This window comes from Melopsittacus undulatus, chromosome 5, assembly GCF_012275295.1.
Source record: "Melopsittacus undulatus isolate bMelUnd1 chromosome 5, bMelUnd1.mat.Z, whole genome shotgun sequence".
Classification (NCBI taxonomy): Eukaryota; Metazoa; Chordata; class Aves; order Psittaciformes; family Psittaculidae; genus Melopsittacus; species Melopsittacus undulatus.
In genome coordinates this window covers 53660537-53732625 of record NC_047531.1, presented here as the reverse complement: position 1 = coordinate 53732625, position 72089 = coordinate 53660537, and the positions used below count along the sequence as shown (strand labels likewise).

Sequence of the window (72089 nt, the reverse complement as noted above, 5' to 3'; positions counted from 1 at the left end):
CAACCCACGGCACAGATGTACCGCTTATTAATTGGGTGTCTTTAGGGGGCACTTATAGGAAGGACATTGAAGAGTTGTGTCTTTGTTGCTTCCTAACTGGTTTCTAGATAGCTTCTACCTGCAGACAGAAAGTAGCCACCCCCTGCCCTACTTTCTTGTAGGGGAGGACATATTGGCTCATTGGTACAGGATTTTTCTAAGTAGACAGAACTGGGAAGAAGATGAAGGTGGTGCTTGGGCTAACCACATAATGAAGGCATGTTTAGTGCAGGCTCTGACATTACTGTGCTTCCTCACATCCTTTCAAATGAATAACTGGATAGCTGACCACTGACAGCACCTGTCTTAGGTTAGAGGTAGTAATGAAATAGTTCCTATCCTGTTTTCAGGATTGGGTAAAACAAGAGACTGCCTGTCTGTTAAGTACAAGAAAAGGGTTCCATGGTACAGAAAAAAGGCTGAAATCTAAGAGAAACTAGCTGATATTCATCACTTTTCTACATCATGTAGCCTCTAAATAAGCATTTAAGATACAGATTTTAGAGGCATATTAAAAAAGAAAAAATATTAAGTAGGTAATCTAATTGGAAGCACTTGGAAAAGATCATGAACTATCTCTTATAACAATTCCAGGAAGTGAAATCTTAATTAAAAAACAGGTCACTGTATTGAATATCTATCTATATGTTAGATATTTTAGGTCAGGAAAAAACAGTAGAATATTTCTAAAGATTAGTTTTGCAGTAGAATAAACATAAGTTTGGTTTACAAGTTGAGAATTAACTGCACAGAATAAAACATAATGAATTTAAAGTTGGGGCTGTTCCGCCTGGAGAAGAGAAGGCTGCGTGGAGACCTCAATAGCAGCCTTCCAGTATCTGAAGGGGGGCTACAGGGATGCTGGGGAGGGACTATTCATTAGGGACTGTAGTGATAGGAGAAGGGGTAACGGGTTGAAACTTAAACAGCAGAGGTTTAGACTGGATATAAGGAAGAAATTCTTTACTGTGAGGGTGGTGAGGTACTGGAATGGGTTGCCCAGGGAGGTTGTGAATGCTCCATTCCTGGCAGTGTTCAAGGCCAGGTTGGATGAAGCCTTGGGTGATATGGTCTAGGGTAACGCATCCCTACCTATGGCAGGGGGTTTGGAACTAGATGGTCTTAAGGTCCTTTCCAACCCTAACTATTCTATGATTCTATGATTCTAAAATAAAGAAAATTAAATGTACTCTTAAAACAGGAAATCACTTTCAGCTTAAATAGTAATAATGCCAGATCTGATTGCATTTATAGTTACATTCTTTGTCCAGGATTGGCAGTTTTTCCACTTTTATGGCAAGATGAATGATAGTGAAGCCTTTCATTTATTCTCCAGTTATGGGAATGGGGTAAACAGGGAAACAGACAACTTTTCCTCAAAATAATAGTATATTTCTTATATTAGTAATTGGGAAGCAATGATTGAAAACATGATCAAAGTGCATGTCAAGACACGGAAAATAAAGCAAATGAAGAAGCCTCAACATGTTGTTATAGAGTAAATTAAAGAAAAAGTAAAGATATAGTGGGCCTGCCCCATGCCTGGTATGGGTGAGACAGAGCAAACAACAACCGACTGTGGATCTGCAAACTGGCTTCTGTTTAAGAACCAGCTGATTACCAGCTGATTACTTCACATGCCCATACTCTCCTACCGACACTATCTTCCCTAGGTCTCGACTTCCTTCCCCAGGCAGGAGATCTCTCCTGGCTTGGGAAAGCTGGGCTGCAAGTCAGGATGGTTCCTGCTATGAAGCTGCTTGCAGTTGTCAGTCTGTAGTCTTACCAGCCAAGGCTCCTAGCCACCCCTACTATTTGCTTGTATAGTTCTCCCCAGTTTCCAAGATCTTCCTTCCTTCAGCTGGGAAGTTCAAACACACAATTAGCTGCCACCTATAACACCTCCTCTTCCTTCACAGTTCTGTTTGGCTTCTTTTTCCTATCACAGTGACTATTTATTTAATGTTTTTGATTGGACATACTGCTAAGCTACAAAAGAACCTGAGATTTTCAGAAACATTTAATGGCGCTAAAAACATCCATGAATTTCCTGTAATGGAGACTTTCTTAATTAAAATACCAGAAAGTATTGCCTCAACTTAATAAATCAATACTGGATGGCTTGGAAGAAACTGAGAAACTGAACAGTGAAAAACTACCCAGATCAAATGATATTTATTCAAGAGTTTGAAGCAGGTCAGCTATGGAACTGCCATGATGTGTAATCTATAGCTTCGCACTGACAAAGTGCTCAGAAGAATGAAAGGTGGTAGTATGGCCCCAATCTTTAACAAGAACTCCCTGCCTCTGGTGGAAATCACAGACAAAATTCCCCACCAAAGAGAATGAATATTAAATATATGTATCACATTACTTTTGTTCTGGAAGTCACCCACCATATGGAGAGAATTGATGCTCAAGTGGTCAGTTTGTCTTCTGAAAAATGTGGCAACTGTGCTTCTTATCCAAAGCACTCAGTCCTCTCAGTTCAGAAGGAAAGATTCCCTTAAGGACTGATAACTGCTTAAAAAGTAGGAAAGAGAGCACTGAACTATGTACAGTCAGTTTTCACAATGGAAAAGCAGCTGTCATGATCCTCCTAGGTTCAGTGCAGGATATGTATTCATCAACATATAAATAACTAGCATGAAAAAAGGCTAAAAGAGTTACATGCCAACAATTTCTGGATACCGAGAACTAGTGCAGCATACAGCTCTGGCTACAGAGAGCTGCTGCAGAAACACTGCATGGTGTTGAATGACCAAGCAATAAAATGGCCAATGAAATTCAAGGAAAACAAACAAACAAACCAAACCAAACAAAAAAAAAAACCCACAGACAAATTACGAGGACAAAAAAAAAAAAGAAACACCACAACCTTGCATAGACTTGTTGATAAATTCTAAATTAGTTATTTCCAGCTCTTCCACCTACTGTAAATGTTTCTTTGGGGAAAAAAAAAAAAAAACAGATTATTTTTTTAGTAAGTGTAAAATAGGGAAAAATAGATGGCTTAGCCAAACAAATGTCTCACTGCTGACACAACTGGGAGGCCTCACTCCTTCCTCCCTTTCCTTCATTCCTCCTCCTATCCAGCCTTTCCTGCTCTTTCCTCCCATATCCAGTATTCCCAAGTGTACAACCCCTCCATCTGGCTCTGTGACCTGACTGATCGTAAGGCAAACTAGCTCAACTCACCAAAGACAAAAGCACTCATCTTTCTTATTATCTTAGTGACTTTTCTGCAATTTCAGAGAATTGGCTTACCCTGTGTCTGGACAAGTGCCAGAAATGCACAGGCAAGCTGAGGTTTATGAATCCAGGAGCTCGGGGCACGGAAGCTGAAAGAAAGACCAGCCTTTCCCCCTTGGCAGCGAGCTGTTATCTCGGCTCAAGCAGTATTATGAAACCATAAGCTGGTGCTCATTTCTAAGCATCTGCTACTGGCCCTGGATAGCAAATTACCTAAATTAATCTTTATTCTGATGCTGCACTGACATTCTTATATTCAGTGAATCAGACTTTGAAAGCAATATGGATAGTTACCTTCAAGCAGCATAGGTAATTCTGTGAACAATGTCCCAGAACTTGAGTAGTCTTCTCCCATTAAGTCATCATTAAGGTAATAGATCTTCCAGCTCTTCTCCCTGTTTAACAAATTATGAGGAAATTTAACTACAGAAGTCTATAATGAACTTTATCTATATGCATATATATTTTCAGATCTCAGAGTTCTCCTTGCTTTAAAGTGGCATACATCCATCTTTATTGATTTTTTTTCCTAAGCACAGTAATAAACACGTTGCTATAGCCCCGGCAGAAATGTTACAGCTGAACTCATTCTGACAATTTTGAAATAAAATTATTTCATCATTATTGTGAAGTCCCATTTGTTGCAAAACTTGTCAAAGAACAAAATGCTTTAGGGATTAATTTCATGCTCCAAGTCATACATTTATAAAGCTATCACAAAATGGCATCCAAGGAGTACTCAGAGATTAACCCATTTTAACTTCTGAAATCTTACAGCCAGAAAACAGATTACTCCATCTGGAGACAGTCCTGATCTGGGCTTGATTTGGGCTAATTTGATTGGTCAAATCCAAATGTGGAAATATGGTGACCAGTCAGTCAAAAAGCTCCTCAGCTCAGGACGAAGAGCAAAAGAATGCATCATTCCCAGATGTCACCTTCTTTTTCTTCAGGATACAAAATCACAGCAAAAATATAAATTCACAAACTTGAATGTTTAAACTGAAGAAAGCCCAAGAAATAATGAGTCTCTGCTCAAACAATAGTGTTTCTAGGCTTAAACCATCCTGCATTACTGTTATTATGATAGACAGTAAAACTGATGGGTTCCAACACAGAGAGCAGCTAACAAAGCCCAAGAAATGTGAACATATCCAACACTGAGATTTTTGATTGCTTATTCTCTAAAGAAAAATGAAATATTTAGCGGATGTGCTATCTCATCTGTTGCTAATCAAGACATCTTAAAATCAATCAAATTTGGCCCACAATACAAATATTTGCTTTGGTAACTTTGTGCTAATATGTGATTTTTGTACTATTCTTTTGCTCTGGAATTGCTATAACCATACTGATCAAAACATCAAGAAGCTGCATGTATACGCTTCCTGATGTAGCATAGCACAGCACTGGCCAAAAACATTTTAAGTTAAGTTGCGTCACACTTCCAGCAGCATAGCTGTATTTAGGTTAAGTGCAAATATAGCAAGGCCTATATGCACTGATGGTGTCAACAGGATGTCAGTAAAACTGGTATTTAAATGAGCATCACAACTCACTGAGTAACCCTTAGAGAGAAATAACAGCCATAGCCAGCTAACAGTCTTCATCATCCTCATCTACATGGAACTATGAAAGTGTGTTAGTATAAACATTTGCATTTAATGTATTACATCACCCTTGAAATATTGTTATGAATAAATACAAACCCAAGCACAAAATCTATTCTTGTAATTTATAGTGAGAAAAACACATGATCGTGTAGTTTCCTTTTCAAATATACTCACCTCACAGAAGCACAGGCAATCACCTGCAGAGCCGTGGTAAATTGCTGTTAGAAAATACAAGGGAGGGAGGCAGCTCTTGACCACCACATGACTGGAGCTGAGACAGTGCAGCTCTACCCTGGGTCCCACCTTCTCTTTGGCCTTAGGCAAACTATTGCCTTCCTCCAGCCTCTGCTTTCTTCCCTATCTTCTGTTTCCCTTCAATATGTAAGGTATCCAACCAAAGGTGCAGAAGTTAAGCACAAAGATTCCTCTGAAAGTCCGTTTGGGCATTTAGTTCCATGTAACTGAAAAGCGAATTTTAGGTCAAGGATTCACGGATTCACACACAGGCACTACCTGGGGTAAACAAAGCCTTAAACAGACTTGTCAAAGCCCTAGAAAATAGTTCACACAGCAGCATAGCATTGCTTATGAGAGATAAGTGATTTAATTTTCAATTTGCAGTTAATTCTCAATTTAATGAGACTTTGCAAATTAAAACTTTAAAAAAGCCATCTGTATATCTGGCAGTTCAGCATATGGATGCCAAGGGAACGAAAGCTATTTTGTATGTCTATAAAAGCTGATACCAGAAGTTGACAGTTATGAAATATGCATCTGAATTGCTGGTCTAAATAGAACAGAAGCTGTTGCCCTGATAGTAAGTTGTGAGGGGGATCCAGGACTGGGAGGATTCAGTGACCAGCTTCAGCACTGAGATATTGCAACTGATGTGAAACAGGAGTGGTCAAAGGACAACACCAAACAAGAGCTGGAGAGAAAGTGTGGCCCACTGTTATACAAAACATTGTTTCTTCCCTACCAGCATCTTAAGGGACATATAATCTTTTTTTTTTTCTGGCCTATGGAAGCCTAGAGGGAAAGAATGATTCTCTCTGTATTTTTTAATAGCAACAGTGGTGTAGCTTTGATGGCTGGAAAAAGTGAGGCTTGGAAGAGAGCTAACATCATTCATCAGAACAGATATAAAACATTGTCAAGCACAGAGTCATCTGCAGGGTCTCACAACCTGACAGCAAATCAGATTTTTCCAAATATCCGCAAGCCTAGTAAAAGAGGTTGCCTCTCCTTATGCTCTTGCTTTCATGTAAATACTGTTCTGTAGTTACGTACCATAAGGAGATGCAACACAAATTATCAAAAGCCTGCGGCCTTGAGAAGTTCCTGTACAACTAGGGAATAGCACAAGAGAAAAAGAGTAATTCCTGATGGGCACACTAACTTTTCCTTTCTTAGCAGTGTTTAAGGAAGGCATCTTTTATAAATTCGCTCCCTCATTTACCATTGGATTCAGTGGATGCGACCCAAGCTTGACAGAAAGCATAATTTCACTTAGTATAAATCAGATGTGAATTTCAGAAGAGAAACATATTCGTAAATGAAATGAGACCCCAGGCAGTCTTAAGCTAGTAGCCCCTCTCTTTGGGTGTCCGTTATGGCAGTTTGTCATGTGAATATGATTCTATTCCTTTCTCCAGACATTGCCTTATATAACTAATTCAAAAAATACAGTGATTAACACTAACAGAAGTCATTATAATTCTTCTGTGAAAGCAGCCACACAACATTTACCACAGTGGCTGCAATAAGTGACCTCCCACGGAAGCAGGGAGACTAATGACTGAGTTCAGAAGGTAAACTTAGGACACTAGCAAACCAACAAAGGAACAAAAAAATTAGAAGAAAAGTTAAAAGGTGAATAATTAGTATAAACAAAATCAAAGACAACTTGCCTGGTTTATTGCCTGATGATCCCATTTCTTTCCAACCAACGCAAGAGGCCACATGCTACCTCAGTGTAGATATACTGCACTCAGGAGCATGTTTATTCTTTTGATCACAGTCTTTTCTCATTGTAATGCATGCTATGAAGTTGGCTCTGACAAACCTCTAAAAAAGCCTCACTAAACAAGCACGATGTGATAAGAAACCAAATTCAGTTCTCCTTTATGACTGATTTTCCTTCAACCTCTATCGTCTTTGAAGGAGATATCAGAGTGGCTAAAGTTACTTGCTAATCTCAAGCACTTTCTGAGAGCAGACTCTAAAACTTATCTTTCCAAAACAGTCCTAATCTCTAAAAATTGCTATCAAAAACTGCAGTAAAACAGCCATCCATCTATCCTCAGCTCTTGACACAGTAACTCAGAAAGATATATAGCCATGCTGACATGTTGAAAGCAAGCCAGATTTCAAAGAAGGCCATCTGCATGCAAAACTTGCTCTGTTTTCGTTGTCTGAAATAATGCCTACTTCTATTTTCTTAGTTGTTTTGTGTGTGTGCCTAAGTGCAGCTTGTAATAGCACTTGCTTGAAATGGACATAGAAGGTATCTCAAGTATAAAGCTGGAATAATGCAGTAGAGCATATCCACCCCTTGTGCCCCAAAAGACAAACTTCTTAAGAATGTGGTCACTGCCAGGAAACTGCCATAATTTGGGACTTTGTATTTTTTTGTATATTAAAATAAAGAGCTTTATAAACATTAGTATCCAGATTTCATCCATTTTCTGTTCTCTCTCTCCTGCTTCTATCTAGTCTGCTGTTCTTATTCCTCCAATTCCTCCTCCTTCTTGTTCCATACAAGATTAGTGTTTCCTGACTCTTTTCTCTGGATCTCTTGAGCTGAATCTGCTTCTAAAATATTCTGAAAATAATTTATTCAGAAAATAATTTATCTAAAATATTTAATTCTACCCTTGAATCTAGTTGTAGATGCTGGCACAGAAGATCTCCAAAATCCCTTTTTTAAAGAAACGAAGTTAGGTGGAAGGGTTATCAAAAATAATGGCAAAGCAATGCTGTTGTTCTCTGTCAGGAAGGGGCTGCTGCAGAGAAGTAGGAATTGCCATTTTAAGGGACAACTGACATGGTATTTTTGGTAAGAAAAGGAACCACAACTGTTATAGCATGACAGCACTAACTTCAAAGCAAGCCAAAAGCCAAATTATTGTAATTTAGTCCCACAAAAAATGCACTTGAGAATCACCCTCACTGTGTACAACCCAGATGTCCTATGTCCCTTCCCTGAAAAAATACAAGTGCTCTATTATTAGTAAAGGGCAGAAGCAGCAGCTGCCTCTAACAGAGCTGGGAGAGGAGCCCTGGCAAGTCTAGAAAGGTAGTATCTGTAGTTGAACACATTTGCTAGCTCATCAGCAAGCCTGGCCAGGACTTGTACAGCTTTCTGGGACTAGCAGCCTGAAGGGACAAGCTCCATAAAGTTGCAACAACAAAGCTGTTCTGTGCTTATTTAAGCAAAACTCCCTCTGAGGCAGAGTCCGAGAGCTCCTCATGGAACACATATTTACATATTTGCGTGATGCATCACTCAGTTATGTGAGCTTTCTCAGGACTGTAAATCTGGTAGCTAGGCTAAATCTGTGATCACACCCTGGTTTTTAGCTTCTTCCCTGTTACAGGCCAAGGAAAATTTAAATAGATAAACCCTGCTAAAAGTGACTATTTTTCTTACCACTGAAGAAGAAACAGGAGCAAGTTAAGCTGTAATTTTTCACCCAGGTGGCAAAGACTGTGATTGCTTTTAGATTTTGGACCTCGATCATGGGCTTTGAAGACTTGTGGTCCCACACATTTTGAAAAATAAAGGAAAAAAAATACTATTATTCTGTTTTCTAGTCAACAATAATTGTTTTGGTCATCAAAGCATCACAAGTCTATGAGACAGCTCAAGTCCAGCCTATTAGAGACTTAGGGAATCAGTGGAAAGGCTTAATGTCAAGTGGTACAGAATGGAAAGCCAATGTATGTATTAAAACATAGGACTCAGATCTTATAGGAAAGGTCTCTGGATGTCTGTGCTATACACACCTTATGCTGCATTGGAGTGGGGCACTCTGATACATCTATATGGGATTTATGGGAGAGGAATTGCATGGGGTAAGAGAACAGTCATGCATTTAATCAGCAGCAGACAGCATTCTCCAGAAATGCACTGCTAGCAATAGGATAGGAACAGGCTCCTCCCCTCACACTCTTTGCAGAAATAAAGCTTTAACATAATTCTTTTTCTGGTGTAACTAAAATAGAAACCCAGACAGCTATGATTCAAATGTAGACACAGAAATGTGGTTCACTAACATGAGTGCTGTGGTCCTCAGTCAACAGCAAAGAGCGTCTGGCCACAGCAAGAGCGAGCACTAATACTGAACAACTCTACAAGATGACAACGGGTGCCTGCTTGTGCATGAAATTGGTTTTAGTCTGGAGTCCTTTTGGTAGAAACCCTCAGTAGCTCAGAAATACTGAAGGAGTTACACAGACCCTTTGTGAGGCTGTACAAACACCTCTACAGACCTTGCAGAAAATGCCTTCTTGCAGAAGCAGATTTCGTCTTGTACTTCAGAACAAACATAGAGGACAACAAGCCCTACATGAAGCCATTAGCATTCAGTGCTGGGCCCTACTGCTGCTCTGGAGTTCAGAGGGGAAGATCACGCACCTTTCTTATTGCTGATGACTTGTTTCCAGCAGGGACACTGCTGTTGATAAATTCCTCAATACCACTGCCCAAATCCCCATGCTGTATTTCTCTATGCAGGGCTCCTTCTCTCCGATAAACATGCATCCTCTGGGACCCAGGGCAGGAGAGCTGACAAAACCATCAGATTGCCATGAGACTGGGGATAGCAGGTGGAATTGTAAACAGCAGCAGACACAGAGAGGAGACACAATGACACAAGCAAGTAGCTTTTGTTTCCAGCTACCAGCGGTGCTGAGTTATTCCGGCAAGAACAAAATTGCAGCTGAGGCAGACTGTATCACTGGGAATCCATTATTGCTGGAGAGACAAGGAATTGGCACCAGCATCCTGCAAGCACTCCTGTGAGGAAGGCCAGGGTCAGCTGGTGACAGGTTTCACCTGGTGACAGAGAATACCAAACACAGTGGGAAAGCAGCAGAGCAAAACCAGGAAGCTGTGAGGTGTGCTCTTGCCAAAGCTCCCTTCATGTGCTCAGCTGTAGCTCTCTGGGGACTGCCTTCCCTCTGTTCTGGCCTTGCTGCATTTCTGTTCTTCATTTGTTCACAAAAAAAAAAGCAGCAGCAGTATAGTGAGGAGAATCAGTTAACCCTGGAGAACTTAATCAAATACAGAGATAAAAAGAAGAGGCCTGAAAAAAAGGAGAAGCAAGAATGAACAGAGGAGGTAAAGAGACTGGAGTGGGGGAAGAAATAAAACCACTTCAAAATCGAAAGTATCTGTTAAAGTGTATGTCATCGTCTATCTGTACATACCCAGCTCTCTCCCAGGAGGTACAAGGATATAACTCCCACTTCTGTCCTTGACAAATCACTTTATTTTGGTGTGTCTCCGTTTCCTATCTGGAGATGGCCACTGACTTCTTTCATCATGTGATTTGAGTTGACTAGTCAGGCTGTAAAATTTTAGGTGCAGGGATATGGGCATGTTTAGACAGGACAAGAAGGAATAGCTTTAAACTGAAAGGGGGGGGCTGAGATGAGGTATGAGAATGGTGAGGCACTGGCACATGTTGCCCAGAGAAGCTGTGGCTGTCCCATCACCAGTAGTGTTTAAGGCCAGTTTGGATGGGGCTTGATCAACCTGACCTAGTGGAAAGTGTCCCTGCCATGCAAGGCATTGGAACTAGATGATCTTTAAGGTCTCTTCCAACTCAAACCAGTCCGTGATTCTGCCCATGAACCACATCTAGCAACAGTCAGGGCCTGTTTGCTTGCCTCCATGAGAACCCCCAGGAACTACTGTAACTAAGCCAGTGCATATGTTGTCCCCTTAGCAGCAGCAGCAAATCCATCAGCTGTGGCACTGTCATGTTGCTGAGGATTCTCTGGAGCTAGTAATACCAGAATAGAGGATAAAAATATTTAGGGATAAATAGACTTTCGTCTTCACAAGTTCTTTGCATAGAGGGAAGGAAGAAGAATGAACAAGCAGATCAACAACAACTGAAGCAGATGGGGTACTGAGATCCTCCAAGGACATGCAGATCTAGGCCCAGAAAAACATCTGGAGTAGCAAAATGTAACTTTGTGCTGTTCCCAGAGCAGACTTACTTCTGAACTAGGCACCCGAATTTCTTGTACAATCTTTGGGAGCTCAGTAGCTCTCTGTAATTCTTTTATTTAAGGCACTATAAAGAGGAAATTATTGCCAATTTACAGATGAAGAAACTGAGGCACAAGGAGGAGAGATAACCAGGTCACATATGCAACTTGATCCAGCTACAAACTTGTTCAAGCTACTTCTATTCTCGTGTGCAAAGAAAGGAGAGAACAGTGCTGTTCAGGGCTAGACACACACAACCCAAACTCTTTCTAGTTGGTCTGTCAACAACAAAACCTATAATGTCATCAGTACCACTAATCTTTTCTGAAAGATATTTTGAAGGAATGGGGAAAATGTTTCCTAAAATCAACAGAGTGCATTAAGAAAGGAGATAAAATAAAACTGGGACATAGAAATTTCCAACCAGGTCAGAGACAGGCAACTGATGTTTCTGCATCAGCTGAGAATGGGCAGAGGACAACCATCTTGAGAAGAGATAGTCTTGCTATGGTATTTAACAATTCCAAAGTGAAGTGGAACATAAGGAGTTTTCATTTTGTCCACATCAGCAATGCTATGAACTTAGGAAATCCCAGGCTTGTCATATCTCCCCAGAGAGTTGTGGCTTAAATATTAGAGTTTAGAGACAGGGGACTGCTTGGTGTAAACTGTTCTTTCACCAGATTCTGAGTGTTGCTGGTTTCTATAGTACTGGTTAGTTGGTTTCACCTGCCTCTCATCAGAAGAGTGTTATCTACTCTGGCAGTATATGCAGATGTATGAACAGCATTAGACCTTTCAAAAACAGGGTTGGCTTTTTTTTTCCCCTGTATGCAAGCTGAAAAATACAGACAGATTTCTGACTTCTAGTGCAGGTCAGCCGAATCAAAACTGGAGACTGGCTTTTGTTAGAACATTAACCTTCCAAAACACCATCATATCCATGTCTTACCATTACCCTAGGATATTTTACAGAATTGTATTTGGTTTTGAAGTTAAATGAGTGTGTGTATATATATATACGTATATATATACACAAGCACGCACACTTTTTTTTCTTAGAAGGGGTTCATTATCTATACACTGTATACATGCCAGGAAAAGTGCTAATTAGTGAAGATGCAAATGCTGAAAAAATTAGTGGAAAATGGGGATGTCATTGCTAGTGCTCCACTGCTTAAAGACAAGCTGGAATATCAGTATCCAGTTAATGCTAATGGTGCAGAAGACCATGGTGAAAGAACTCCGGGGAGCAGCAACAGTGAGTAGGGTGAGGGAGAAGCAGCGAGGTTGCCTCTTCTGAAACCCCTCAACCTAAATCACAATTGTTTTAATGCCTGTAACATATTGTTCAGTCAGGATAGTAATGAATAACTTACTCACTCTTTGCATCCCCTCAATGTACTAGTGCAAACAGCTCATTTTAATGTCGTTTTGCCTATAAATGCATAACCTTAGACCAGGATGTTACATACACAACATTACTCCCACAGAGAGGTGTTGTGATATTGACATGCTAATTCTGGTGTCCTGCCAGGGAGATGCTGAATCCATTTTTTTGGAAAACAAAGGGAGAGGTAATTGCACAATAGGCAAAGGCATTTGTAATTTTCTTTAAAGGCTGAAGAATCTCCAGGGTTTTATTTAAGCAGGGAGACAAAGGGCAAAGCCATTTGAAATGCCCAGAAGTATTGGTGCAGAATGGGAAATGAACTAGCAGGAGCTGTAGGTCAGTGAAGGTTGCAACAGAAGGAAAGAAAAAGAAAAGACAGATAATTATCCTTTCTTTCCTAATTAACTCTTGATTTCAGTGTCTGCCCACCTTTCCAGCCCTGAGGAAGAGCATGTTTGCAAGATAGATGCCAGATGACCCAGTTCAAGATGTCCCATCGCTCCTGAAGCACAAGCAAATTGCTTGAACTTGAGAATAAGCTGGCAACTACAACAAAATCTGCTGTCACCTTGTTATTTTTAGATAGTGGAACAAGATATGTGACCACAAAGGAAACCCCACCTGCACGCTTCAGTTCTAAGGCTGAGGACACTTTTTTTCTCTTTAAAAGGAGCCGCTCCCTTATGTCAGATAATTTTGACAGGCTTTCAGAAAGTCAAGCTGCCCTCTGCAAGCCTGTGCAAACTCTCTGAGTAATACTGAAACGTAAGTTTAGGAGCTAGTTCTTGCCAGTCTTCATAAAAGACAACCTATGGTACTGTGCTTTTCTAAGCTTTTTGACTTGCCTCTAATTTGATCTTTCCTTTAAATGGTCCTATCCAACTGAATCACTGAGGTTTTTACTTACGTGGAAGAGAAACTCTCGTCTGGCATTCTCCAAAAAACATCAAAGCTTTCTCCAGAAAGAGTAACGGGCAAATGTGACTCACAATTTACCAAATCTATGTTAGGGAGGAACCAGCTATCCTGCAGGAAAATGAGCAGTCATATGTTGATCTAATCCCCACTAATTCCAGTCAGTGCATAAAATCTTCCAGCACCACCAGAGTTAGGTTCTGAATCAGGAGAAAAAATGGCTTTCATGTTGCACCCAGCCCCTGACTTCATAACAATGAAATAATTCTTACATGTCACAGAACATCAGAAAGAACAGTTTGAACAGGACATGAAGCAATTACTACTATGTGCTCTTTACAGCTGTCTCCTTCTCAATCATTCCTCCCAAAAGCTCCCTGGAAAAATGTAAATTTCTTTGCCATAGCTCAGACACATATTTTACAGAGCAGAAAGAAGGATGGGAAAATTAAATCCACACATTAGACTAAAGTGTTTCCCTGCTCAAGAAAGATGTGTTACATCCACAGCAGAAGAAGAACAAGCAATTGATTACTGTGCGTCATAGGACAGGATGGAGCTGCTGAATTAGTATTGAGCTGGAGTGTTCCTTCTGCTGGGAAGCAAAGCTGCATTTCATGGATGTCTTTTATAATGAAAGAAAAGATTTGTATTCATCTGCAGGTTAGGTCTTTAATATGATTCACTTTCCTGGTGTGTAAGTCACAATGAAATGACTAGAGCCCTCCAGCAGCCAGAATATTAGGTCCCCAGCCACATACCTTCTAAACATCAAATGCAAAGTGTACAACAAAGAACCCTCTTGCTTTCCTTTATCATCACTGATGCATTTACGATATGGCACATACTGTCACCCTCAGAGGCATGAAAAGTGTGGAAATTGTGACCCAAAAGAGCTGCTGCAGAGCTGGGAGGATGCCAGAGGGTCTGTGTCTTTAAAAAGTTCTCCATTTGCTCAAAATCTTCACTACAGAAATAAATGGTGTTAAAATGCTATCCAAGGGAAAGCCTTCCCTGAGTTCCATTTTGCAAGTAAGAGTGTGCTGCAAAAAAACAAAAAGAAAGAGATAAAAAACATAAAAAGAAAAAAAAAAAAGAAACCCAACCCTGAACTAGATTATGTTGCTGTGGTTCTATTACTATGTGGTGGCATAGTAATTGTTTGATCTGGGGTGACCTAGTACAGGACTTTGTGTTGGAGACCTGTTTTCCTAGTGCGCCAGACTCATTATTTTAAGCAAAACTACAAAGTCATGCAATAGGGAGATGATGTCGTGTTTAGGGGCTCTGAATGCACATCTAAATGTCACAACTGTTTGCTGAATCCAAGTATTGTGTCTAATCCATTCTTAGCCTGCAACCACTCTAAACAATAGCACTTAAATAATTAATTGCCCACCTGCGTGGAGGTTTCACATGATCCATTTTGGAGGTGTCACCCAGAGCCACACAGTCCAACCTATTCCCTTGCAACAGCCCTGGTTTCTGGGCCATCAAGGGCCAACAGCATTACCTGGCATTCTCCCCAAAATGGCAAGAGTTTTCACAGGCTGTGATGCTCAGCAGCTACATAGTCCTCACCTCAATCTGTCACACAAGCGCCAGTGTCTGACCAGAGAAAAGAGCAGAACTGGACAACATGAGCCAGAAAAAGGAGCAGAAATAGTGGAGCCTTAAACAAGACTATTTCAAGGTTTTACCTTAGAAAGTTTTGCCTCTTTCCATTTCAGTCTTTCGTGGTGTATCCTGACACTTCTAGGCGTGACCAGCCTAATATTGTATTGTAACTGATGACAATGGCTGCACTCATTTATTCACTATTACTTTTACCCACTATCCCAAAAAGCAGAGCAAGGGGACAGCAAAATGAAGCTGGTGAATTTTTAAATAACTTTTTCCATAGCTCTTTGCTCCTGTGCTTTTTATTTCTAGCGTTGGCTGAAATAAGTGCTGAAATACATATGAAATAAGCTATGCTATTTCTAGCCAAGCCAAAAATACCTGGAAACCAAAGCTTACCAAGCAACACTATTCTCAGTAGGTTCAGATGAAGATTAAAATCAGATTCAGCTTTCTGGATCCTTACTCAAAATCTCCAAACCTGATAAACTTTACTCATTGTCAGGTATTCTACTCAAAACCATGGCAGTGGTGAAAATTAATGAAAAGACAACCCACCTGACAAAATATATGAATAATACCTGACACTGCAAATATAGAGATTCCTCTCCAGATCAAAATCCCAGTTATTTTAAATGTAAGTTATTAATAGAGCCCATATGGTTTTTCACATAGATAACAGAGTTGTAGAAATAAAGTAAAATCTTACAGTCAGTTTTTGTTTTCCTTATTTGGTAACCATAGGTATGAAAGCTCACAGACACTGAGAAGTAATCGAGACTTCTTTTACCTACAGGTATAGGAGCACCTGGAGAAATATTATAATTATTATTAATAATAATAATGCCTTCAGTACTGTGTCTTTTTGAAAGCAAGAAATCCTAAAGCTTTGAGGTATTCTTAGGTTTCCTCCTGCCTTCTCCATCTCCCCTCTTTTAATATTACTTTTATCAAAAATGTCCATTTCAGCAGGTAGGACAGTTTATCTTCCCCTAAAGCCCTTCAACCAAGGGAGCTTTCTGCCCTTTGAGGTATAAAAGGTCTTTTCTTCAGTTTCAGCCTTATTTGACATCTTTTAATACCCCCACAGAGGCCCTCTGCAAAAGCAAATGTGTTTAAGCCAACAGGAAGCAAAAAACCCTGTGATAAATAAGGTACAAATGGTACCTTTGAGATTTTCTTGTGTTTTTTAAGAGGGCTCTCTAAAAATGAAAAGGGCATATGTCATAGTAGCTGAATCAGAACTTCCATTTGGAACCATTTTAGACATTTAATATCACAGCATTAACTATGGAACAGTTCAAAAATAATTAAATAACTTCTCAAAGATATCAAACCAAGAAAAAACATTCTCTCCCTTACACAGGTTCACCACTGATTTACAAGTCTGCTGCTGATGCCCAAAATGCTCTCACCTCACTAAAGACTGTATGTGTATATCTAGGGTCTCATAACACTTTTCTCCCAGGATATGGGAAATGGATTTCACTTTTTTCTCCCCTTCCCCCCTCCATCTTTCCATTGATCCTCATGCCCTTTGTCAACCTCAGATGGAAGAAATCTGTAATAAAAAGGACACTGAGAACTAGATGATTCAGATTATTTGTTGACAACTCGGATCATATCATGTGTGGCATGGAACATGTACACTAAAAAGCTGTGTTTTATCACATCAAGAGATATGGTTGTCACAGGCAAGTACAGTACAGAAGATTATTATTCTGGGAAGGAAAATGTTATAGCAGTTACAAAGTTAAGTGTTGAAATAAGTGTTTTATGTGTTATCAGTTGACAAGCAAGTTGTGAAGATGTTTAAAATTAAGTACAGCTAAAAGCCTTGCAGAGTCAAAGCTGTATCATGTTTCCAGGCCTTCTTTAGAGCTATAAATATCTATATTTCTCTTTTGTAACTTAAGAAGTATGGAAGAAAAAGCACAGATTTGCACACAGCACAATAAATTTAAGAATTAACTGGTATTTTGTTGCATGTACAGGATAAATAACCTTTCCTATTATTCACGGCTCATCTTTTTCTCCCTACTAATGTAGGAGTAGCTCAAGGAAGCCACCTTCATGATTGATATGCATATTCATATTGAAGCCCCTTAAAGGTATGATATTTATTTGTAATCTCTGCAAACAATTTGCAGCCCCAGTCTCTGCAGTGTGTGCACTGTATGATCTTCTCCAGGGAGTATCTGGACAACCAACACTGAAAGAGAATGGCTACATGCACCTTCCCATGCACCAATGCAATGGTCTTGCAGTTACAGAAGCAGAGCTGTTGCACGTTATTGCATGCCTGTTCCAACTGAACTGTGTTTTCCTGAAGAAGTTTAAATAGATGATTCTGCAAGCCTCTTCTGCCTCTGCCTTTTCACCTCCTTTTGCATTTTTATGTGGGTCTTGGAATATAATACTTGCTAAGAAATTGTATAACCCCTTAGATAAATCTCTGCTCACTCTACTGAATTAGGCAAATGGCTGTAGCCAGTCAAAGCACTATGGTTTGCAAAGCCCTGTTCAAGAGCTGAGCTATAGAAACAGACTGCCATCAGGGTCCTGGCCACTTCTACTTGCCAAGTGCTGTTTAAAGTCATTGTAAAATAGACAACCTAGATTAAAACTAGAAGCACATGTTTGACTGACTCATTGAGCTTGATTTGCACCACTGTAGCCCATTCACAAAGGGCTGCTTTCTGAGCAGTAACAATAGGATTTTTCACTAATCATCTGATTTCACTTGAAGACCCGAGAGGAAAGCATACCATCCTACAATGCAGGAAGAAAAACTAGCACAATCAGGAAGAACCTTAGGAATTATTTATTTTCTGTGCGCATGAATTCAAACTACAAGCAGAAGAAATTGTAGCATGCCCTCAAAATGCAACACATAAACTGAACTACCCTATGGGTAAAAGGGAGCTCAGGTGGTATAGTCCAATCTTCACGAGAAACTTCAAACTACAAGCTGATGCAGATGCAGCTTTACAACCAGGAGGGGTGTGATGGTTGTACTGATACAAATGGTAGCTTTCTTATTGTGGCTGTATTCATGCCTGCAGCATTTTTCTGGTATAGCACACTAGTAGTCCTGGTAATGTAGACATATCCTGCAGATGAAATTATCACCTGATGTCATATCTGAAAAATGTACAGTTTACATGCAGATTATGTTTTTTTTCTTTTATTTCCTTATCATTTGTTATAAATAAAAAGACGGGAATATTGGATTTAGACCTTAAGCACAAACAAACAATAGAAGATAAATTATTCTGAAATTACATTTTGTGGAAGTGAAGGAACAGTAGCCTCATAGCAGAGAGGGAAAATCTATTACAACCCAAATGTGTTTGAGGGTAGTGCAGTCAATACCCCAAGCTATGTTATTTCAAATTAATGGGGCCTGTAAACACACTTTTCTTGACACATCTTATTTGTATCTGCTGAAGTTATGTACAGCTGCAAAGCATCACCAGAAGTGGCACTTTGCAGAGAAATCTGATTAAGAAGATGAAGAATTTTCATAATTTCAATTAACTAAAATGAATGGGGGAAATTTCTAAATCCAGTTGACAAGTAGGTTGTCTTGTATAAAATCCCATTTGCCTGGGATCAAGGATCCAATAATCAGCCATGCTACATCATGAAGAAAAATCTAAACTAAATTCAATAGTAATAATAAAAAAAGAGTAGCCCTATCTAGACCTGTACAATTACAGAAGCATATCCTTAGTAATGAAGATGCAGTTAAATGAAACTAGTGCAAAAGGGCTAGTGAGAGCAGACATCATTTCTAAGTGGGAATAGAAAGAAGCTGTACTACTATAAGCTATTTTCACAATAGAGTACTAATACAGCTAGTGTGAACACAAGTACAAAAGAAGTATTACACCTCTAACTGAATTAATTACACCAGCCTGTAGCCTGTACCTATGTAGGGCATCACAATGGACTTTGATCAATTGAACAGCTTAGTGATTTTGACACTGGCCAACATGGCTCCCAGAGCCATTCTTTTTCCATTTTTCAGGCTGTTTGCAATCTCTTTTTTATATACTGAGCTGTCACAGCATCTCAGTAAGATTCTGCAAGGTAGTCAGGATTAATACAAAAAATTGCAAGTGATATGTCCTTGAAGAAAAATAAAACAGGAAAAAAAATCCAAGATTTTTATAATTATCTTTTTAGAATTTCAAGCCTTTTTTATTCTCTTACCAAAGTCCATTATTTTTCAAAAGTTTTACAGATAAGATGTCTTCAATGAGCACAATATCTGATGAAAACACCTCTGATGTACGCTGAATGACCAGAGGACACCGAATCCATATTCGTCCTTTAAAGCACTTGGAAAGACAGCCTAATCATTCTCAATATGATTAAACATTTTTAAATTCATGTAAATTACATAAGTATGTATTCTGTGTCTGCATTGTTTGTTAGACATGCACTTTAATGTTTTGGGGTGGGGTTTTTTTTAGGTATACCTATCTGTATTAAACGTATATACCCCTCAGGCAGATGAAACTCAACAAAATTGCAGTCCTAGGAGGAGTTTGTAAAAAGTGATCTAGCCCTCACTTTGTCCCAGAGGTTTTCATGGGTAATTTCTAACAAAACAATTTTTCTTTATACCTGTTTTTAAAAGCATTTTGTGATGGCGACTCCATATACTCTCTCCAAAATCTGTTTCAGAACCTCACTGTATCTTGATCTCAGACTCCTCTTCACAGTTTACACCCATTTTATCTTGTTCACCACAGTCATAGAAGAAGACAGCTTCCCTTCTTCTCTGCATGAATGTTTTACGTATTGGAAGGTTTCTTACTGTGCCTGTTTTTTCAGCCTTTGATCATCCTTGCTGCTCTCATCTGTGTGAAGAATGTTCAGTTTATCTTACTGAAATTCAGGACTTTTGATCTCTCAGAGCTATCTGAAGTAGCAGTAGATGTAAAACATCAGCTTGCTATAGCATTTTTACCTGTTTGCATTGTATCAGAGATGATGCCAGTCTTTAACCAAGGTTTCTGGCTCTGCCATAATGCATTAAATAGGTTTGGTATCAGCAAGCTCCAGGACAGCTTCAGACTAAGAATTTGGAGACATGAATTTTTCTTCTATTTCTGACCTTGACCACCATGCTTTTGCCTCAAAGTGTCTGATTCCTCTGTAAATCACTCCCACTCACAAAATGGTGCATAAACCCCAGGCATTACTAATTATATTTTTCAGCTGTTTGCCCACAATATGGTTGTATTGGAAACTCTGGAATAGACTGTACATTATTCAAAGTATTTGCTCAAATTCACAGAATGATGATAGGTAATTGACATACAAGACAGGCTGATGGCTTGTCATAGGCTGTTTGAACTGTCATGCTGCTGGATTTTCAGTTGCAAAAGATTTCTGAACAATATTGCAGAGACGCAAGTTCACTCCATTCCTGAGCCTGCATTATTAATGATCTGCCCAAACTTAGTTTAGATGGAGGTGCTTTGAAGTTGCTTTAACGGTAGCTGGTAATTTGTTGTTTGTAACAACAGGCAAGGGCAGAGAATTGATTAATTCATTCAGAAAAGGAATTGATTACTCCCCTAAGCATATGTTTACCCTTGTAAAGAAGAGTTTATAGAGTAGGGTGCTTCACAAGGACTTTGGGGAAAAGTAGAACTTCTGGCTGGATTTTAATTTTTAATTGCTTACAGCCCCTGTTTCCTTTGAAGTTAAGAGCCCAGAGCCCCAAAGGACTAAAATTACAAAGTAATTACTGATTGTTAAGGGACTATACTTAAAAAAAAAAAATGCCCAGATTGTATCTTCTCTATTCCCCCCAACACACACCCCCCCAACAGGTAGCAAATGTCTAAACTTCCCAGAGACTTTTTAAGCCTCCTTCATGAGAAGCTATTGAAGAAAGCTAGCAAACAGCACAGGGAAAAGTCATGGCACAGTTTAAAACCTGAGTGAGAAAGAATGAGACATAAGTAGCTATTTCTCACTGTTGACAGAGGTTAATACTAGAGTGACCTAGGGAGCAGCCTTAGCACTGGACATTCAAAGCACGTATTAATGAACTGGCAGGGAAGGTGAACAGCAAGGTGACTGTATCTCCTTGATTATTTTAGACTCTTGTAGCCAGTAGGTATTACAAGAAACTTTGGAAGGATTTAGCAAGCCAGGGATATGCATCAGTTGTAGTGAATCCACAGATTGCTATGTACAATTTTTCTCACTGCTGTAAATTAAGAAAGGAAAATTTGCTTTTCCCTAAGAACAGCTAATATATTGTCTCAGGGTTATAATTTTTGCTACTGCTCTTAGGCTACGCTTTCTGCTGCTTCAGCTCTATTCAGAAAGAGGTGAGCATTAGTGATAATACAGGAAAAGAGGCCAGGGGTCAGCCTGGGTGTGGTATGGGAGGGAGAATCTGCCTTTTCAGCATCCTTTGATATCTTAACTGTTCCATCAAACTGCAGCATAAATTATTTGTCCAAAGACCAAAAAATACCTGTCACATTAGGAAATCAGCTCTCCTGAATCTGGAGAGAGACACTAAATCACTTGGGATGTCCTTCTCAGCACAGGAAAGCAATGAACACCAATAATTTACTGGCTGTCTTTCTGTACTGTGTATTTCTCCCACTACTGCTTCAATAACAGCAACACACTTGTAAAAGCCATGACAGCTTACACCACTGGTTCTCATACTAGTTGCATAAGGATCCTTTACACCAGACCCCAACACATTCCCTCTGAACAGAGATTTTCTTCCTCCTCCACTGTAGTTCATAGAAGCTCATCAACTCAGGCCTCCAAGATTATATACTAAAAGGATGTTTAACAGTGCTTAAAGCAAACCTAGAAGTGACAGCTGTGAGAAATGAAGTAATTTGCAGCCAACCTACACAGGCATTCCTGCCACTGCTAGCTAGAAGATGGGGAGATGCCTCAAGGACAGGACCCTTGCAGGAGAACCCAAAGCTTTGTCACACCAGACTAACTAACCTTCAGACAAATAGATTTGTACTTCACATCTGTTGTGATTCCTTATTGCAAAGTGGAAAGAGTTTAGTAATTGTTTATTTTGTTGAAATGTACATTTATCTTTGTTACTTCTGTATTAAGGATTACTGGATTGGGTGACTGGTTTTCAAATGTTTCTGTATAAGGACTTTAGATCAAAACAGAAGAAAGTTTCACAAGCTTCAACCAGTTATAAATAAATGAATGGAACTTGGTCATTCCAATAAGACGAGAAATAGAACCTTGAAGTGTAGAAAGCCTGTGGAAAGTAGTGCTTAGTAACTGTTGTTCCTTTATAAACTGCTAATTTTAAACACCCTTTTGCATTTTAGAAGGGCTGCTGTGTATGTCTATTTCAGGAATAAACATTACAACTGCTTTCCTGTGCTTTTTGCAACACTGTATTTCACAATGCTATTTCAACCCTGCAGAATATAATGGTTTTACAGTTCAAGATTAAATAACAGCACTATTTAGAAAGCAAATATTAAGCCAAAGAGGTTCAAAGCTGCAACATTTAGGCTTTCATGTATTTAAAATCACAACTAAAATAAAACAAAACCCACTAAATGAAATAGAATAATTCATTCATTTGAAAAGAGGCTCTAATTAATATCCTCAAGGCCAGACTTACAAGTTTTGCTCTCTCCCAAATTACAGAACAAAAAAAAGCCCTCAAACCTTTTCCAACTCTCATCTTACTACATTGAACTAACACTTTCTGGAGCAGAAACTACTGGGCTGTGCAAGCCTGAGTTTATTAGCAAACGCACTGCAACAGACACTCATTGCTTTCCCTTCCTATAGACTAAAACTCTTACTGTTGCCCACTCCAAGAATGCTCTGCTGTAGGAATCATGGATATGAATACTGGCCATATTTTGCCACTCTATTTTTTTTTCCCCACCCAAATGCTATTGCAGTACGTGCTTTGCATTATTTTTGCTCTTAAAGTTGCCTGATAATTTCCTACATTTCCCGATAACAAAAAAAAAAAAATCCTGCTTTGCCCCTCGTGTAGTAAGTACCTTTAGAGATCTTCTCTGCAGCTGTCACTTTCTAATGTTACTTCCTCAAAAAAAAATCATCAATTTATAATCAAAGAGAAATAAATGGTTTGGACCCTTTCCCCCAAGACAGGATGACTATGATTATTTTTGTGTTCCCAGTTCTCAGTGGTATGAGTGACTCAGTTTCATTCAATCCTACATTTTCCTTCCTTGATTAGCACGTGCAATGAATACAGCTGAATGACTGCAGTCCCACTACAACCCTTAGTCCTGGAAGGACACTTACTCCCAGTGATAAAAGAGTCACAAGTCATGAAAAAGTGATATTCAATCTAACCACCACCTACAAAGTTAATCTGTTTTGATGATACAGTCACACACACTGCACGTGATCCTGAATGCTTCTTCAGCTTCTTGGCTTGTGTTTGCTGAAAATTCCTCTCTGCCACTGGCTCCACTGTTTAACATTTCCTGGCATGCAAGCAGGAGAAATTCAGGATTCTCCAGTTTGGTAGCAATATCCTGGGCAGCTGTGCTACACAGGTTAACACTTCTTAAATGCATGAGTATTTCCTACTTCTGATCTTCTCTTTCCAGAGCGAAATCATAATGTTTCCAATTAGTAATTTACTAAATAACCACAAAACTGAAGGAAGCACAAATTTTCTGGTGAATTATATGCTGGAGAATAAAAAAAAAATTCTTATTCTTTTATATACTTAGTTATGTTGTATCAACCCTTCACTGCAAAAATAGCTTCTTGTAGGAACAACACTCAAAGCTCTTCTCACTTTTACAAAAGTGGAACACCTCAGATGAAAACAGTGGAACTGTTCAACATCCACCCTAATATTATCCCCTAATATTGCTGAAGAAAGGGAAGCACTACATCTCACAGAAACAGAAGAGATCAATGTCTTTGAGCAGACCTGGCCTCCTGTAGACACACGGCCTGGCTATCAGTTGAAACAAATGTCATATGGAAACATTTGCCTGAAGACACTGCAAAATAGAGAGCAGACTACTAACACAAACATCTTCAAGGCCTAATATTTCATGTTTCTCTGGTGTAGTCACGTAACTTTGGGGAAACTGGTTTTCTTTGGGGAAACTGCTACCAGTACTGGCACAGGTCTGGAGACCAGACCTTCTGTATGCTACTGTATCAAAACACAGGTAACAGGTTGACTAAACTGCAATTCTCAGCTTGGTGGACAAGACATTAATCTCCCAAATGTCTTAGGCAGGAACACAGAGCTCATTTTTGCTGCTGGTTTTTGTTTTGTTTTGCTTTACTTGGAGATGGATGTTCTCTGTAGTTTTGTTTGTGGATTTTTGTTTTACTTTTGCAAAGGAAGTGGAAGATTCCTATGGCTATTTCCATACCTCCTCATCACCTGCCACTCAAAGCCAAAGCACATTCATTTAACTCCTCATTACAAAGAAAGTGCTTGGATCAAATTGCACTTTTTCAAGAGGAAATTCTTATATATTAGTATCAAAGTCCAGAAATCAGAGAAAGTCTTACCACTTGTCACCTGGCGATCACAGATCCACAAGTAAATTAAGTTATCCTCTTTATCTCTGAAATAAAGCAAAGTAACAACAACAACAAAAAAAACCCTAAAAATAAAATTCAGCTTTATGCTAGCCATTACTGTGCCTAATTACACACACATAAATTTCCCCCAGGCTACAAGGAATTATTCTATTTTAATCTAAGAAGATACAAAGCATACATCCCAACTTTAAAACAGAAGAGGGAGAAGAATCAATTGATCTGTAATTATAGGCATATATGGATTTCTGAACACAAGGAAAAAGTTGACTGAATTTCTCATTATGACTAAAGAAATCCTGAAAAAAAGCCAACTGCCAATAACTTTATAAAAAGACAATGTTTTATAAAATTGTAGAATGTTTTGGGTTGAAAGGAACTTTAAAATTTAATCATCCGGTTCCAACCCCCTGCCATGGGCAGGGTCACCCTCCACTTAGACCAGATTACTCAGACCTCCCCAGTCTAGCCTTGAACACTGCCAGGGATGGGGCAGCCACAGCTTCTCTGGACAACCTGTGCCAGTGTCTCAGCACCCTTATAGGGAAGAATTTCTTCCCAATACCTAATCTAAATCTCCCCTCTTTTGACTTAAACCGATTCCCACTTCTCCTATCACTACATGCCCTTGTAAAAAGTCCCTCTCCATACTTCTTGTAGCCCCCCTTTATGTACTGGAGGGCTGCTCTAAGGTCTCCCCAGAGTGTTCTCTTCTTCAGACTGAAGAAATCAAACTCTGTCAGCTTGTCTTCATAGGAACGTCCAGCCCACTGAGCACCAATGTGGCCTCCTCTGGCCTTGGTCCAGTATCTCCATATCCCCCTTGTGCTGGGGGCCCAAGAGTGGAACACAGGACTGGAGGTGGGGTCTCACAAGACCAGAGCAGAGGGGGAGAATCACCTCCGGTCACCTGGTGGTCACACATCTTTTGATGCAGCCCAGTATATGGTTGGCTTTCTGGGCTGCAAAAGCACACTGCTGGGTAGTGTTGACCTTTTCAAACAATACCCCCAAATCCTTCAACTCAGGGCTATTCTCAATCCAGTTTCCACCCAGCCTCTATTTGTTTATTACTCTTAATCTGTCAAAAAAAAAGTTTTGTGTAATTTCAAAACCTCTGTAAGACAAGCTTTATGCTTTTATTTAGTCAAATACTTTAATAGGCCAACTCCCTAATAAAGCTAATAGCCTTTATCACCGCTGCTTACACTAAATAAAACTTAAAAAGAAACTTGCTATCCTCTCAGTATGCATCCAGTCTAAATCATCAGAAAATGAGATGACTGACTGGTGGGTGCATCCTAGCACACATACTTGCTACCTGGCAATTATTTGAACATCATCTTGGGATGGGAGCCAGTAGAATACCCTTTTTTTTTTTCTGTAGAAGGCTGACACTAAAGAGGTCAAACTCATGTTATCTCTTTCCAAATCATCACTTCACCACTCTGGTAAATTGTCACTACAGAAGAACAATAATCTGGTTGAAATCTGTTTTAATAGGTGACAGTTCTCTGTCCTAGATGGCCATGAAATTATTGACACATTTTCACAGCCAACAGTGGGAAAAAAGCACTTGGATGTCCACAATGTGTCGCAGCTGCTCTCTGCAGCAAAAATGCTTGTGTTTGCAGCAGGCAGCTCTGCATTGAGATGGGCCTCCACTTCAAAGCAATACTCCAGTTCAATACAGCAGCATTTATGAATACAGAAAAATATTAACATTGTAAGTAAAAATATTATCGATAAGAAAAGCCAACAGGATTCAGTCAGGGATTATATCTCAGAAACATATACACAAATCAATTAAAATACCAAACGCTTGGGAAAACAGGCTGGTAATACCTATTTTTGCCTTATCACCTCAAATATTGCCCTCTAGATCACCAGGCTGAAGCTCAGATGTTCATGAACTTGGCTTATAATTGTTATTGAAAAGCAGTTTGTCTCCAATGAAAATTGTGAAGAAGTGAGGTCAAAATAAAAAATGGCCCATGAAAAACTGCTCAGTCACTATGGGATCTTATTTTTATATCCTTCACTTGCCTGCCTTGTTTGTTGGTGCAAAATTCTATAATACTACAAAGCCTACTCCAGCTCTTCCCTGGCTGCTAGGTCTATCTTTTTACTCTTCTGCATTACAGCTGGTCTTTTAAATCCTGATATTTACTATAACAGCTTGTCTAGGTAATCAAGAATGTCTGTTGCTGAGTCATCCCCCTATTAAAATGTTTAATCTTGGAGGAGTGCATTTGCCCAGGTATATTTTGAATTATGCTGTATCACAACTAAGAAGAAATCTGGAGTTGCAAGGCCAACTACACTGTAAAAAGCAGCAGGACAACAAACATGGTAACTTCTATTTCTGCCAAAAGTATGATGTTCTAACCATCAACAGTTCAGTAGGTAAACTAAATACCTTGCAGGTTGAAATTACCTTGCTCCAAAGTTTCAAACAATACAGTCATTTACATTCTTCCTACTGACCTGTAGCACTGAAAGTCAAAAGGGCATCTACTCATGCAACATGATGGTTGTAATAGTCATGTTACATCCATGATATTTCAGCAGAGCACAAAGAATCTGTGTCACCAAATAGGAATATAACATTTAAAGTCCAAAACAAGCCTGCAGTAGCAGGGAGATAGGATGGAAGAAGTCTTTCATTTACTGGATTTTTTCAGTCTTTTGTTCTGTGATTTTAATTCATCCTTTCCTGTTATAGATGATAGACAGTCTTGGAGTATTTCCTAGCAGCATCTACAAACAAGTTCTCTGCCTACTTTCTAGGCACCTATTCAAAAGAGAAAGCTGTGCATTCAGGAAAGGCAGATAAAAGATAAGAATTGGAGCACAGGCCACAGGTCAGCTCTGGCATGTGGAGAATAAATGCAGTTGACAGAATGTGATCTTTAGAAACCACTCAGGGAGATTTTGACATTATAGTACATTTCACTCTGTGCATCTCTCAATCTCACCTCTGACAGCAAAAAATCCCCTTCAATACCAGCCTCTGAGCTCTGCAAATTGGAAACAAGGGAATTTCTGTTCCCCCTCAACCTCTTCCCTCAAGGCAACCATCTGCTAAGGAAGTGCAAATTTCCCTTTTTTTTTTTCCTTTGAACAGAGAAGAATGACCAATATATATTCAGCTGTTTATCCTGAGAACACAGCCTTAGAAGCACCTCCTTAAGTATACAGTTTATGAAGCTTCACTGCTGTAGGCTATTTTTCTTTCAAGTTATTGATTAATATGGCTTTGTAAATATTTAAGTTTATAACCACCTTCAGAAATGTCATTAATTTATAAAAGCTACAGGCTTGTTCTTACATTTTAAGCCTCTGACACTAGAAATTCTTGTGCTTCCCATCTGTTTAACTGCTTGCTTCACGTAAGCTCGTCTGTGCTTTTGGAAAGGTTATTGACACTGACTGCAAAACACACAGAAAGCCTTTAAGGTGTGTCAGTTCCTGAGAAATAATCCTTTAAACAGCTCACAGGATAAGTGCACAAAAAAAGGAAAGAAATTATGTTTTTCTATTGAGAAGTGAAATCCAGCAAGGTTTGTGCATAGACAAAAAAAAAAAACCCACCAAAATTGTTGTTTTGTATTGATCCCAGTTCTAACAATTTCATCCAATGCCTCAAAATAACCATTTCTTCCATATTCTATTTATGCCTACTCTTCAGGATTTGTCTACATCTAAATACTGGTATCAGATGTAGGACTAGCTTTTCATAGCAGCTTGTATAGTTGGGAAGTATCCTTCAGGACAACTGTTCTTAGATAAGAACACAGACAGTGAAAGACATCTGCACTCTGAAACTTACCTAGTATTTTCTCCTATGGAAAAACTGTCCATAAAACAAACACACAAACAACTAAAAACCCCAGTAACATGCATATGGGAACCAGGCACATAATTTAGTTGCCACTGGCCATCAGACTATTTGAACTGCTTTGGTCTTTACAATGAGCATGTCCTTCTCTCCAGTATTTCACTGAAAGGTTGTGAAGAAGTCCCTGTTTTCAGTTTAGCACAAAAGACAAATTAAGTTTCTTCTGAAATATTTTTCCATATTTCTAGTTTTCCTACTTTTACACAATGCCTCCCTGTACTTTTGCTTTAAAAGTGTATATTTAAGAATAAATAATATAAAACAATAAAATCATACAATAGTTAAGGTTGGAAAGGACGTATTAAACAATTAAAGCAATTGGATTTATCTATACTTACAAGCAAAATTAAAAAGGGAAAGTCTGAAAAAGTTACCATAGAGATGCAACAAGAATAATAATTATACATTTTTATTCAATTTTACTTATACTTCAACTGTGCTTTCCTTAAATAACCATTTGAATTTCTTTGAAAAAGTAAAGGAGAGAATAAATTACTTTAGTCTTCACAGATAATGGGAGGAACACTCCTTTATCTACAGACTGTCTTTTAGAATTTAACATGAATAAGAGATCTTCAACATTATGCATTACCATTTAAGCAGGAAATGCAGAACACAAGCCCACAGAATCAAAATCTCTTTTAAATTGATGCAATTTAAAAACAACTTTATATATTTAGTTCTTAAACTGGCTTTTATTCCACATTTAATTCTTATAAGTACGAGAACATTTTAATCAATGTACATGTAAGCTGGAGCTTAAATGCCTTCCACGCAAATAAAAGTTGCAGCCAGAGACCAATGAAAACAAGGGGAGAAAGGGAAATAAAACTCTACATTCTCATATCGCACAATTCAAGTTTATTCCATTCATTCTTGCAACACAAACTGAAAAATACAGTATCATTTAGCATTCTGATGCCTATGAACCATGATAATGATGAATCTGTGTTAAAACAGTTAATAGTGAAAAGAGAAAGTTGAATATCAAAATGCACAGAGCACTAATCTTCTTCCGTCACTGCGCAGAAAGATGATTGTTTATCCATTTACAAAATATAATTAAGACAAGTTCATTTTGAAATTTTGCATGCAACACTGCAATTGCTTGACCTAGGACACTCCTTTCTTACCAGCCTCTTCTACAAATAATTCAATGGATATTCAAGGATAAAGTTCCATTTAACTATCATACTCCTTTTCCCATTTGCTCTTCCTTAAGAAGAAGGAGCAGATGGTAAGAAATCTAAAATATGCTTAATGTTGTGACTTACTCAGCACAAATTTCAAAAGGAAAAGGTTTAAGAACAGAGTGGCCTTCCAATTATAGGCTATTCCAGTATGACAAAATATTTAAATTCTGTTTATAGAATGTAAAATAATTTACAGTTTTGTATTTTCATCTAGTTAGGACCTACTCAAAGACAGAGGCAGCCATCCATTATTTTTTCCTCAATATAGCTTGCAAGAGGGGAACAAAGGAACAAAGCCCTGTTTCTAGACAATGACAAAAGCACAAGCTTTAATTATTATTTTTAAACTTGGGCAAAATGATCAATCACCTCTTATGTAGTGCAAAACACAAAAAAGTACTTCTGTATGAGCCAAACATTAAACACCATCTTTTAACTATATTGAAAGGCAGCTTGGGTATATATTACAGCCAAATTAACACTTGTCTCACTGAAGTTTGTCTGCATTGCCCCCTTTTTCTCCACCCCTCCCCCCCAAGTGAAGTAAGAAAAAATTAGGTGTCCACATAACTGTAGAAAAAGGAAGGCAAAATTGCCTCAGTGAATCACCAGTTAGTAGAAGAGTTAGTAGAAAGATGATGTTGCTTTACTATGAAAATGCTCACTTAAGTGTGAGTTGAAGGGAAGGACAGGAAAGGATACAGAAAGAAAAAAAAACACAAAACAAACCCAAAAAACAACACCCCGAAAACAAACAAACAAAAAAAACCCAACCCTGACCCAAACAAAAAACACCCCAAAACTCTATGGCCAGATAACTTGACACTAATCAACACAAAAAACTTGAATAATCAAGTTTTCCACATAAAAACAGATTGCAGTTTTCTAGACTAGTATTTTAATAGCTAAGTATTTAATAGCATAATATGGAGGCAAATTCATACCAAAGATGCTTACTTTCATGGCTGAATAAAGAGTTAAATCTATAGTCTGTGTTCACACTATTACAACAACAAGACAATCCAGCACTGATCAGAGATAAGATTAAAGAGTTCTCTTTAAATAGCACTAAAAGCATTGTTCACCAAACATGCTTGTTCTTTTATCAGCAGCTCATCAATTGATTTATCACTGATTTCCAACCCTTCTGCTCTTCCTTGCCACCCATCTCAAAGAAGCAAAGAGTAATTGCACTGTACAGTTTATGGCCAGAGTTGATTGTTTTCTCCATCTCTTATGGGATGTGGACACGTAAATCAGTTTCTGCTCTCACTTTACAGTCAACACAAGGCTTTTTATAGCTGAGACATTAAATCATAATATGCAACATTATTCAAGTAAAACTAAGTCGCCATTAAATATGAGTGGTAGTCGCCAGCCTACTTCTACATATCCTCTCAATTTCAACAGTGATATCAAAATAATATCAGCTACTTTTGTTTAAGAATTCAGCATGAGACATTATATACATTTGTTTCTGTACTTTTTATGTTATCATAAAGTTTGAAATCTGTATTCCAAAAAAGAGGAAGAGGCATAGTTTGTGGTATACACTTTTCTGTTACAAAAACTGTTATGCAGTTTTGGGTGAATTAGCAGTGTAATGAAAATTTTCAAAATGAAAGCCAGAAAGTCAGACGTTCCTGAGGACCATAAAATATGGGAATACCTAGAACATCATTAAATACCTTCCCATGAATTATCAAGACTGTCACAGTACTGTCATAACTACTGGTATAGTAAGTCTTATCTAAAAGTCGATGGTTAATGTGGGTTGCACTGGGAACTTTTCAGCCCCACGCCTTAACTTCATTAAAAATTTAAGAGCTTCATTCAGCCAACAATGAAATACTGATTCAAAGATATGCACAATTAAAAGTTGGGGTTTTTCCCCTCCAGTAGTTAAAGCAAGTTAAGACCTCTACTTGTACATCTTCCTGTTCCTAACACCTAAACTTAGAAAGCTTAGAAGTATTATAAAAGTTGACCAGAAATATTTAGCAAGAATTTCAGCTGACACACATGTCTAGATAGTTATTGTTAATTTTCCACTTTTGACTTGATTATCTACATGTACCAAAGAGCTTGTAGCTTTCACAAGTGTCTATATATTTTATGCTGACATGGTGAGTAAAGTAATTCCATCTTAGAATTCTTTTGGAAACAACTACAGTGACACTTTGAACTCTCTCAAAACCAGTTGCTTAAAACATCTGTCCTTGACCCGAACAAACATGTGAAAGAAAAACCTCAAATTCAAGCATCCAAAAGTACCTTCGCAAATATGCTGGAGTGTAACATCACCATGCCTCAACTGATCTTTACTGGTTTACTCAATAGGTCAGAAAAATATTAGTGTGTCATCCAATTAGTCAATATAAAGAACAGGTCCAATAACTAGTATCAAAAGTCCTCAAAACTGCAACATAAACTTTAGGCAGAAGAATAATAAAGCTAACCACAGAGAGAAAAGCAACCCAGCCACCTACATTACTACACTTCAGATTATAGCAGACACTAATAGCATGGGACTATTATCTCCTTCACAATTAGTTTCAGGAACATAGCACAGTACTTCAATCTAAAGGAATCTTTCAACAAAAATCTCTGTACTAACTAGGAGGTTTACAAGCATAAAATTCAAGATCATGGTCTGTCTTCCTTCTTCCATTTTCACTAGAAATGGGAAGAGATTGTGCACTGAAAAGAAGTCCTAGAGGGACACTGTTCATAATAGTTTTTAACCCTCTCCAAAGAGATTATCTTCAATACAAGCCCCTAACTAGTCTGATTCAGAAATAATTTCCCTCCCCCCAAAGTATTTAGCTGAAGAAGCTTGAAGATGCAAAAGAGTGACAGACAGGCAGCAGTGTGAGGCCACAGGAGAGACAGTTAAGATATCAGTCCATCCGTCACTGAAGAAGAGTTTTGATTGCTTGGTTGTCAGTGGCTTCAAAGGCAGTTAGTCCATCTGGGCCTTTCACAGTCTTATCAGCACCCTGTGAAGACATTAAGAACGGCTGTCAATTCATAAAGCCAGGCTGTATTAGTATTAAGTGTGTCACAACAGCTACTTACCTTGGATAATTATATCGATTACATACAGCTTTTTAGTTAAGTTTTCATTTAGAAACCAAGCAGACAAGATTTACGTACAAAACTATTCAGCATGCAGCTCATCTAAGTCTCAAAATTTGTAGAAACTGATAGAATTTCTAATACATATTTCTATAAAATTTATAGAACTAGAAAAGTCATGTAGTGTCTCACACAGCAGTTACAAGATCAAAAAGTTATTGATCTTAGATGTAAATAGAAGGATTTTTGTTTGTTTGTTTTTTTCCAGCAACTACTCTTATGAAGAATTTCAGTGTTACACACTGCTATGAAATCTATGGTTTTTCACATGCTAATTTAGACAACTAATGTCTGGAAGAGCTTACTTACTAACAAAGCATAATGTTTTCTTTCTATATCATAAGAGACTACCTCCTTGTAGGACTGTGCTTCTCTCACATTTTGAAAAAACAAGACCAAAACAACCTACCCCCAACCCCTCTATTTAACAGTTATTCAACAGTTATAATCTTCATTACCCAGGGAGAAGAAAGGCAACAATAAAAGTAGTAAAGGCTTAATTTTGCAGGTGTTGATTATCTCTACTGTTTAGACAGCACTCACAGACAAGAGTTAGTGTGGAAATCATAAGGGCTTCAATGCTATTCTTTGAAATTAAACTCAGAAAACCTGAAGGAATTTAGATTAGGAGAAAAATGGAACCATGCACTAAACGGCTTGTCAGTATTCATCTTGAATCACAATTTAAAGAACTTTAACTTATAAAACTCTCCATCACTGTATCAACATTTAGGGTGTAAAATATTTAAAATTACTACAGTTAACAGTTACATTACATGAGAACTGTTAATTTAGACAGGACTGCTTTCCACCCATATGCACATTTGTACTTCAGAAAAGTTACAGATATGCAAGACTTGAATTTCTGAAACAGCTTTTCTGAATGTACCATGAGAGGTTCATGACTACCTAAAGGAGGACACCATTTAATAAACTCAGTGTTAATAAATTAGGAGAACAGCCCCTTAGCTAGGCAGAAAGATTCTTACCTGCATTGTATAAAACGAGAAGGAAATAATAAAGTTCAGGTCAACAGGACTAATTTTCAGAAGTACAATGCTGCCTGGGAGCAAGTTGAATGAAGAGTTTATTAAAGTACAATGATTCCATAGTATTCTCTACTACCCCAAAGTAAAAAGCTACTAACATTTTATGTTTGTGTTATGTTTATTTCTTAAAATACACACAAACACATACATAAACCCTCTTTCTTTGGCAGAGTAATAACAAAGAAGTATCATCTCCCTCAAGCAAGCCACTGGGCAAAGCATGAAACTTAAACATGCTCTGGAGGGGAGCGGCACAGGGAAGCAATGCAGAACTGTCACAAAGCCTTGTGAAAGTGGTGTTGGGGGGCATTTATTGAAGCTGGCAGAAGACTGATTTACGCATCAAGCAGAAAACTTCCAGAACAAGTTGGCAGATGAAGTTACAGAAGCAGACGAGAGTCATCTTGTTCAAAACAGATGTGAATGAGCTCATGGACAGCAAATCTATAAACATTTCTTAAAGAGGACAGATGTAGTTGTCGCATTGGGGATTTCAGAGGTACACATGAATAACGGGAATATGTAAACGTACATGGTCATACTCACAACTCTGCCCCAATGGCATCCTTTCTGCCACCATCAGAGGAGAAGATGCTAAGTTGCCTAACGCAACTGGGCATTTCTTCTAACTCATTTTTTGTGGAAAGCAGAGATCAAATTGCATTTGATATTTTTGAAAAAGCAGAACTATTCTGAAGGCTGAGCAAATGGATTTCTTCCATTTTTAACTACCTACCTTATCCTCCACTAAAAGCATTCAAAATCAGTTCAGTTGTCCATTGCAACATTATATTGTTTTTTCCTACATTACACCAAAACCAAGTATATTTTTACATTACAAAATCAAATATAACATTCCCAAAAGAAAAAAAAAGGAACAATTTGAATTTAATATATATTTCTGCTTTTCAAATAGGGATCTCTTAAGTTCACTGTCCCTGAAAAGAATAAAACCAACTTGAAATATAGCAACTGATGTTGCTTCAGTCCAGCTCACTATTGTTCATTAGATATCTGTTATTTTGTTTTGTAGAAGGCTGGTACATAAGAGAGCAAAGTAAAACTCTGGTATTTTACAAAACAATTCAGTTCTCTGACAAAAGCTACTAAAAGTTAATTTCCCCATAATAATAGGCTATCTCCCAATATGTTAATTAAAGTTAATAACAGTACTGATAAGGCAGAAGAAAATTAACACAATTCTGCTTCATTCTAAGGTCAGAACATGCTGCAAACAACTTCACTGTTTAAAATGAAAATATTTTTATAGGAATTTGTAAGATTAATAAAAAGGACTATATAGTTAACATACTAGCAAGACAAGAAGACCTACATTTGAACTTTAAGCAGGAAGTGCACTTTAGACCAAAGCTAATTACTTTCATGTATTACAGTAAATCAGAGCAAAACATTTGCAACTGAAACTCAGATGCTGATAGAGCAGTTTTAGGTATCGCTCTGCAAGCCTCCATACGTCTACTCTTTGGGATGTCTACAGTATGATATTCCACATACTTTAATAAACTTGAAAGATATACTTAAGAAATCCCAAAACTATTTCTAGGTTATATACTGTATAACCAAGCTTAGACAGTTTAAAAATGAAGGATTATTTAAAAAGGGCAGTATTGTAGGAACAGGCAAAATTAATTCTTCATAAGATCTGTTTTAAGGATACAGTATTTTGACCTCTAGCCTGACCAAAAGGTGTTTATTAGAAAAGCACATCTCAGCTCTGACTTAAAGGGTTTGCACTACTTCGGATAGCTGTAACACATTAAGATTACACTCATTCTACCTTGGTAAATTCACCTATCCCTTGTTGAGGGCAGTAAAAACCATCCTCATCCATTGTCTGTTTCATTACTTGGGGCCTTTCAATTTTTGAAAATTAGTATCATACTGTATTATTACCTACTGGCAAGAGTAGGTTAATTAAGCTTTCTGGAAGCTGATCTGGCATACATGTAGCAGCTGTTTGTTAACCTAAACATCAAAATCTTGTGCCCAAATGGAAGATAAAGACTTTTTTAATGTATAGAGAAGTTTCAAATACAGAACTTCATATTTTAATTCCTCCCCACTTAGGTAAGTTTTACAGTTTTATAACAAATTGGCAATTTCAGACTAACATTTGAGCTTTAATCCCTACAGGTCTGGAAGGAATGACACTACTTGAACATTTTAAACATGCCAACAAGAACTTTGGTTTTGATCTTAAAATTTAAGTTGCCACATTATCAGTATTTTGAGTCCATATTGGGCACCAGAGTGGTGCAGGCCTGCCCAACTGAGGTCTGCAGACCATCAGACTACAATTTTAGTATGTTTAAAGCCATTTAATGAATCTAATCTAGCAAAATCATGACAGTAATCGATTACGGCTGATCACTATTATTTTTAGCACAACAGCAGTGCTTGAAATCAAGCATTTGTATTCTCAACTTCTGAAGTTTTCAAACTGCATTTACGCTTCTTCTAGTGCAATAAATCAAACTGAGCACTGTTGGTTCCAAAACTAAAACATCTAATCAGAGCATCAGGAATTCCTCAATGAAATGCTAAATTTGGAAGAAAGTGTGCAAAGGCCCTTTTGAGAAACTATCTTTGGAAGAACATAATCTATACCCTTTAAGTTATGTTAGGTGCTATCAGTACTTATGAGAGCAAAGTCAAATATCTATTTAATTTAAACAATTAAAACTGATTTCTGAAAAATAACTATGTTGGTTATATCTGGTTGTATGTTTAAACTTGAATATCAATAAAAATTACGGTAATACATAAAGCTACAGGTCAAAGTAAAACCTTATCCTTACTGTAAAACCGTAATTCAAAGTGGTTTTTTTGCTATGCTTTATGAATAGAAAAAAATAGATAAAAACAAAATATTGGGGGTTAAATCTATGCAACCATTAAAATAGATGAAAACTTCAGAAAAAATCCTTAAAACATTGTCAACACTTCAATACCAAACGAAGGACTTATCAAAGAGTAAACACTGCACTGTTTGCTTTCTGAAGCTTCAAAATTACTGCTTAAATCTGCTGGAGTACTCATTTGCAACCACTAATGAACATTAAACTCACATTTAAAATACTTTCTGTAAAACCCACCAGGAAATTTCACCAAGTGATTATTCACAGTACTTACTTCACCATTTTTGATCAATGTATTTTCCAAGGTCAAAACCTAAACATAGGTAATCCCATAACATTTAACAGAAGGTCACACTTTAAACACTCGCAGGGATTCTAAGATGAAATTTAGAGCTCAATCACTTGGTTTATGAAGCTCTGAATACCCATCCAGAGACAGCAATTTGAAAAGTTGGAATAAGTGTTATAATCCTGTGTGTTAAGGAAGGTGTTCTCTTGCAGTTGTTTTTTTTTTTAAATCACTCCAGTATTATTATGCAGTCAAACACTACAGGATCACCAAGTAGTTTATAAAATGTTAACTACGTCATAATTTGGAGCTGTGGTTGACTTAAGACAATTCAATGTATTCTAAGGGGGACAGTGGGACGGTAGAAGCAGAAAATGAGGTCTATGAAATCTAAATTTTTCCAGAATTAGTACATACCAATTCCCTGAAGCTGCACAAGAAAGGCATAAAAATGCTTTAATCCTTATCCCAGGTACCTGCTGTCAAATAGTAACAGCTGGTGTTTCTTTAGCTTATCAAAACTAATAAAATCAAACTAGGTTTCAAAATGATGATGATAAATAGGCTTGCAAAAAATACTTTCCTCACAGTTCTTCAAGAATAAAAATGAAGTATGGTAATGGAAAAAAAGAGACCACTTGTGCCTTTACAACTAATAATGTAAGGCATGTGTGTGGATACAAGGGACACTAGAGGGCTAGCTAAAAAGACTTCATCTTCATCGTTTCCATCTGTTCCACATCTCTTATTCCCAAACTTCTTCCACAACTCATTGATCCCTACAAAAGCAGTGCCACAACAGAGACAGCTGAGCAAGCATTTAGTATGTGGCAACAAGCACACACCATCTGCCATTTACAAAGAACACCACAGAGACTAGGTTAAGCAGTAAAACAGAGAAAATGGATTCTTCTGTACACATCTACATGAACGAATCAAACCCGGGAGACCTCACTTTGGAACAGGAACATCACACTGCAAAAAGGACTGAAAAAACTCCCATGGCAGCAGCTGAAGTGAAATTGAAGGTATCTCAGTTCTGTCTCTTGATTTGGCAGCAGTGTTTCTTCAATTCCAACTAAATCTGCAACAAAATCTGCAACAGAATTTTAATTTGGAGTCCTCAATTGGCAGGAAACTAACTAGACATATTAACCTGCAGTAGGGACAAATGAACAGGATAAATGCCAGGCCTATTGCAAGGAAGCGGTAGTAATATGCAGGCAAGAGTACTAAAAGGTTGACCAGAATCTCCTGTTAAACTAACCTTTGCATTGCCTTAGTTGCAACATGTAACTGCAGTCTGATGTTGCTAGACAGCACGCTTATCTCACACTGAAGGAACAGTATGGCAAGAAAGCCTCTGTAGAAGCACTTCTTCACTGGTGAGATTAAAACTGCTGCAGAACACCACAAATCAAGTTTCTAAAGACAACTCAAGTATCTGCTGGGCGAATTTAAACATAACTGCACACTGGCAGTTTGTTAAAAAGCTTTCAGTGGCAAAACTTACTTAATTAGGTTGCTCCCAATGTCCACAGACCCTTATCAATCCCAACAAGCCCACCAACAAGGTTATTTTTTTGTAAATCCTTGCTGGATTCCTCACCCATTCCCAAATGCTGCCACACAAAATCCATTTTAGGGAACTGAGACTCCTTATGCCATTGAATATTTTGTGTTGTTAAAAGCTACTGCTCCCAAACCCACTTCAATGCTGGAGTATTTCAAAATGCCCAAGGAAAGGTCCATTTATAAATCAAAACCCATACTTCTTTATTTTGTTTCTTTAGAAAGCATAAAGTTAAATTCTATCTCCCTACTACAGTTATGAATGCCCAAAACAAAGCTATTCAAGTTAAGAGTTACGGTTAAGAATTAAGGTAAAATCTTCTGGATTTTCAGAAAGGAACTTATTTATATAATTGTATTTACATTCAAGCCCCTGACAGCCATAAGATTTAGACATAAGGTATGCAACCCAACAACTCTCCCTGCAACAGTAATTTTATTCATAAGTTGACCAAACCTAGCCACAGGTAATACTTCCATAATGGTGGTGATGATACAACTTGACAAACAATGTACAGTTATATTCAGAGACCTGAACATCAGCACAATGGAAAACTGCATCAAGGGAGGTTCATGAGGAAGACAAGATTTAGTGATGGACTTGGCAGTGTTAGTTTAACAGCTGGGCTTGATAACCTTAGGGGTCTTTCCTAAATGATTCTACAGTTCTGTCAGTTCAACTGTATATAGGCTGCCACTGATTCCCAGATAAACCACCATCCTTCACTATTCCAAAGTGTCATTTGTATTTTAGACACAGTGTCACCACAGAAGTCAACTTCCACATGTGATAAGCATTAGCTAAGACCGCCAAAATTGTCCTTTCTGAGCAATAACAACTGTAACAGACTGTGCTTTATCATAGGAAACCCTTGCTGAACGTTAGCTGAAATTCCATGAAACAAATTGCGGCCATTCAAATCATACCAAGTATAGAGATCAATACATTCTTACAAGCTGCATGAAAACTAGCTGGCTCAGGAAGGATGTTAACACCCCTGCTGACAGAGACTACAATTAATACACAACCTTTACTAGTCCCCAGACAACTTATGAATGAAGTTTTGAGGCATCTTATTTTTTATCTGACCAACTTACTTGGAATGCAAAACACTTCAAAACAAAAATAAATACAACATGAGATAAAGGATCCCTTTTTTGTGGCATGTATATGATGATCCTAAATAAAGGATCAGTCCTTATGACAAATTTAAACAATTTGGATGCACCATCTGAACGCTAAATTAACAGTCACAGCATTTCTTCACAGGAAGGCATAATTAACATAAGACAGCATCTCAGAAAGTGAAGAAAAGTTAACTGCCTCAGCACTGCATGAATTTAAGTAAAACTTTACCTTGGAAGTGCCATGTGAAAACATCACACAGCATGAAATCCTTTGGCCAAATGATTTAAGTGGATTCATATACTGAAAATATAATGTTAACCTCCTCTTTTCAAAGTATGATATAACAAGAACAAGCACATATGGAGACAAAGCACTGCTTGAATTAACTGGATCTCCTTCATAATACGAACCAAAGGTAGAAGAGAAACAGACCAAGCTGATTCTCCCCAGGCCAAAATTTACAAGCTCCATAACATAGAAAGCTTGTCTTCCTACTTGTACTTCCCTTTGCTCTGCCAGCCCAGATGGGTTTTCAGTCGTCTGGCAAAAGCACAGGGAAACCACACCTCTGAGCAGCTTCACAGTGGAGATTCCATCACATAAAACACTTAAGCAGCTGCTAAAGCTAAATCCCACTCCTCCATGTCTGTTGAAGGAGTGCACATTTTTCTTGCCTGATTTGCTGTTAATTGCTCTCTAGCTGGAGCTTACAATACTGAATTGTCACTATTACTTTTTCCACACTGCAAAAGCCTTGGAACTTTCTCCTTCAACTATTTTCTTCACAAGCAGATTACCCTCTCTGGTTTAGCAACATAAACAGCATTTCTCTGATGTTCTGAACTTATCTGGAGCATCATAATCTTACTGGGGAAAAAAATAAAGTAAATTAAAATCAACATACTTTGCTAATGAATAACTTTTTGTAAACATTTGCCTCACCTTTGACAGAAGCAATTTCACACAGGAAACATGGCCCTCATAGACTGCTGATAGGAGTGGTGTGATATTGTGTTTGTCTGGAGCCTGTAAATTGAGACAAAGTTATATGAAACACAATTTCACACAGCATTAAAAGGTTTCACTTAAATCCCTACCTTCACAGTACTGTTGACAAAACAAAATTAAGAAGAACATTATCCAGAATTTCTTACTCTCCTTTTAAAAAGAAAAGCCATTGTTTAAAAAACAGGTAACAACAAGATATTTCTTCTGTAACACTTCAAAGGTATCCTAACGTTTGCCTAATTTTTTAAGCCAATGACAGACATTGCAGGGTGTCAGGTGACAAATTCTTCTCAATTTAAAACCACTACTCCTAATTCTCCCATTTCTCAGCCATCCTTGCTTCGGAAACCAGTTTTGGCTGAAACTTTGTTTAAGCTGTCTTCTCCTCTGTAATCTATAGTCCTGGAAAGAATAAGAAATGGAGCAACCAAAATATTCATATTTTTCCCTCCATTTTTACCTCCTCTCCCATTAGGAAGAAATGAGGAAGAGACAGACTTTCCAGACAACAAGGAAAAAATCCAAGCCATTTTGTTGTTAAGGACCAAAGCTAAGGCGTCCTCCTATACATAAAATTTCAGAGAATCAAAGAATCATAGAATAGTTAGGGTTGGAAAGGGACCTTAAGATCATCATGTTCCAACCCCCTGCCATGGGCAGGAGGAACGCCTCACACTAAACCATGTCACCCAAGGCTTTATTCAACCTGGACTTGAACATTGCCAGGGATGGAGCATTCACAACCTCCCTGGGCAACCCATTCCAGTGCCTCACCACCCTAGCAGTAAAGAACTTCTTCCTTGTATCCAATCTAAACCTCCCCTGTTGTAAGTTTTAACCCATTACCCCTTGTCCTACATATCACTAGAGACCCTAATAAAGAGTCCCTCCCCAGCATCCCTGTAGGCCCCCTTCAGATACTGGAAGGCTGCTATGAGGTCTCCACGCAGCCTTCTCTTCTCCAGGATGAACAGCCCCAACTTTCTCAGCCTGTCTTCATACAGGAGGTGCTCCAGTCCCTTGATCATCCTCGTGGCCCTCCTCTGGACTTGTTCCAACAGTTCCATGTCCTTTTTATGCTGAGGACACCAGAACTGCACACAATACTCCAAGTGAGATCTGACAAGAGCAGAGTAGAGGGGTAGGATCACCTCCTTCGACCTGCTGGTCATGCTCCTTTGATGTAGCCTAGGATACAGTTGGTTTTCTGGGCTGCGAGAGCACACTGAAGCTGGCTCATGTTCATTTTCTCATTGACCAACACCCCCAAGTCCTTCTCTGCAGGGCTGCTCTGAATCTCTTCTTTGCCCAACCTGCAGCTGTGCCTGGGATTGTTCTGACCCAGGTGTAGGATCTTGAACTTGGCACAGTTAAACTTCAGAAGGTTGGCATCAGCCCACCTCACAAGCGTGTCAAGGTCCCTCTGGATGGCATTCCTTCCCTCCAGTGGATCAAGTGAATTATTCCAAGGCACAACATTTGGGGTGCATGCTTAAAACATGTAGAACCTTCACGAAGAACTTCACTGTTTTGAAGTGCCAACACAGCCCAGCCCAACCAAATCTTTTCACGACAAAAGGCCATGTGTATCAAGCTTCAGCAAAATGACTAAGTTTGTACAAGTAAGAATGTCTCAAAAAAGAATGAAGCACACCAATTTAAATACAGTCGATCTTGCCCTGGACAAGCATGCATTGTACTATCTTCTGAAGCCATTTCCAACAAATCTAATACTTATTTCATGCAAACTTTATTTAGATGTGAACCCTGGTTTTATTTTTCTAATAATGGTCAAATTAAACATTTTATAACTATAAATTACTTTTCCTAGTGTGTCCAAAAAGAATAAAAATTTTTAATACATATAATCTTAAGCTTCTAACCTGCAGAAAATAGCCTCTAAATTTTTTAAACACAGCAAATTGATTAGTTGGATTCAAGTCTTTCAGTAACCAATTAGGCACTTATACCAATCCCCTGGGGAGGCGGAGGGAGGGGCAGGAGAAGGAAGACCCTAACACTCCAACATCTGTTTGCGAATTGATGTACATACATTAATATCGGCTCCTTTCAATAGCAGAAACTCCAGAATCTCAAGCTGTCCACAGTCTGCTGCATAGTGAAGAGGCTTCCTCCCACCTTCAAGTGTCCGGTTGACATCTTCACCCTTCAATGTAAACATGATCTCATAAGCAAAATTTTAGACCTAACACACCAAGACCAGCTTGAAAAAAATGCAACACCTTCAAATATGCTGAAGAATGACCCAAGTATTTAAGTCATTGCCCAAGAAAAAAATTGAGCTGCTTAACTTCTTTTCCCCATCTATACATTTAAGACTGTAATAAAACCTTGGTCCCTCCTGCCACATTGCATCTTAAGTGTATTAAGTATGCAAGTGCACTAGGTAGCTTATGATTAAAGAGAAATTAAACCAGCATTAGAGCCTGTAAAACATGCTCCCATTGGGTCATTTTGCTTTTCCTTCACCCCAGCTAGGATTCTAGTTACTTTACCAGCTTCTGTACATATTGATATTCTGCATACTGAAAAATCAGATGCATAGAAAAGTCAGCATCACAACTACTGGCAAATAAGTACAGTCCATCCATAACTTCAAACCCAATTATGAAACTGGACACTCTGTTTTATAAATAGTACCTGCCAATTCTACATGCCACAAAGTCTGAAGACAGTCAAACAAATCAGGACATAGGAAGCTGAATTCTAATGCCACTCATACTAGTGGATTGAGACGTCTCTCAAGGTGTAAACAAAATTTAATTTAGTGAGTGCTTAAGCAGCTTTGTTTCCTCACCTTGGGTTGTGCAACTAGGATAAACTGATTTGCTGCACTTCTGTAATGACAAGAACTTACTGGAAATCAAATACTGACAAGCTATGTGGTAACTTCTTGTTCGTATGTGCAAGTAATGTTAGTATTTTAGGGAGTGGCTAAATTTAGCATCATACATCAAGCCCTGCACCTCCACAGAAAAACAAGAATTTCAGTTGCAGCACCAACTCATTCTTCAGAGCCCCTACAGTTCCCTTATTTCTACCCCAAAGCTCTAGGAAGAGCACAGAATAGAAGGCTTGACATGTATCTTTCAGATACTACCTCCATTCTAAGAATGGAAGATTGTCAGAAGGAAATCCTGTTCTGCATTTGATATTCTATATTACCAGCCAACTAACAAGATTACTCTAGATTTCTCATATCAACAGGCTATTCAATTCTTCTCATAATACACCATGCTGAAAATCAAAGCAATATAACAGTGTTTAACCTGTTGTTTTCAGTTGTTAAACTGAAACACTGTACATTCTGTAGTTTGAGGTCAGCACTTCACACTATTGAAGGTTCTGGCTTCAAAAAAAGCATGAAGTGGCAGCAAGTAGCACAATTAAAAAAATCCCTCTGCCACCACTGTTAGTGACCCTGAAACACAGCTATGGCTTCTGACACATGTTAGATGTTGGGGAAAGATAAAATAAGAGGTTGGGTTTTTTATGTTTTATTTTTATCTATGATTTGCAGAAAAACAACAAATTATACTTCTAAACAAGGTCTACCACAGTTGTAGATATGTGGATTATCAACACCGTACAACAGTTCATAATGTAAAATTCCAGTGTGAGTAACTGAAGGTCTAATTCTTTGTTTACTAGTAAAGTTGTTGCAGATAGTCTTGTGATGCAATTTCTCTTGCTGAAATTCAGTATAAAAAGTTGGTGGGAATATGTTAACAACTGTGTCCCAATTAAAAAAAAAACCAAAAACCAACCAAATCATCCAGATCACACAACACTAACAGCACACCATAGCCACGTTACTGAAAAGTATAGAAAGGAGCAGTATATACCTACCTCATCTAAAAAGTTAAGCTCTATCCATATTCTTACTTGCATCTTGACACTTCTCATCAATTTTAACACAGATGGCATTCAAATAGCACATGATGTTAGGATACATTAAGGATTGGGTTGCATATGCTTAGTAAACCTACCATGTAGAAGCCATGTAATCACTACCCCAAAACGGGTTCTAAAATACTCTGATGCATGCTAAGACACGGTAAGTAAGGGGGTAACAGAGAAGGACAAGCAAATTAATCCCTGGTACTGCACCCTGTAAAGTTACGAAGTTCACACTCAAAAAGAAATTTAGAATCATATCTTAAGATAGTCCAACAAAGCTCCCCCTTCCTTAAGCTTATAAACATTATTTGGCTCATTGGCTTACACTTACCACTGATCCCCTCATTCTCTCCTAAACTGGTTGTGGAATAAATTCCAGTTAGACAAGACAAACTTTCAGAAGGATAAAACAACACCCAAGCACCAAATTTTCTAAGTTTCCCTTAAAGATGATGAAAACCTGTTTATAGGGGAGTACCTAGCAAAAACTCCACAAAGAAAGATGCCTCAAGTGTAGATCACATGGATTTGAATACTAGCATTGAGAAAATGTGCCAACAGCATTCAAAGTCAAATCTAAGAATGTCTTGGTGAAAATTAACAGAAACAAGATATCTTACAAGTTACAAAAATAAAGCAAAGTCCTCCCAGGCTCTGTAATAAAGTTGAATACCCAGTTGTTTCATGGGTGTGAAAAAGGCACTGTAAAACAGACCATTCTAAAAACTTCAATTTGGCATTTCCTACTCCTAATCCAACACCTATAGAAGTAGGAAGGGAGATAAATTAATTTAATGTACAAGGATCAAACCTGGCCTTGAACATTTCCAGGGCCAGGTTGGATGGGGCTTTGAGCAACCTGGTCTAGTAGAGGGTGTCTCTGCCCACAGCAGGGGGATTGGAACTAGGTATTTTTTAAAAGGTACCTTCCAACCCAAACCATTTCATGATTCTATGGATGTAATTTATAAATAAATATGCAGATATAGGTGATGCATGCTCAGCGGTTTGGTTTGTTTTCTGGGGCTTTTGTGGGGGTTTGTGTGGTTTTTTTGTTTGTTTTTTTTTTTTTCTCCTGATGGAGAGTGCATGATCAAAAAGGTTTAGAGACCATTTGTTTATAGCTGTATTGGTAACTACAGAAACAACAAGTGAACTCTTTTTCAGAGGGAGTTTCATTCTGGAAGACTAAAAAGTTTCAGTGGAAATTTTATAGGTCAACTAAAAATAACCCTAAACCTTACCTCTACACACAATCAGATTAAAGACCAGCTGTTACAAAACTCATAAGAATATCCTTACAGTTCCACTTTGGAAAGAGAAGGTGTCTTTAGGCATGAAAATATTGGCTTTGTATCTTTATTTGAAATTCTACTAAATGTTTTAATCTCTGTCTACACCAGCTGCTATTTATGTGCTTAAATAAGTCTCCAAGATACAAGTTCCGTATAAAATCACCTATAAAATGAGAAAGTCAGAGAACTGCTAGAACCCTCATAATCCAAACCGGTAGTACACCAATGCCAAAGACAGTAGCTACTACAACTGCAACAATAAGCTTTTCAGTTTGCTAGACAGTGATGTGAAATACATCTAACATCCTAGGTAAGGTTGTAAAAGATTACCTAAACAAGCTGCTGTTCTCCTTTAGTGGGTGTTGATTTTTGTCTTCACAGGATGAACACTTCAATTTGGATTCTCTTGCTTTTCCACAATATTCTGTTCAGCTATGCCAGGGAGAGATGTTGACTTAAGACAGTTGGGCACCCAGTTTTGACAGACTGAACCATTTTGTATAGGAAATGTACCTTCCCTATAACAGGACATCTAAAAAGTGATTGACTATGCACTAGAGAATTTAAGAGTTCACATTACCAAAGAAATTATATTTTGTAGTTATAGCAACAAGCACCAAATGCCAGTTCGTATGATAAAGAGAAAATCTAAGCCTAAGGTCAAGATTGGAGTCCCCTCTCAGATAAGGCAGCTCTGGTGAAGATGTGGCTAATTATGTCCACAGAACAAGACAAAGTGGTGTCTAAAGTCCTGTAGCAGGCTGAGGCAGGAAACAGCACTGGACGATTAAAAAAAAAAGAGAGAAAAAAAGAAAAAAGAAAAAGGGTTATCACTCTTATTGTGGTTCTGAATCCTCTCAGCCAAAGACATCATACTCAATGTTAAGAGTTTGGGTGTCAGCAACCTCATCAGATGATGATTCTTCATACTGACATCCAAGACATCTAAGCAACCAGTATCTTGGAAGGCCGAAGCTAAGACTGTACCAAATCGCTGCTGAAGGTTTATTTTAGAAAAGACCATACTCAGCTCAGGCATATGGTCAAAACCCATATGAACTGCCAAAGAGCACAATTTTTCTTCTACACCTGCAGAAACAAAATCTTACATATATTAAAAAAAAAAAAATAATAGAATAATTCTCCCAGGAAGTTTGATGGGATGTTTGCCATCTTCTGGAGACTAACACAGCAGCAACGAGGTTAGTAGTTATGAGGGTACAAGGAGGCATAATGTAACCAGAACCAAAGAATCATATTAACTTCAAAATAAAATATACCCTTAACCAAAGGCTACACCTCTTCTGAAAGAAGATTATTCAGTTTCACTTTCCAGAGTGGATCTACCAATTCACTAACAATTGTGTGAATGTTTATGCAAAGCCTCAAAAAATAATTTGTCTTTGCAAAAGGAAAGACATAACCACCTCATTAATGACCTTCCAGAATACATTGAATTTTACTTAGTCAGACATTTAAGGCTAAGTCTGGCATAAATCTCATCAGTAATGTTTCTCTTTGTAGATTTATTGGTAAAGAAAAGCCTCCCTGTGTAAATCTCCAACCACTAAACAAGACAGCATGGAAGATTTTTATAGCATGTTGATGTTATGTCCTACTTAGAGATGTCATATATATGGATAACAGTAGAATAGTCAATTAGAAGGACTTTAAGCATCGGCTTCAGTTGAAAGCAGGCTACCAAATTTTCACTGAAGAAAGTGAAAACACGTTCAGAATTTTCTCTGCAGGGTTCATTGAAGCATCAACTATCACCCACTTTCTGTAGTGGAGCAATTAAATCCATAAAAACAGCTGTTCTAATTTCTTCAGTGAGTACTGTCAAAATTACTCTTAAATCTTCTACTACCCTCTATCTCACACATTTTCCTTGTTCTACCTTTTCTTGCCAACCTGCCTACACAAAATCCCTGGCAGTATCTCGTGTCCTTTTCCAGTTGAAGTCCACTCAAAGCCTGGCTTTTTTAGTTCCACTCCTGCACACCCTAGGAAAACATCTACATTCTTCTTGGAAACCCATCCCTAATTCCACTTATCATGCTCCCCCCTCTTTATATCTAAGCTCAGAGAAGAGTTCCCTAACAGCCAAACTGCCCTCCTGTCAGAACAGCTGGAGTATCCCAGAGTAATCTGGAATATTCTACACCTTAACAGCTACCTTGAATAAGTCTACCCAATTTAATTTCTTGTTCTTTTGCAGCCCCAGTTAAAACAATGAATGATTTCACTGACTTTGCCCCTAATGAACATACAAAATCAGCTCTTCGAAAATGTTGAATTAACATAGTCATAAATTACAAGCTCATTATTTTCCAGGCAGATTATTTAACCACACCAAACCAATCCTGTCCTTGAACAGCCCTTACCTTTTCTGTAAACCTTATTACATAGACTGTAGTCCACGCCTCCTTTGGTCCAGCTTTATCTGCTAACTCACTCCCTTCCCAGTTCCTGCCAGTTTCAAAAGCATTTACCCAAATGAGCTAAACTAAACTCATTTAGTGTCACTCTAGCATCCCTACAGCATACTCTATGTGCTTCAATCACAGGCTTATTTTACAGTAGCACACCAACTGAAATCAAATATGAGCCATGTATCCATTCACTCAGGCATTGTGGTTTGGCAGTAGTGTTGCTCTAGAACATTATTGACATGAGATTAGTCACAGCTTACTGATCAGTTTAGAAGACATTTACAGTAGTACTCCTAACCACAGTTTGATCCTTTGCACCCATGCATCAGAATTAGTGGCTGAATGATGAATCATTGTGGGAACAATAAATCAGAGAATTAAATTGATCATTTTCTTCTTTCCAGTTGAATCTGTCCTTTCATCTTTACCACTTGCCACTTGATCGCACCAGAAATAAGTAACTGGAGTTTACACTGCAGTTCTACCACAGGAATAGAAACAGAAAATTGTGACCTCATTAAATCCTATTTCATAGGTTAGCTGTATTAGTAGAGCAGTGTCTGTAATACTGGTGGCATTAAAATGCTTTTTCAGATTTAGAAACTACTTCATATCCCCATATGTACTTATCCTGTCATGCAGATATAACTTAATTTCCCCATTTCCTGCAACCCTTTTATTCCAGTTTTAATGAAGGACACCACATCCTATGCAGTCAGATGTCCTTAAAGTGCAGGGAAGCACCCTACAGGGTACTAGATAATTTCTGTCTCTCTTATTCTGGAAAAAGATTAATTCACTGTACACTGTTGCATTACTTCAATTTCTTCACATACAAAGGAGGTCTATTCTTATAGAGTATTAGGTAACTGACATTTTAAATATAGCAGTAACTTTACTGCTGTTGTCAAAGTGTGAAGGAGGAAGAGTGAAAAAAAATCCTCTTTCTATAAAGAAAAGTTAAATCCTATAGATAAGATATTCCAACTATCTTACTGCATCCTGAGGATACTACTTCCAAATTCCTCATGTTTTACTATCTTCTGCACAGGCCTTTGTTCATACTGGTTGCATTTGTTTTTAAAAATTCAACAAAAGAGATTACATGAGGTAGTTCATCACAGATATTTCCAATCAATCTTATTGTACATATCCATAGCAAAAGATGTTAAGAATTCAGTTTGTGGAAAGCAAGAGCATCTCAGGCTTTAAGCATTTATATTTCTTAGGTGTAGGAACAATAGACAAATATGTGCAGATGAAAGAAAAGTAAAATTTGGGTATTGTACCTTATTGTTTCATTGTCACATCACAGTGCATGGCCTTTGCATCAGACGGATCACACATAATATTCCTTTTTACAATATTCTTCATTTTAAAGTATATTCTTTTACACCTGATAGCCTGAAAGAGTAAGCTTTTTGGTTTTTGGTGGAATATAGATAACCTGAGCCTTGAGAACACTTGTACATCCTCAGCAATACTGATGGCCCCCAAACTCTTCACTCTGAAGATGTTCCAGTATATCAATGCCATTCTTGAACTAGGAAGCCCAGAACTGGTCACAGTACTCATATGCAGCCACACAAGTAGTAAGAAGGGAAACATTTCTTTCAACATGCCAGCTGTTTTCTTGCTATTACAGCCCAATATGCTGCTGGCCTTCAATAATGTAAGGCCATGCTGCAGACTCATCTGCAGTTTGATGGTTACACCAGGACACTGAAGTCCTTTTCTAAAAAGCTCCTACTTCGCCATGTGACTAATCAGGTCATATGAGGAACCTGGGCTCTTGGCACATAAGCACAACGAATGTTTCTACAGTGAGAAAATTTCAGTAGTGAGAGAACTGCTAGTTTTGAACCTCAACTGAACTTCAGTTATACTGCCACCCCAACATTTCTGCAATCTCTACATTCTCTTCAGTTGACCATTTTGCTTTCACCTTCTGTGTAACTCTGTGTATTGATTAGATTGCTGAAAAACTGTGACCAGTGAAGAAAGTTCTATGTCCAAATAACAGCCTTGAAAAACACTCTCAACTCAACATTTTTCACTCTGTCGTGAGCGAGTCCCAGAATGCAAAGGCCCTCAAAGCATCTTAACCTTCACTTTAAACGAGCTGCACTATCACCTCATCTGTATTCAAATAAACAAAAAAATTATAATCTGATCTTCCACCATAGAAACAGAATTTTATAGCTCACCCCCTTGAATTCTTTTTCCACTAATCAGTTGCTTAACCACAGAACTGAAGCCTCAAATACCCCGTTCTACAATTAATTTTCTTTGAAGGCTTGAGAAGAACTAAAATTGCATGCTATGAGTTCAAACACAAGAAGCTCTCATTTTTCACTTTTGGCAGCACAAAACCAAAATAAGTGGAGGTTTACCACTGAAAACTCCCAAGTGCTACTATCTCAGTTTTCTTATGATTGAAATTTTTCCACTGTTGAAAATATTCTTCAGGCTTACGTGCTGAGAGTCTAGATTTGTTACTGTGACCTGACAGAGTGCTTTCATCCTCCTCAGTCTGCTTCTGGAGTGGTTCCATATGTATTCCATTCCATAACCCTAGTTCTCACCTTATGATTGCCAAAGAGCCAATTCACATACTGCTAACCTTAACTCCAAGCAGGATTTGTAGTTATTTTCTTCCAATATATGTATTTCTGTAAAATGTTGGGAAAAAAAAATTGACAACATTATAGAACAACACTTCTTAACAGAGCTCACTGTATGGAAGTAGTCACCTGGTGTGCACTGTAGACCTTCAGTTCAACAATCTCACAATGTTTTAACTCTTCTGAAGCAGTGGCTTAGTTCAACTGAGTTTTTCCCTACTACAGAATAGTCCCAGCATCTAAAAAGCAGCACTGACTTTGAAAGAGTTTTAATTTCTGCCTAGATATAAACTAAATCTAGCACTTTCACAGGTCCTTGGAGGTTAGTGATAAAAACACCCCTAAAACAAAATCAGTAATTCAGGCCTGATGGCTCTTCGTAAAAAAACTATTTCTACTTTTCAAGTGTTAAAATTAACACAACTCAAAATACCTTCACGTAGAAGCAACAATAAATTAGACTCTTCTCCCAAGTTGGTTATACAATTTTCTCTAGAAATTTTGTTATGGTAACCAAAATGGAGCACTAGCCTGAAGCAGTTCCTGTTGGGAACTCTCTCTGTTGAGCAGAGAGGGTAAATACCTGCATCCATTACTGAAACTGACTCAGTTTCAAACTGCTACAGTAGAGTCATCCTCAATATCTTCATACAAATATCACAATAACTGAACCACTAGTCTAGTACTTTAGACAAGGAAATAATTTTTGTAAGTTTTTAGGTATTCCATCATAACTGTAGACTAACATGCAATTTTCACGTTGCAGTCCATTTTCATTAAACAAAAACAAGAATCAGAAATCCCAGTCATCCAGGAATTCTAGAATTCATCATGGATCGGCTAGAGGGCAAAGATTTTGGAATGTCACCAGAGGATGAAGTGATGCATGCTGAAGAGGCCCTACCATATAACAAACTGTCAGAAAGTGAAAAGCAATATGCCTTGTTTACTGATGGGTCCTGCCATATTGTGGGAAAGCATCGGAGATGGAAGGCAGCTGTACGGAGTCCCTGACAAGTTGCTGAGCCTGCTGAAGGAGAGGGTGAATCAAGTCAGTTTGCAGAGGTGAAAGCCATCCAGCTGGCCTTGGACATTGCTGAATGAGAAAACTGACCAGTACTTTATCTCTACACTGACTCATGGATGATGGCAAATGCCCTGTGGGGGTGGCTGCAGCAACAGAAGCAAAGCAACTGGCAATGCAGGGGTAAAATCATCTGGGCTGCTGCACTGTGACAAGAGATTACTGCGTGGGTCAGGCTGGGTATTGGTTGGCGGGTGGTGAGCAGTTGTATCCTCTTCTCTTGTTATTTTCCCTTAGTATTATTATTATTGGTGGTAGCAGCAGTGGCTTGTGTTATACCTTAGCTATTGGACTGTTCTTATCTCAACCCGTGAGAGTTACATTCTTTCGATTCTCCTCCCCATCCCACCAGGAGTGGGGGGAGAAAGGTGGGTGGGGTGAGCAAGCGGCTGTGTGGTTCTGGGTTGCTGGCTGGGCTTAAATCTTTGTGTTTTCATTAAATAGAAAAAAAAAGAAGAGTTCAAATGACCAGCTTGTAACACAACTTGCTGTATATTGTTTAAACTTTTCTATTTTTTTTTCTCCCTGCGAGAGGAAAAAAAACCTCAACATACAATGCTTCCAGGACTGCAGAACTAATAATTTGGTCCAGCAAATGAATAACAAATTCCACATTTCCACTCATCCTGATGCACTGAAATAACTATTCAAACAACACAGGAGGCCTAAAAAGCAGAAACATATATATATATATATTCTACTCAGCAAGATTGAGTCTCAAGTTTTCTTGTCCTTATCTTGATTCACAAGCAAGATGTCAAAAAGTTATTGACCCTGCTGCCCTCGTCAGCATTCAAGCCTAAAAACAAGAGTAGAACATGGTGAAATAACTAATAACTCAAAGGCTGGGTTAAGTACAAAGAACAGAAAGGGAAGGAAGAAGACTGAGTGTTTACCTTGTGAATTGTTTATGATTTTGAAGCAGATTTCTTCAGTTAAAAACCAGCAGTAAGTTCCTGCCAAAGCTGAGCAACCAATTAATTGTAACTGCAAGTAGGCAGTTTCCCATAGCAACTGCAAGAGTTTTGTGCAAGATTTAAGCTTCAACTTGAATCCTCTATATTTTCAAAAATTACTTACTTTCAGTTGACTAAATAAATTAACCCTGTCTCATTCAGCCTGCTACAGGGAGACTACTGCTGCTATTGCTTAGCAGTTCAGCAAATTCTGACCATTCTAGTAGTTTTCTAACTGCAGCCCAAATGGACGACAGTTGTTTGAACAGAAGCAAATGCCCTAGTCTTATTGTGTGTAATAACTGCTTTCCACTTAGATAATCACATAAGATCTAGAAGTTGTTTTTGTTGTTTTTTTTTTTTTTTTTTTTTAACAGCACAGAGCAACTGTATTAGCTAAACCTTTCTACTGATTATCTTTGTGTTCATGGTAAACAAAATAGTAACACCTTTTTGACACTGCCAGGGTTTTCCATGTCCTCCAAGTTTCATAACCTGGAGCAAAAGGGTGTTTTCTCCCTGCTGTTTTTTCTACCCTGTATGCTTTGGGAAATATATGGGACAAGATATCTTCATCCATTCCTCTTATTGCATCTTACTGAAACAAAACCAGGAATTGCAAAAGCTTCCACAAGAAATTCCATAGATTGTGATAAAAAAGAAAAATCAAGTTAACAGATGTTGAGAAGGGAACTTCTTGAATACAGAAAGTTACATTCCCACTAAAAAAGATCACACTGGTTTAATCAGAAACAGGTATCTGTTCCGGTGACAGCATGAGTCTCTCCAGTTGGCATTTTGCAGCAAGTTCTAAAACCAGAGCAGAGAGACATAGATGTCCATGTATGTTTAAAAAGGGTATCTACTTTGCAATTCTCTACTTTGATAAAAGCCTTAGCTGCTAATGATAACACTACCACTTGGTCTACACAAGTTAAGGGAGTTAGTTAGGAACCTGACGCTGGATTTTGCCTGTCTTGAGGTGGCACTTGAAGTGTGCTGAAAAGCTTTTATAAGCAGCCCTACACTTACTTTGGCTTAAGCCAACAAAAAGGTACTTAACAAGCATACTTCTCAGGTTTTATTTGTTAGTGGTAAAATAGTATCCATCTTATCCACAGTCATCAACTGTAATCTGAAGTCCTTTGTGAAAAGAATACAATTCCAGAAACAACTGTTAAATAAACCTAACTACTGAGCCATCTGTGCTTCAATTGTTGTATCAGCATTTTTAGAGACAAACCTGACACACGAGTTGCTCTGTAGAACAGTAATGAATATATCATTTCCTAGCTACAGCTTCTGGAAACATGTGCTACAATCCCAGCTTCAGAGATGTGTCAAATATGTGCATTATTGAAAACAGTTGATCCCCTCCCTAAATCCTTAACCTAAGTCCTGAATGAGAAATAGTGGAAACCACACATTTCATAGAATCATAGGATAGTTAGGGTTGGGAAAGACCTTAAGATCATCTAGTTCCAACAACCCTGCCATGGACAGGGACACCTCACACTAAAACATGTCATCCAAGGCTCTGTCCAACCTGGACTTGGACCACCACCAGGGATGAAGCATTCACAACTTCCTTGGGTAACCCATTCCAGTGCCTCACCACTCTTACAGTAAAGAACTTCTTCCTCATACCCATAAAGTTCCCCTGTTTAAGTTTGAACCTGTTACCCCTTGTCCTATCACTATAGTCCCTAATGAAGAGTCCCTCCTTGCATTAGTAAGTGATGAAATATGAATGAAGAAACCAGTTTTGTAAGTTCCCTTATCTTTTAAAAATTCCTATTTAAAAGTTTTGACCAAAAGCACTGTCACTTTGCTAGGTAACAGCTCAGATTAATAGCAGCAACTAGTTCTAACAGAATAAGCTGTTGCAGACATAGCTATTATTACTTCTACCAAGAGACTCTCTGTCCAGAGTACTGCTTTAACTGATTATGTTAGTGCATTAAATATTCCAGATCACAAACTGAAACAGCCAATGATCACGCACACTTTCTAAGCCACCTTTGCTTAGAAGAATTGTTAGGATTTGTAATTAAAGGAAAAAAAATGTTTTTACAGCACCAGGGTTTGCCTATCAGACATGATATAGGGGACACTACCAGAAATAAAACCAGTTAACTACTAATTCTTAAGTAATCACAGCCAGATCTAATACCTTTATACCTTAATTTGATAGGAACCTAGTATTCACTCCAGACAGCTACACTGAATACTGTATCCACTGAACACAGAGCAGCATCCATTTTCACAGGCAACACTGAGCTAGCCTGAAAGGTATTTTCCTCCAGAAGTGATAGGCTAGACTCCATGTTTTAATACTGCTACATTTTGATCCAATTTGGATCATACACTCTAAGAGCATACTAAGCATAAAATATTCCAGCCTACATGGGTGCTAAATGATTGCTGAACAGATATCAACCATAATTAAATCAGAAATTAGGTGTCCCAGTAATTCAGTTCTATACCATCAGCAGACTGACAACAGATGACATTAAAAAGTAAAATCTATCTGTTCATGTAACTTCACACAAACTCAAGCTTAACATGTTGGATCATCTAGTCATGGAATTCTGAAAGCAAGTTTGGACAGATAAAAATGCCCTGTAACATGCTTCACTTCACTGGTGCCACTAAGACTGTATTAGAGCAAAATATTAAGTCAAAGGATTAAGCAATCCAAAGGTTTAGTAATAGGATTCATGCTATTTCCATCATTAGATCATTGCTCCAAAAGATAACCAGCTGAGCAAGGAATAAAAGCCATTATCATCCAATCTGCACTTAGTTACCAGCTCTCAATTAAAGCAATTTCAATTACTGCAAGAGCTTCAACACCAACATTTGTATTAAAATCCTCAGGACATGTTGCCCAAAGAATGTGCAGGAAGTGACTGTTTTCCTTCTGGAGCAGTAAACACTAGCTATTGCATTTCAGTTCCAATAGGTGCCAGCTTGATAGTTTTACTTCTACACAGGATCTAAAGACCTGTGATAATAGAAAACACCCCTCACAATAATAAATACTAATTCTCAAAGTTAAGGTTGTACTCCATCATGAAGATAGGAGAGGATAAACAGGAAGATGAGTGTATCTTAAAAAAAAAAAAATATTGCTATAGTAAAAACAAAACAAAACCAACCAAACAAACAAACAAAAAAAACCCACAAAAAAGCCCCCGCTGAAATTTAAATAAATGAGGCTTAACAACATAAGCATGACTGACTTCTCTAGAATCTGAACACAGGATATTGTCCTAGGCAAGATTAAGTAACTGTTCTGTCAAACCCAAAGCAGTGAAACTTAACTTCTAAATAAATTTTCATATAAGATTAACAGGCATTATTTTCCAGTGCACCTCACCTTCACATAGCAATGCATAAAAAGAAGTATCAAGATCAGTATTAATGGGTTCCAGAAGTTTTGTGCCTTAACACAATTTTTGATAACATGCTGAAGCAGTTAATGATTAGAAGCATGCAAAACCAAAAAAAATCTTGATAAGAGCTATTTTTAAGTTAACCAAATAAATGCTGCTTTCTAATTACTTAAAAAGACACATTAACATCCACAGAATTGCTCTGTAAACTAATTATATACACTTGCAGTATTCAGCTTCACTGTATTCCGTTAAAGCTTACCAATATTGATATTGCACTTTTACCACTTAAATAATCTACAAAAAATTATGCTATTTTCTCCAGAGTTTACCATGAATTACTTTTAAAGATGCTTTAACACATTTAAGGTATTTATAATATAAACTTATAATGTAAATATATAAAATGTAAAATATAAATTTATAATGTCAATTTAATACAAGAACAGAGCTAAAGACTATTACTATTTCCAAGATAAGTTTAAGCAATAAATAATAAATGCTTCAAGACAGGCCAAATTCAAGTTTTTAAAACCATTCTAAGTAACTCTGGCTAAATAGATGGATAATACTGCTATTGGAGTTACTGAGTCAGCAATCCAGGTAATATAGATTCTCCCAAATGCCTCACATGAATACAAAGGTTCCTGTGAAATTTTATACAGGGACATATACAAAAGTTCAGATCTCACTGCACAGGAATTCTACTTATTCTTTTTATGTAAGGACTTAAAACCACCTCCTCCCAATTGCACTACCTGAATCAAGTATTGGAAGTGTTTTGAACAAACAAAAATCCTTTTTAAACATTTACTGCCTATGGTATTTGCATTCATAGCATCATTAACAAATCAGTTTAGAAGAGGTATGCTGATGGTAACTGTTCTAGGGACAGCTCTCTATCTTTTGTCTCAAATGGCTTTCCAGCTCATCTTTCCTCCCTAAAGCTAGTATCTAATTTACACACCACAAGTGTGTTAAAAGGAAGTTCATAAATTACTGGAATATGGGGAAAGAAAGTATCAGTCATTCATCAATAATTATCAAGATTTGATCTTAACTCATAAGAAACTTTGAGCATACTGACTTCATAATTAGATATCCTTTAGAATATTCTTTGAACTTTTGCTGGAAGTATGACAGACAAATCTCCAGAACATACCTTTCTAGTGGTGTTTTGGTCTGTTCAGCTTAGCCACTGCATGCAATTACTCTATTTGATTTTCAGAGTATAGCTGAAGGCCAAGTAAAAAGATTTCACTGTTTTCCTTTTGGCCTGTAACCAGTGGGGAAGGCTATAATATATATAAATAAGGACAAAAATCTAGACCATACTCTAATTCTTTTTGCAGAAAGGAAGTTATATAAATTCTTTTTCTCTTATTTTTTTGAGAAATGCAATTACCCTTGGCTTATTACGTATCTGTACTACATATTTACACTGTATAAAAGAGACTAAGCCCATAAAAACAGGCAGTGCTGAAAAGCACCAAAACCCAAGTCCCTCAAGCTACTCCAAAGCCATATGCATAGAGTATACAAGACCATATTTCTGAGAATTAAGACAAGAATTTTAACTTGTTCAATAGCACTTATTAATACTGACTGCTTTCCAAGACAGAAAGCAACACAGATACTAGTCCCTTAAGCACTTAAAATATTGTTTCCCTCTCCAACTATGGCATGTGATTGCAGATTTTGTCATTGGTGTTCACAATCAACATAGGCTTCAGCATCAATCTGCAGTAAAAAAAAAAAAAAGCCAGCAGAATATCCAGCATCTAATAAATATTTCAAAGTCTTTTTAATGAGTTGTGCAGATGTCTACCTACCCCTCCTCATAACAAGCTAACGCAGAAAAACGTCTAATTGTTCAAAACTGCTGAAACCGCAATTTGGAAGAAAAACAACTGTTGTATAACTCACTGGTCAGTTATTGGCACTTACTAATCCCAGCTAATGCTTTTGTCCTAGTAATAGAAGATCTGTCTATACAAATGATAACTGCCTCTTTCCACAGAATTGTATTGGCTCATAAATGCCACATTCAAGGTGGCACTTCTGCAGGGGGCAAAATTAAGAATAACTTAATGCAAACCTTCAACTTCAGAAGTGTGCAAATTACATAGAAAGAAGCAACTTTGTTCCCACTTTTCTCCGAACACATATTCAGAAGTCCAAACAAACATGAACAAAGCCATTAAAAATAAATAAAATGTATTAAGTACACTTAGCCAGGGATGCCTGTGAAAAAATGTGAATGTGACTTAAGCAATACAATTTTATATACCACCTCGCTTTTGTATCTTTCCTAAATTTTCTCTTCTGACCTTTCATTTACACATTTAAAATGCCTTTCAACCTCAAAAATATTTGGACTTGAGAAACCTGTATTTGAGTCCACTGTGCTTTGCTTAAACTTGAACATAGTATTTGACCTGCAAGTCCTGGTATTTTAACAGCTAAGAACATGCTCTGTCAGAACAAGCATACAGGCATTGTTTGTTGTATTGTGAACTGTTCAGGGAATTTCTCATTTACGAATTTTGACACTGCTGCAAGACCTATTAATTCAGTATTTTTACTTATGTGGCCTGCATGACTCACCAATTCCACAGTACTCATCAACATTCAATGCATAACCTTCACAACTAACACTACTTTCCACATATTATTCCAAATGGAAGCACAATACCACAATATAGACCCCTGCAGAACGGTTCTCTTAGATATTTAAAAAGCATAGCTCATCTTCTCTATGCCCCCTTGTTGAAAGAAAAATCAGCTAACTGAATTGGAAGACAAGAGCTAGGCTTGAAAAACATGGAGTTAGTACAGATAAAACTTACACAAGAGGGAAAACTGAGGTTAGAATAAGGGAAGGTGAGAAGAAAAGGAACAGTGCTAGAAGTAAATATTTTCCTCACACCACTGAATTATCTGCTTGTTATTCATAATCTATTCCTAACTTTGTACTTGTCATACTTGGTAACGCATGTGCTTAAGACTACAAACTCAGACAAAACTGGATATATTCACAGAAGAGATGAAATTTATTTTCAATTTAGGGAATGGAATATATTAGTAAGACTTTCTGCAACAACAACAAAAAATAAATTGTGTTTTATTCTGATTATTCTTTACATTTTGCAGCAAACACCAATTAGACACAGCACAAATCAGCATAATAACAGCCCAAACAGAAACAAAAAAGGAAGTACTTATTTTTTATAAGCATAAAAAGTCAAACATGAATCACATGCTTAGGCAATCTCTTAAAAGACACAAGTTTCAGAGCACAAAACCCAAATAAATGAAACAAACAAAAAAACCACCAAAAACCCCCCCCACACAAAAAAAAACCAACAAAACCCAACACCCCAATTGTAGGCCTGACATCAACATCTCAAAGATATTGCTATGTTTAGCAGTTCCAGATTCATGATCAGTCTTATCCTGAAGGCTATTTACATATCAGATGAAAATGACTTCAGAAGGAGCTGTATCTCTACCTTCACAGAAAGGACAGGTTTGAGAATTCTGGGATGTTGATTCAGTCAGACATTCATTCCACCACAATGCCACCACAAAGAATTAGAGGCAAGTTTGTTACTCCACATTGTTCCTATAAACTACTTAAAAAAAAAAAAAAGATGCAAACTGTTAATATTTTGATCAATTCTTTGCTACATATCCTCAGACTCTTCCAGATCAGACTAGCAAAATTAATTTGCCATCCTGAAATGGTGTTTTTCCATTAACCTAATATTTCTTTTTGTACCCACTACTAAAAAGTAGCTGCTGTGTTCTTCTGAAAGTTACTGTAGCACATTCACGGTATTTTAGCTAAGAGTAACTCTAACATGAATGTGGAATGTGCTAACAGCAGGTTACAGTAGCAAGCAACTGTTTTGTTTCACAAAAGAAATGCTTAGCTCATCATGTCGAAATATGCAAAATGTATACATACAAAATCAAACACCGAATTTAAGTAGAACTAAGCAGTAAAACAAAACTGTCTTTAGCAGTCACACTCCAGCACACTCAATAGGAACAAAGAGGAAAATAACAGAAAGCCTAGAATACTCCAGATAAGGAAAACCCCACATGCTACAAGTACTGGTATAACACTGAAATATTCAAGGGGCTTCACATGGGATAAAACTCAGTCGAGCATCTTTCAGGTCACTGCTAATCCTGATACTCTACTGGACAAACTACTGGGGCATGCTTACACTGCACTGTAATCCACACAGGCTTTCAGGCTTCCTTTTAGTTAAAAGCAAGAAAACTGTTTCCTAACCAGAAGCAATACAGGTATCAATGTAGTCATCATAATGACATGCACTTCAGCATTCGATCTAATGAGACAAGGTGAATTTCAATGCATTCAAGGTATGGTTAATCTATAACTCACATAATCTACCCATATACAATGACCATTTCAGTGTTTGTTTTCATTTAGTTTGTTCCTAAATGAGTAGAAGTCATTCCACTCAAAAGAACAGAGGTTACCCCTCAAAAGTTAAACGCTATTTATTTCTACATTCTAACAATTCTTCCTGCAGACAGAGTTAAGACTCTTCTCCTTTTCACAACACTACACCCCTGACTGCTAACTCTATTTCAAAAACGTATTTCTAAACAATGTTCTTGTGTTAGCCTCTCCAATTAGTTTTGCAGTAGTCATGTTTTATGCATTTCTCAAGATATGTATTCAAGCATCATTATATCCCAAAGAACTGCAAGACCATAATATTACAATTGAGTGAAGGATGTACAGATGCTATTTTGTAGCCAAGTTACTGAAGGTCCTCTAGGGATTTGGGTTTGTTTCAGCTGTTTTATTATGTAAAAACCAAGACTTTACACCATAAATGCTAACTATGCAAGCACAGCATATATATAATAAAAAACACATATGTCTTACAATCTACCATCACTCCAACTCCCCAGTCCTCTCAGCAAGAGAAACCCGGCGCTTCCAGTTTGGTTGACTATCCTATCTTTTCCAAGTATTAGGCTAGCTGATTTACCAAACATCACTATAAGCAGCAGCATGTTTAGGAAGCAATGGTGCATGAGAATACAGCAGCTCATTAAGTGAGGAATTCCCAGTTAAGCTATGGGAGATGAAGTTACTTTAGAACATTTACTATTATCTCCTTACAAATCCAAGTTTATCTTCCTAAAAACTTTGTGCCCAGTGACTGAATGTGAATTATACCTGGCCTGAGAAATCTACTGCTCACGGGAAACATTACATGTACATGTTGATAAAAAAGTCTTTTAAAGCAATTGTACAGCTTATCTTGTTCCACTGAGGGAAGAGGATAAAGGAAAAAAGAGCAAACACCATTTGCATTAAGAGGTTCTGTGGGCTTAATATACTCTGCTCTTTTTTTGACTAGTATATTTCAACCCCTATTCTCTCCCTTGAGTAAAGGAAATTTCTTTAATCCACATGGATCCTCCTCACCCATTTAACTGCATTTTATTCATCTGTTCCCATGAAAGCTTCTCCTTTCTTTGGGAATTTTAAAAATTTGAGTGGATGTATGTGGGAAGAGTGCAGAATTCCTCCAATTCCTGCAAAGGCACCTCCAAATCAACATATGCTGGCTGTGTTCAAAAGGAAGACATCAAAGTCAAACAGTAAAAGCTATTTTTTAATCTAGTCATCATAAAAATAGATGACACCATACGTAACTGCTAGCATAACACACTAACTACAGTACCTCTGTAGAAATTAGTATATTTACCACACAAAAAAAAGTGGTCTTGACATTTCTCTGCTTAAAATCATGTCTAGCAAGATGTTTCTTACAAAAATCAAATAAGTTTTACAGGACTATTCAAACTATAGAATAATCTTTCACACTTTTATCAAGTAGAAACCAACAATGTCTTCCAAATGCACAGTCTGGCAGGACGAAAATCTGCTAAACAACAAAGCAGTATCATTTGGCACTTATCTGTTTAATTGCCACCCCCCAGAGCTATGTTTCTGTGAAAGATTCTTTCTGAATAAAGTATCTTAAGAGAATGCCATATCTCTTTACATAGAAATAAACGAAATGCAAACAGAGACTCTTCCTTCTACCTCTGTATTCCTTCTTTGTCCAAGAACTGCTGAAGTGGCAGGAACTTTCCCTATTTAAGGACAATAATCCTCTCTTTCCAATGACATAGTTTTCACATTATAGGTTAAGTTTCACCTGCTGTGTGAATCAAAGTCTGACAGATACCTTCCTCTTGGTATCTACTAACTAAATCCAAGATAAAAAAAAAAAAAATTACTCCAAAGACAGAACCTCCACAACTTATTACACACAAGTGAAGAAAAGCAAAGACTGATTTATAGCCTTACTGATGACATCCATTTATGCTATTATTTTTAAAGTGCCTCAGGTCATCTAGTTAGCATTTCAAGCCCTGCCATTCAGATACAAAAAATCAGAGGTCAAACCCTTTACCTTGTAATTGGCAGCAAAATTGCAAGATTATGGTTAAAACTTGTATTGTGTCCAATCAACTAATGAGGAGACAAGACACAAAACAAATGAGAATCTGGAAATCAAAAGTTTCAGGAAGACAGACAAGAAAGAATTTTATGAAGATGAAGACTCCCACATCACAGGGAGAGGAAATTTCTACTACTGCAAAGTTTATATAAGTAAAATTCCTGAACATTAAATCATGCTTAGAACAGGAAAGCAGCAGGGAGCAGAAGCCATGTAACTGATAAGGAAGACAGTCAAAAAAGAACATGCAGCATGGAACAGATAGTTTTCTGAGAACTGCAACTATCAAAACACAATTTGCCTTCATGTATTTTATTAATTTAGGAACAAAAATGCCAGTTCTAAGGTTTCTCCTACAGTTAGGATTTAGAGTTCTCTTGCCCCTTCTCAACGCATATTTCCCATTGTGCAGTAAAACATGAGTTCACTTTTGTACTCTTTTCTTCGCTTAAGGTACTTCCCTCTACTTCAGTACTTTTGCAAAACACACCAGAATCTACCCATACCTCCATGAAACTTATCAAAAATTAGCCAAAACAAAATTTAATAAACTAGTAGGAAGGAAGTGGGTCAGTCAAAACTTGCCCATATAAGCTTCGCATCCACAGGAAACCAGGCTAAGTGTCTACTAGCCCACAATCTGTCAAGAAAACATACTGGGCTGAAAAGAAAATATTAGAGTTCTTTGCTACTGGCAAGTAGGATGATAGAAACCATATTTGCAAGTGGAAGAGGGAAGAATGAACGAGATTAAGTCACAGATGAGAAAGTTCCCATAGTTTACGCACTTTCCACATTAGAAGAAGCTCTCAAATGTATATGTTGTTCAAGGATTCTAATGTTTAATTTACTGCAATTATCTAACCACAGTGTCTCTCCTTTAAGGATTTCTACCTCATTAGTGAAGTCAGATCATACCCTTCAGCCTCTTTACTATAGCATCATGAAGGCTGGCTCAAGCTTCTTTCAGCAGCAGATGGAACTAAGTATTCGACTTTGCACTGAAGTTGATGAAGAGTGATCAAATCCATTCGCTATGAGTTGCAGTATCACTCAGAGTAGGAAAGTAAAAAAGCCTTTGTGATTAGCATTGCAGTTTATATATAAACAGACTCAAGATGGTCACTGCCAAAGTTTTTGCCTCAGCAACAGATACACAAGGATCCATTAACCACTAGTGTGCAGTGAGCTCTCTAGATATATATGGAATTCCTGTAAAAGGGAAGAATTCAAATCTGCTGTTGAAACACTCTGGAGATGCCCAAAGCTGAGAAGAAGTAAGACACATCAATGCATCATTCAACTCTATTACAGACATAGATACAAGACCCTTAAACTGCTGAATTATACCATTCCCAGTTGTTACTTCTAGCACTTTAGAAACAGAGCAGAACATGCGAGTGTGCAGCCACTGTGATGCAAAGTCCAGTAGTTTAGCTGAAACTGACAGAGAAGACTATTTGAGCTAAGCTGTTGGACTTTGTACTAAAGCAATGGAGGTACTTGCACATGTTTCTTTTTATCAAGAATGCTACAAGCTTGTGTAACTTTCAAAGTTGACAAGTAGAGTAGGAAGAACTTAAGTCACCACAGCAAGATGTCAGCACATGTCAAGCTCCCAAATACAATAATTCGCTTGTTCAGAGATCCAAGTAATTATAGCTAAATTACATGTAAATCTCTGCTCTGATGTAACAGATTCTAGGCAATATTTCTGAACATTAGGAGTTCACTGAAGCAGAACCTTGGCCTTATGTACATGCACCTTCCTCAGAAATCTCATTGATAACTGAAGGCAAATGAGGACAGAATCCAGCCTCCACATACAATGTACCTCAAGACTTTTTAGCCATTACACAGGTGTCTGCTGTTCCTGTAGCACTCGAGCTAACTAGATACCAAAATACTTCACAGAAGGTTAATGAATTAAGCCTCAACACACCCAGTGGCTTAGCATCACCCTATTAAGGATGAGCCCTGAGGCACAGAGAGGAAGAATAACCAAACCGAGGCCACACATAAGCATATACACATAAAATCAATGAGGCAGACTAGGATAAGGGCTGTCAATCCAGAAAATTTCACATACTGACATACAGAAACTTAACTTGCATGCACACGGGTCGACGTGGGGGCAGGACTGCGGGGAGGGCAATGAGTGAGAAAAGGAATCACAGATTATCAGGTTGCAAAAGTCCTCAAGAGTCATCTGGTCCAACCCTTCTAAGCAAAGCATGACCTAGAGTAGGCATCCCAGTACCCTGTCCAGGCAAACCTTAGAAATGTCCAAAAGGAAAAAAGCCAGAAACAGAGGGCCACGAGGAGGGGGAGAGGAAGCACACCCAATTGCCTGAACCCTCATCACAGCGCAGAGCTCACAGATTGCCTACTCCCAATCAGGCTGGATGGGGCTACCACTGCAGGTAAGACCCGGCCGGAGAGCCGAGAACTCCCACCTACACATTCCTCCCTCCTCAGCCCAAAGCGCCGCTCCCCAGCCCTTCAGCCGCCTGTTCCTACCTTGGCCACGTAGTCCTTCACCTCATCTAAGTCTCCGTTTTTGAGGGCCCACATGAACTCCTTGTCAGACATTGCGGTCGCCAGGCAGAAACGAGTGCGGGGGCGCGGGCGAGGTGGCTAGGGGCCGGCGGCACCTCCAGGAAGCGAGGGCAGCGGCCGCTTACTCGATGCCTGCCGGCGTTTGGACGTCACTGAGCACGGCGGGAACAAGGGGCAGGCAGCGGGAAGCACGGGAACGGTCCGACTGCCTCAAGACGGGAAAAGCGGTTTACTTCAGCGCAACACTTCCGCTTCCGGTTCCCATTCCGATCCCCTACCCACCCCACCAAAGCACCCGCGCACAAGAGAAAGGGACATAGAGCGCATGCGCGTTCCGCAGGCTGCCGCCGAGTCCTCTTTACGCATGCGCCAGCTCCAAGCGTCCATGCGTTCCCGGGGATACCGCGGGGTTAGAGGGGCTATAGCGCATGCACTCTGCACTCCCGCGACCTCGCCCTGCCGGCGGCCCCGCCCCCTGCTGCGGAGGGTTGCCATGGTGACGCGGCCTACGCTAGGCGCCATCAACCGGCTCTGCTGGAGGGGCCGCTAAGTCTGCCGCTGGCTGCGGGGAGATCCCGGCGGAGCCCGGCCCTAGGCTGACCTCACCCGGTGCCCGGCACTCTGCGCCAGACCTTGCGTCTCTGCCTAGGGCGCTGCGGCATGCCGGGAGAGCTGCGGGCAGCACTGGGCTCCGGGGGAGCGGCAGAGCCTCTGGCTCCTACCTTCAAACCGGTTGAGGAAGTGCGTGTTTGAGTATCTGTTCCCACTGAGGGAACCGAGCGTCTAAAAGCTGTTCTACAAACCCCGAGGCACTGAACATGCTGTAAATAATTATCATAATGCTTCCAAAACATGAGCGGGGAAATATAAAAGGAAGTATATGATAATTAATTGGTATGTTGGAACTTAGTGGTTGCATCTGTCTTTTGAAACCACGTGTTTTGCATACAGAGCATGCAGCCTGTTGTGTGAGTCATGCTTTACTTCTTAACAGCCAGCCGTTCTCCCTAACCCTGTCTGGCAAGCAGCACCTCAAACATCCTTGGAGCTAGAGTAGCTCTGCTGTGGCTGTACAGTCTGGGAACAGCATGAAAATGTATGGAAACTGTTTAAGGGCAGCAATGGTCTTACTTGCAAAAAGGAGGGGGCAGCCCATCACACAGGCCAAGAAAACTTTTGAGTGGGAGGGTGCTGTACAACTCGTGATTTTCCACTGTTTTCTTTATATGTCTGAACCACAGAAATGTTAAATATGTAGGGCTTTGCAGATTTTTGTCAGGGATTAAATGGTATTTAACTGAAATAGCTACACTGTTCCTTGCAAGGAACTAAAAAATCTATAAGCTTTCAAGCTGGATTAGTTAATGATTTCACTTATAAACTTAGAGGTTCTGGAACGTGTGATACTGTCCTTGTTCCTTTTCCTAATGTCATAAAAGAAACCAAAATCTGTAAGACAACTGGCAGTGCCCTTGTGTTGTTTTGTAAATGCTCCCAGCACATGCATAAATATGAATTTTTAAGTACTTAATTTTCAATCTGCAGAAATGATAAGTGAGTTTGGATTGTTTTAGTAAGCTAAGTCCAATTTTTTTTTTTTTTTTTTTTTTTTAGGGAGACTAAGTAATCCTGAGTTAATAACACTGGTGAAAACATTTAAAATTCTGGATACTGACTTAGATATTTGAATATGCATCAAGGAGCGAAGTTGTAATCATATTTAAAAAAAAAAATTGCTGGACAATTCTCTTGCTATATTTGTAGTCACTAATCCATGAATCCAATCTTGTAATTTTACCAACAAATTGCCTATGTTATTCTTACTCCTCTCTCATCACTGAAGCAGAAACAGTTTCACATTCCCCTCTTTCTCTACAAGTTCTGTTACCTAAAGTGTTGGAATCAGACATTTCTCCCCTTCTACCTGATACATCCCTGTTCTAGAGGTACACTCGTCAGTTATCTTCAGGCCCAAATTCTACATGGATTCTGTCTCCTCAGTGACTAACACTGGATGTCTCAGGCATGCATCCAGAAATAAAAATCCATACCTGATACCATTTTCTAACTATGGAATGCTGTCATACATGCCTTAAAAGCTGCATGCACTGCCTTAATCCTCTTTTACTTTTTTCCAGCTTAGTTCCAACTCCTAGAAATCTGTTTGTGTGTAAGAATTTTGGTTCTTAGACCAGTTCTTAATCAGAAAAGCATGCAAAGGAAATGCAGTAAATAAACATTTAGCAAAGTAATTTCTTAAACATATTTTTCTCTCTGGAAAGCACTACAGAGTTATAGATACTTGAAATTCAGTACTAAACAAAATCTGTGAGACCTGGGCTTGATTATAATCCTTAAAATAAAAACTGCTTTTACACATCTTTCTGCTTACCTTGTCTGTCTTGTAAGTGTTCATTTGTGGAAATGATCTTCTCTTTGTACTCTCTTGAACCACATTAGGAGAACCGTAGGCTGGCTGCCATTTTGGTGTTTGGAGAACAAATCCATCTTTCAGAGAGGGTCATAATTGTTAGTCATAGAGTTTATGCTGGCCTTTCAGATATAAGCCTTCACTAGGAGACATTCCCCTCTTAGAAATGGTATTTTAGTCTCAGCACAAGTTTCAACACAGCATGGAAGTCATGCTGTGGAAGAGTTATGAAGGAGTCCCACAAGCAAAATACCATTTGTGTGTTGATAGGGATGCAAGCCAAATGTGTTACAAGTAAGAATAAACATTATCATGATCAGCAGAGAAGATCTCTGTGTATTCTCTATGAATTTGTGCTTCATTTTCTGCTTAAAACCTGTTATTTCTATTCAGCATCCTCAAAAATTTGAGAGGAAGTAGGAGGAATATTGCCTCATCAGGAGACAGGGAGCATCACAAGTTACAAATGAGTTAAAGGTGTAGGAGGACTGCTAGATCAAAGATCTGTGCCTTCTCTAGCCCAGTTATTCCCACTGAAATGAAATTCATCTATCTGCTTATTGGTGAAACCCGGTTTTGAAGGCTTATGTAACTGCTAAAGCGTCCTAGAGACTCATCCTGCTTTGCTGACCACAGTTTCACTTCCTTAAATGAATCTCACAGAACAGAAACGGCTTTTTGCATATATCTTCATATATTTGCTCATATGCTTTTGCATATTAATGTAGTTTTGCATTTATCTGTTTCAAGAAATAAATTGTAATTCATTGTTATATTCAGTTATACAATGTTACTATTGTATAGTGCAAATGTTGAATGCAGAACACAAATAGTCTAGAGTACAAGACAATCCAATGAGTTTAGGTATCCAAATTAAAAGAAAATCAAACAACAACAACATGAAAAACCAAGAAAGAGACTTTAGTACTGCTTTCCTTGTGGGTTTTATTTAAAAACCATGTATTTTATCTCATTTTTACTATATTCCCTTTGCCAAACAATTCATACACAACAGCTATTAATTCCTTAGCAAAAGGCACAAAATATTGTCATATAAAACTCATTTGATTGAGGAGAAAATAATAAAGCTAACAAGTAACAGACTAGATAAACTTATAGACCTGACACGAGAGGTCCAGCAATGACAGGTAGAAATTCGATAATTGATCTGCTTTCTGTTTATTAGTTGGTCATATTTATTCTATTTGATGCAGTTTGTCTGCTGTCATTACCAGAGAAGAAATGATAATATCTTCCCCTTATTTTTTTTAATCCAGCAACAGTTTTTAATTCATCTTAGTAAAAAAAGTTTTTGGTTCATTTTATGCATCCTAAACCTTATTGTACAGGATATGAAAAACAAGTATCTCCTGTCTCCCTGAGTTCTTTCTTTAGCTGTGTAAATCTTTGGTGAAATAGTTTAGTATTTGCTGACATTACTGCAAATAAACTTCTTCCTAACCTTCAGAAAATCTGTGTAAATATTTGAAAAGTAAATATATATACACGGCCAGGTTTGTATGTGATGTGAAGTGTTTGAAGGAAAAGGGAGTGGAAAGGAAAAGGAAGTAAGAGTTATTTTTTTCCCTCTCAAGGTCAAGCAAGGCTTGCAGACAAGGAAACCCTACAATTGTTGACCTGTAATTTCTGTGGTATGTGAAATAGCAGGGGAAGCAAACTCAGACATAATAGCTCCAGTTTTGTGCTACTTGTTCATGAATCCCAGTGAGCCTGGACTTTGGAAAATAATGCAGTAACAAGGGTGCCAGCCTTTGATAATGAGAAAGAGTGTCATTCTGTAGAAATGCATCTTCCCATGAAGTGGAAATGTCCTTTCCTTGGATGCTATTTAGTAAACATGATCCAGCACTCAGTTTAGCAATTGCTAAACAAGGGGCTGGCTCTGAAAACTGAAGCAAGGAGTTGACAAATACTCTCATCAAGATCAAAAGGTGAATAGATTTGAAGGTCTGACCCTTAAATAAGAAGGCTGGGCTTGTTTTTTAACACAGAGTACAAACCTCCTTTTGGCTGTAGGCCTTTTCTCTTTCAGTATCATTAGTAGATGCCAGTAGGTTTTTATAGTTTTATTTGTTTATTTCACATTTAAGTTCTACATCTTCTTTTCTTTTATTTGCAAGAGTATGGGTATAAGCCATTATTATTATCTTCATGACTAAAATGAGCTAAAATCTTTATGCTTCATGCTAGAGAAGATAGCTTTTTTCTGTATTTCTCTTTTCAGGGGTAGTTCATAGGAAATGGATGTTCAAAAAATTATCTCTTGATAATCTTAGTTATTTCTCTGAATTAACATAATAAAATTATAAAAATAGAATAGTTTAGGTTGGAAGGAACCTCTGGAGGTCATCTAATCTAATCCTTGCTCAAAGCAGGCCTAACTTAGATGAGGTTGCTCAGGGCTTTTTCCAGTCAAGTTCTGAATATCTGAAGTGTGATGAAACCACAAATTTTCCTGGCAACCTCTTCCAGTGTTTGACTGCTTTTTTTGCAAAAGAAATGAACAAATAATCTGCATATCTAATAAAAATTTCCCTCCTGTAACTTTGTATTTGTTATCTCCTATGCTATAACTACCTTTTCAAGAAGAGTTTGGCTCTGTTTTCTCTCTATATTTGTATGAGGTATTTGATGACAGCAGCAAGGTCCCTCTCTCTCACCCTTAACTTTGTCATCTCAGGTTTGAACAGCCAATTTCTCTCAGCTTTTTGTCATCTGTTACGTGCTTACGTCAGCTTATCACCTTGTCCATCTTCTGACAGACTCATTCCAGTATGTCAATGTCTTTTTTACTCTGGAGAGTCCAAAATTGGAAGCAGTACTCCTATCTGCAGCCTCTCAAGTGGTGATTAGAGTGGATCAAACACTCATTACTGATTATTTTTATGAAGGCTGAAATTGCCTTCAAGTGAGCCATGATGTGATGAAGGGTTAAACACTGGGGAGCTCATGCTGGCGTGAGTGACAACAGGGTCTGTTTCAAAGCAAGAGACTGTGCAGCTGAGCCTCACAATTGGGAGAACTTAGCCCAAAGCTTTGCTGATAGTGCAAGAGTCTGAATAGATTGCAGTTTGCTTTTTCACAACAGTATAGGCTTTGGAGTGCTGACAAAGGTGAAATCTTTTGCTAGTAAGCAAATGAGTTGGGTGCATTAGGGACCGATACTAACAAAGAGGAACATAAGCAACATCATTTTTCTCACAGTTCTCATTGTTACAGCAATAAACAACTGACTACCAAAAGTGATACTGATGTGATTTTCTAGTTAAATGAAAATAGATGGGTATTAAACTTGCTCAGCTGCGTAGAGATAATTGTAAATTATAATACTGTGGGTGAAATTCTGGGATTTTAGAAAAAGTTTGAAAACTGACACTGCCTGGGACAGTTGCAGCTCACAACATTCTGCCTTTTGTAGAAATGACCCCTGTTGAGAAAAAAAATTACATCTATTCATGCATTTTTGCTTTAATTCAGAGAAGATGTCTGTGTGAAAGCCAGAGTTTGCAAAGTGAGTGTAAACTGGTGTAATTTGCATGTTGGGTAAATGAACTGCTGTAGAGGCTGGGTAATAACAGAAGTAGAACAACAAACAAAAGATTATTTAAGAATTTCAAGGTAAGCCAGAAAGAAGTATTTTATATTTAAACCTTTCTTTGCTGCCCTTTGCATTTCCATACAGATTAGTGCTTCTAGACAGTAAACAGTTATGTGCAATCTTCCAGGTTTTTTTATTTGTATAATAGTCATAGGTCTGCTTTTAGTACAAAACAGCTCAAACTGAAAAACCTACAAAGATGCTGCTGAACCTTTGAGTTTATATGCAGAGAAAGCCATCTCTGGAGATTTGGTTGTTAGATCTGCAATTTTCCACTCATAGATTTTGTACTACATCATGTGTTAGGGTGTCTTTACACTTAGAAACTAAAAATTTCCTGGGACTCCTTTTTTTTTATGGTGGCAAGATTTTGCAACCAGGGATGACATGGACTGCTGGCTTCTAAATCCTGTTAATTTTGGAACAGTCTTATATTTTT

General features: G+C 38.1%; 1 protein-coding gene across 1 annotated transcript; it reads right to left on the bottom strand.

Moving 5' to 3' along the window:
- Positions 1 to 29222: 29222 nt before the first annotated feature.
- Positions 29223 to 65889, bottom strand: MTPN (myotrophin). The gene is made up of 4 exons (XM_005144399.4): positions 65562 to 65889; positions 42858 to 42971; positions 40739 to 40822; positions 29223 to 32739 (listed from the first exon to the last, which is right to left on the bottom strand). The coding sequence occupies exons 1-4, from the start codon at positions 65631 to 65633 to the stop codon at positions 32653 to 32655; spliced, it is 357 nt and encodes a 118-aa protein (XP_005144456.1). The 5' UTR covers positions 65634 to 65889; the 3' UTR covers positions 29223 to 32652.
- Between the last annotated feature and the right edge of the window lie 6200 nt (positions 65890 to 72089).

Excerpts from the sequence above, each read along its gene's own strand:
- MTPN (XM_005144399.4), bottom strand. The coding sequence starts at position 65,633 with ATGTCTGACAAGGAGTTCATGTGGGCCCTCAAAAACGGAGACTTAGAT. Across the intron at positions 40,823-42,857 it reads TGAAAGGAGCCGATATTAAT|GCTCCAGACAAACACAATAT; the intron begins GTATGTACATCA and ends CTCAATTTACAG. Across the intron at positions 32,740-40,738 it reads TGAAATTGCTTCTGTCAAAG|GGTGCTGATAAGACTGTGAA; the intron begins GTGAGGCAAATG and ends ATGTCTTCACAG.